This window comes from Perca fluviatilis, chromosome 1 (assembly GCF_010015445.1).
Source record: "Perca fluviatilis chromosome 1, GENO_Pfluv_1.0, whole genome shotgun sequence".
NCBI classification, from domain to species: domain Eukaryota; kingdom Metazoa; phylum Chordata; class Actinopteri; order Perciformes; family Percidae; genus Perca; species Perca fluviatilis.
The window spans coordinates 47834491-47906579 of record NC_053112.1 but is presented as its reverse complement, the minus strand read 5'-3'; the positions used below and the strand labels follow the sequence as shown (position 1 = coordinate 47906579).

The 72089-nt window shown below is 42.6% G+C and overlaps 1 protein-coding gene and 1 long non-coding RNA gene across 2 annotated transcripts; both read left to right on the top strand.

The window, feature by feature from the left end:
- Positions 1–35798: 35798 nt before the first annotated feature.
- LOC120544456 lies at positions 35799–38264 on the top strand. Its single transcript, XR_005636505.1, has 3 exons — positions 35799–36133; positions 36497–37080; positions 38191–38264. It is a non-coding gene; the product is annotated as an uncharacterized LOC120544456 (long non-coding RNA).
- A 358-nt stretch (positions 38265–38622) lies between these two features.
- LOC120561306 (zinc finger CCHC domain-containing protein 12-like) lies at positions 38623–40157 on the top strand. The gene is made up of 2 exons (XM_039804401.1): positions 38623–38631; positions 38747–40157. The coding sequence occupies exons 1-2, from the start codon at positions 38623–38625 to the stop codon at positions 40142–40144; spliced, it is 1407 nt and encodes a 468-aa protein (XP_039660335.1). The 3' UTR covers positions 40145–40157.
- Positions 40158–72089: the final 31932 nt, after the last annotated feature.

Genomic DNA, 72089 nt, shown 5'->3' with positions numbered 1-72089 from the left:
TCCTGAGGCTATTTTGCAGCGGCATTGGGGCTCCGTCCAGCGCTTAGCACCGCCCAAGATGATTGTGATTGGTTTAAAGAAATGTCAATAAACCAGAGCATGGTTTTCTCCCATCCAGGAATGCTGTGTGGACTAGCCAGACCCTCCTCATTTTATTTTGCGAGGTGCAAATGTTCCACCAAAACAAGTTCCTTCCTATTCAGCAGAGCCACCGTCGCTGCGTCCAGAGCTTGGACAATCGTCCAACACGATTGTGATTGGTTTAAAGAAAAACAAATAACCCAGAGTGTTTTTTTCTCCTATCCTAGAATGTATCTGTGGTGTAGCCAGACCTTCCTCCACAACGCTGTGGAGGTAGGTCTGGCAAGGTGAAACCGGTGTCACTGTATTTCCACATGTAGGAGCAGGTTCATCAAGATGTTGACATACTACATGTACATTTCAGTGCAGAGTGCAAGCGTATGTGAAACAGAACAAACAGCGCAAACATGAAGAAGTGCACCATTAGTGCACCACAGGGTGTTTCTATAAGCAGTATTTTTATATGGCCCGCAATAGACTGTAAATTGCTGCTGTTAATGTTTGCTAAATATAGCTGTTGACAGTAAGCATAAGAGCTACTATGTGCTTTACCTGCTTGCTTTAAAACGCACAAAATTGTAAAAAAAACATGCAATGCCACGTGTATTCATTTGCCAGACAAGCAGTGCTCTTTGTGTCAGTAGCTCACAAGCCTGCAGTCAGCCGAGAGAGTCACCACAGAGACCCTAACAGTGCACAAAGGAATATGCAGGCACTGTGAGACAGGGTCTTTATGCAAGACTGTGATCATTTCCCTGTCAATACTAATGCCGCCAATGGGGTTATAATTTCAATGAACAGCAGACGGATTGGACGGATACATCATTATGGAAGGAAGGCCCCTGTGCTATATAATAAAAAAGGATTCAGAATAGCAAACCATCAACAGTACTATAATTTAAGGGGAGACAGCCACTGCTAACAGTTCAGCACAGACAACACAATGTAAGGTTCTCCAATATACATCTAAACAATTAAAATAACATAAAAAAAAGGCTGGGTCCAGACGCATTTAATAACAAGTGTTGACGCTGCAAAACGTGTTTGTGATGTGTTAGCTCAGTTTGTAGAGCAGGCGCACATGTAATGCATGTAATTCCCCCTCTCTCTTCCCTTTCATGTCTTCATCTGTCCTGTGGAAATAAAGGCCTAAAAATGCCCAAAAACATAATCTTAAAAAAACAAAAATACATTTGTGATAAAGCAGGGCTTGACATTAAGCTTTTTTAGCCATTTGCCCTTCAAGTGTCTGATATGTTTTATTTGCCCGATAGTGAAACTTACTTGTCCGAAATGGGGGGGCTTGTGGCTTTTTTTTGCAATTGCGCAGTGGTGCATTTTGATCATGAATCTGAACGACGACGTTAATGTTGCCTGCAAGGAGGATGTACTGGAATATGATCATCAACCTGGATGGCAAAATGGCATGAGAACACTGAAAATACAATTGGCACAATAAAATGAAAAAAAATGTAATTTATCCCAACTGCCATTGGTCTTTTAAACAAAGTAAGGTAATTTTGTGTTTTTCTCTATCTATTTATTGACTTGTTGATGTTTATGTTATGCTCCATTTGTTTAGTTTTTTAGTTTTACTGTCTCCCTGTGTTTTTGTGATTATTACATTGCTTGTCTGGTGTGTGGTACTGCTGGCTGTAAATCAAATATCCCCTGGGGGATAATACAGTTTTCTTGATCCTTGAAAATGTCAATGCAACGCTCCACTCATCGGGACTCCTAGCAAGACCCTTCACTACAACACATCCAAAACAGCGCAGCTAAGATCAGAATGAAGATCCAAAAGTACGGCCATGTCACACCCGTCCTTCACTCACTCCACTGGCTTCCTGTCTCATACAGGATTGAGTTCTAAATCTCCCTACTCACCCAGCAGCGTATCCACGGCAATGCCCCTCCCTACCTCAAAGAGCTACTCGCACCACAAACCTCCTCACGTAACCTCTGCTCCGGGAACAAAGTCCTTCTTCTACCATGCAGGACCAAGCTCCGCACCATGGGGGGGATCAGGCTTTCTGCTCAGCTGCTCCTCGCCTGTGGAACTCCCTCCCAGACCACCTGAGGGCTCCACAAACCACTGACTCAATCAAGAAGGGCCTAAAAACCTTTTTTAAGCAAGCTTTCGCATTATTTATACTTTATTTGTTTATCTTTAGTTCTTTGGTTTGTTTCTGTTTTTACTCTGTTCTTAAAGTCCTGTAGCACTTTGGGATTGATTTCTCAATGAAAAGTGCTCTACAAATAAAATTTATTATTATTTTTTTATTATTATAAAAAAATAAAAAAAAATTAAAGAAAGTTAAAAAAGTAAGATTGGTCTACTAATAAGTGCTTTGGCGAGGACTGAACTTGAACTGTGCCGGAGACTGAGACGGTTAGGAAGGACTGTGCCAAGTAGAGAGAGCCAAAGAAAGACGATGCAGTGGTGTATATTAATTCGGTGCTACAATTACTGTATGTTTTTGCAGCGGTCCGTCTTGATGTACACGTGTTATTGTTTTGAGTTGTGTATGCATGCGTGTGTTAACTGCAGATCATCTTCATGATCAGCAGCTGTCTGCGCAGGCTCCCGACATGTGGCGAACCATACTTCGGATCGTAAAGTCAGACGAGGGGACACGGAGTCAACTTAGGTAGAAAATCAGACAATCAATGAGCCAGAGAATCGGCTGACCTTTCCCATTTCATACCTACCATCATTTGTCTGGCTTCTAATAGAAACTGTGCCATGGAAGATTAAACAGTGATATGTTGCTGGCCCTCATTACAGGCTCTTACAGAGGCAAACAGGCTGCTGAAAATGTCCGGTTGAGCTGTGCTTGTGTGTGTATCATATGTGGCTCCTTCCATGGTAATAGCTCTCTAATCCGTTTTTAAGTAATGAAATTGAAGGCTAACCTCCATGGCCCTGTGTGTTTTCTGGCTTTTGCCTGGCAGGAGGGAGTTAGCAGTTACTTGTTTACCCAAATATTGATTTATTTATCTGCCAGGACGCCCAATTGTTTGGCCTGTGGAAAGTAATTGAAAGATTTTGCTGTTATTGTTCTCCAATTTAATCAACACTGTTGGCAGACACACATACACACAGAGACACACACACAAACACACACACACACACACACACAGACTTATACAGACGCACTAGCGCACACACAAACAGATACACATGCAGCCCCATTGCACATATACACATATGATTTTATTATACTCTTAGTTTCTTTCAACATTTTACATTCATCTCCCAACCACAGATATGGAAATCTCTTGAAAGATTTAGCCCTTGTTGCTAGGCTCCCAAGTGCTCATCATCATTTCAAAATCTACTTGCTTGCCTCATTTTCATCCGCAGTAAAGTGCTATTTCCAAAATTGTGAGCATGACTCAGAAAGTCTCCAGATTTCTCCACCCACAGCAGCTATACAACACCACAGCTGATACACACAGGAGACATTAGTTTTGGAGCGCAAGTGCATGATGAAAGGGACGACCTGCTGGCGGGAGGAAGTTGGCCCACCTTGGATAATAGCAGCAGCTTGAATCGCCATACTTGGTCAGCCTCTCAGCCATCTGCTGGTACCATGGGAGTCTGGTGTATGGACCCCCCCCCCATCCTATCAGCCTGGACTCTGTTCAGGTGGCTGCTACATATGCTGTCATCTCTGAACCCGTGCCCAATTACGCTTCATCTGCTGCCTGAAACAAAGCACAGTTTGATTCACAGCGCAGTTTGAACTAAACCGGGGATATGAAGGGAAATCGAGTGTGAAGGATGATGTGGAATGTTTGCTAGTACGAGTGGCGTGAGACTGGAGAGACTCTGAAGTGATAACATTTGAGGCCTGTGAGGGTTCTCTCATGACACCATTGTTTTGGCTTGTGACTCTTTAAGCCAGGGGTCTTCAAAGTTCTTTAAGCCAAGGACCAATTAAAGCTATAGTGCGTAGTTTCTGTCGCCCCCTGGAGGAATTCTAAGTAATGACAACACTGTTGTTGCATCCACGTGATACAAGCCCTCTGTGATTGCACACCTCCCCCCACTCCTCCACACAGTTGCTAGTAGCCAAGGAAGAACCGGAGGATTAAAAAAACATGATGGACTCTTCTGAAGAGGTCATTATCTTCACTTGAGTTTCTGTGCGGGAAAGTTGCTGGACACCACAATCTTCTGAACATAGCCATACTGAGAGATCCAGAGAGTGTTGTGTGGAGCTGCTAGTCTTAATTAGCTTTGTAGCAACTCATTTGGCAACGGCTTAAAGTGATGGTTCGGAGTAATTTCACCCTAGGGTCCTTTGCACCATGACCTCGAGCCAAACACCCCCCCAGAAGCTTTTTTCACCTGGGTCTAACATTGGGCGAGTTAGCGTAGAGTAGCGTTATCAGCTGAATAGCTTAGCGCAGAGGCTAATGGACCCACGTTTGTATCTCGTAAATGACCCCACTAATAATGCCCGAAATGACACCAAACGTCTACAGTAGTACAAATAGGTTATGCTCTCATAAAACGATGGATTGTAAAGTTTGTAAGTACACCAGAAGTTTATGTAAATAACACTTGCCTGCTGGCTTCTGCTTTCTGCTGCTACTGCTACCGGCAGTAAGACGAGTGCTTAGGGACGTCTACAAATTACAACACCGAAAAGAGATACAACTAAAATATTTCTTGATTTAATGGTTAAATAAGGTAATGTCTCCAAACTTACCTCAATTATAACTTGTCTCCTGCTAGTTGTACTACAGCACTTTTTAAAAAACAAGTTAAATTAATAAATATTTTTGTTGTATCTCTTTTCATCAGGTCATTTACACTGATTTAAGTGTTCTTGGATATGCAGTTTGTTGCTAGTGTGTGACATGCAGCTCTGCATGCACAACAAACCACCAATCACAATCTATGTTGATCAATTTATCTAACAAACAAGCAGGCCCCGCTAATCGACCACAACCTGAAATTTTAAATTTAAAAAAATTTAAATTGTAAAGGTTAAAAGTTCAACAAAGAATGGTTCACATTAGAAAAGTTCCTTTTTCATTTTCTGTGTAGATGCACTCCCCTACAAAATCACCGCAGTATTCGAGAATGATTTATTATTTCCAAATAGAGCTATTTATGTCATCTTGTAAAAATAAACTTTTCATATCGTAATATATATCGCAGGGAAAAAAATATTGCAATGTCAGTTTTTTCCAATATCGTGCAGGCCTACTTTTGATATAGTTTACCAAAGTCCACTTTCCGTCCTCACCCTCTGGTAAATTTTTACATTTGCTTCACTATGACTGCAAAGGACCCCCCCAAAAAAACCTCTTTCCCTTTGGTTTTCTCTAGAATGTGCATTGCATCCTCACACTGCTTTCATGGCTGTTGTTTGAAGGCGAAGCACTGCTACTTCTGCTACTTGGGCTGAGTGATTTGCTCGCAGCACCTGAGAAGCGCCGTGGTGAGGCGCAGAGAGTTCGCCTGGAGTTTGCTCAGAGCTGGAGTGATAATCACTCCGCGCAAGTAGCAGTGCTTCGCCTTCTGAGAATAGTTCCCAGTAGAGTTTACATTCTCTGCCCGAGCCCGAACTCGGCCGATATTTCCCGCCACTATCCTTGGGCCGGGCCGGGCTGGGCCCTTGATCAAGCATTTATGTTTTTTTAATCATGACTTTATTAGCCAAATTGGGTGGGGAGAAAGCTATGCCTCTCCAGCTTCTCCCGTAGCTCTGGGTATATGTCCTGCACTGACTTGAGTGTGAGGTAAACTGGGCTAAATCGTGTGTCTCCCCCATCTGTAGCACTGTCTTCCATAATTGTGCAACCAGTAGGGGTGGGATCGGGCCGAACTTTTCTGTCCGAGCCCGGCCCGCGTCCAACAGAACCGTGACCGAACCCGGCCCGAGCCCGACAGGCATCAAGAGATTTATGTCCGAGCCCGACCCGGCCCAACACCGTTAAAATCTCATTTTTTTCTCATACTAATGACACATGTAGGCTACGTTTGTTTGTGTGGAAAGCTTTTATTAAGCAACTGTAGGAAGGCACTCAGGAATGTCAACAGATGAGCGCATCAGCACAGTGAGGTCATCAGCACAGTGAGGTCATCAGCACAGTGAGGTCATCAGAACAGTGAGGTCATCAGCACAGTGAGCGTCCACACAGGGCAACAAGCGCACGTTAACACAGGCGCACACAAGAGGCCCAATCATATAATTGAAATAAAATTAACATATGCCTAGACAACTATGTGGAAATACTTCCACACAGTAGACTTTCCTTGATTTTTGGTGGTTTTAAAATCTCCTGAGGCCAACTTGCGCTGCGGCAAGCAGTCTGCCTGATATGCACGTGTTTCATTGTCAATTAAAGCTAAACACATTTCCGCAATTCTGCACACAGGAAGACGGATGTGATAAATATATATATATATATATATATATATATATATATATATATATATATATATATATATATATATATTACCTAGGCTCTGAGCAGTAATTGACAAGACTCACAAGGAGACTTTACTTTTTTTTTAAACAGAACAGCTGGCAGGTTTATTACACAATCACAGTGTAACACACTATTCACAGAATGTTACCTTACATTAGAAAATACCCCAAAATAAAACAGAGCTCTTTCATTTAAAAAAATAGGAAAACAAAATAAACAGTCCTTGGTAAAATAGAAAGTCACTCTACCCGGGTAGTAAACCAAAAAACCTTCAAGTTTCCTTATCTGGAATCCAATATCCGAGATCTGGATAGGAATCAGTTCAGTCACTCCGCAGAGGAGAATCCGACACAGCTGGCCACACTGCGTCCAACGTTCCTTCTGTGGAATATCACTCACTGGGACAGGCTCGCCATCGTACTCGGTGTGGTTTGGAACCAAACTAAATCCGGAATAAAAACCAATCTGTACGTAGCAGTACAGAATAGATAAAAAACACAGTTATAATTCTTTCTATCTCTTTTTCCGTATATGGTACCTTATTTACTTTTTTTTCTCGATAAACCAGTAACACATTTAAACCTATTAGCTACGGTTATAAGAGAACTGTTCAAATCGCACTACGACTATGCTCCATACAAGTCTGTTTGACTAGAGACCCTAGTTTGCATTGGCAAAGTCAAAACATGGTACAAAATTAAACAATAGCATTTCTTTTCCTAAATAAATGATGTTCCTTACAGGATTAATGCATTATTAAATCATAACATATAATGAACTGTATGCTTTTAAACTATTGAACAACAATAAATGCATTATTTCCCCATTCATCATTTTACGTCAGTGAACCACATTTATAACACAGTACTTAGCTGAATGCTCAGTTCAGTAAAACACTAAATTCACACATTCTGAGCTAAGTGCAATATAAACATCTTACAATACTCTCATGTCACTCCGATTGTTTTTTTTTTATAATAGCATGAGATCTTAAAACCTCATAGTGTTTACTGATAGCATCAACTCATGTTAGCTAGCAATATGGTAAGCTAATGAGCACGTTGAGACAACAGAAAATCATCGGAGGTTTCGGCAGGAAAACACAGTGAAGAACAACAGAAAAGCGTCCCCCACAATGCAGTCCTTGGGTTACTAGTACAAAATAATCTTATCCGCACAACTCCTGATTAGACTTGACTAGATATCTTACTGTTTTTACGTTTTATTTCCACCACATGAACTAGAGCTTTTTTTCTAATGCAACTCGATACAATGGAAAATTCCTAATGACGAACATAAAACAGCATATTCTATATGGGTTACATTAGGTTAATATTTCAAATTTATTTTAATCACAAAAACGAACCTTAGCATCAAGTGAAACAGGCCCATTACATAATAAGCTGTTTTAAATTTTAAATGTCCAATGCCTTAGGCTACCGCGCTGATGTGACCGTCTGAGCCCGGCCTGAACCTGTCCATCATTTCTAAATATCTGTTCGAACCCGGCCTGGCCCGTCGGGTACCGTCAGGACCCGTCAGGACCCGTCAGGACCCGTCGGGCTCGGGTCGGGTATCCCAGCCTTAGCAACCAGGCCAGATTGTTTCAGATATCTCACGAGTCCTTTAGCAGCAGATATGGTCTCTCCTATATCCGGCGCGTTGTCGGCCATTGCGTCGGCTTGCAGACCGTAGTGAAGGACCATATTAATTAGATGATCGAGACAAGAAAGTCTCCTACTGCATTTGGTTCCAGGGCTTTGATTATGTTGCTGCCTTGATCTGTTACACACAGGTAAAAGGAATTGTAGTGGAGAACGTCAGTTATAACGGCCCATGTATTAAAAAATTGTCAGGTTTAAATCGGGCTCGGGCTCAAATCACAACATGTAAATAGGAACATGTTGGTGTTATTTTTGTATTTTATTCGGAGCAGTAGGCTAGTTGTAACCGGTTACCTCCAGGGTCTGTGCTAAGCTAGGCTAGCGGTGGGTGTGTCAGACAGTTACGCACGGAGATGAGAAGGGTATGTATGGACTTATCTAACTGGGGGACAAAGTCCCAATAAGTCGGCGTGCTCCTTTAAGAACCTATTTCCTGTTTGCAATGAATGTACAAGATATCAACACGGTCTCACGGCAGTTCGTGAAATGGTCACGTTATTTTTAATCTATTGATTTGTTTTTGTCATTTATTTCGTGGTGGCCAGCACGAAATGGTCTATACGGAGATTAACGGGGAAAGCAAATGCCACACCCTGAGGGAGGACGCCTCACATGCTGGGACACGGCTGAGGGGGATGCGCGACAATAACGGGATGGCGGCGGTTGGGTTAAGGAAAAAAACAACAGGGAAAGGACGCCTCACATGCCGTGAAACGGCCGCAGTGAACGCGCTACAATAACAGGACAGTTAACGGGGAAATAAAACGCCACACGCGGGACGCGATCCCCGGCCTCCGGGGTGAAAGTCCAGAATTGTTTGACCCATCCACCACCCCAACCAACCTCCTTACGCCGATTTTCGGCATTTCATACTACTCGCTACCGTAGTCGTGCTGTGACCATGACATATGCTTCCCATTTAAATACATTAGTTTACATTTTCGTGCTGACCACCACGAAAAAAACGACAAAAACGTCCCCGTGAACACGTATCAATAGATTAAATAACGTGACCATTTCACGATCTGCTTTGAGACTGGGTTGAAGATATTCTTCTTTGGGACATCATCCCTAAGTGCAAAAGGACAGTGGTACCGTGGATTTACCACTACACACATACATAGGCACTGTTCAGTGGTCTGCTCTTCTCATATGTGTTTTCATTATCTCCTACACCTACAGCTGTCCTCAAATGCACCGCACTTAGTTCACACTCAATCAATTCGCAGTTTAAACCCATACTAAAGCATTTGAGAGCCCATTTAGCTTTAGATCACGGCACTGCTGGCTGGCCTCACACTCTGATGGACTTGCTTTTGAATTAATAAGCCCCCCCAGAAACATTTCCAAAGGCTCATGAAGGCAAATGTGAAACACAGAACGCTGAGAAAGGCATTCTAGCAAGGCCATGCTAATGATGTCAGTATTGATTACTCGTTCTCACTTAAGCTCTTCTGCAGCTCTTTGACAGAGAGAGTGAAAGAGAGACAGATCTTAGTGTCTATATTTGTGTTTTTTGCATAAAAAAAAGTGTGTAGTCAGCACTGGGCATTTCTTTGCAACGCAGGTGATTCATGCGATTCAAAGTGAGTTGCTGCTACTGTCAAAGCAAACCACATCCTTATTAGTGTACAAATCATCCACTGAGGAGAAGCGCCGCGCTCCGTCCGAGGGATCGGAGTTGTAAAACCTTCGTCCGCTCCATTCAGACTGAATCCAAACCCCCGCCGTAGCCGCTGACCACCTGGTGAAATACTAATTGGGCGTGCAAGTTTTACAGTGGCTGGATTAGCATGTGTTCGCTGCACACTCTTGCAAGCCATGCCTACATCCTTAATCACAGAGCAGAAAATCTTTGAGGGCTTAAAGCAGCAATTACAGTAAAGTCAATCGATAATGACAGGTTTTAGAGGAGACCAAATGACTTAATGGATTTTAAAAAGGTGGCATAAATAATGCACAGGCTTAGGTGTATAATTACAGCTGACTGCCAGCTGCTGTTTAACCAAATGTATGTAAAGAGACAGTTCAACCCCCTCCTTTTTTTTCAAGCTCATAAACTAAGAGGCTGAGCATAACATTAAGGTTGACCTCTCTTATGCACACTGTGGCCGACGAAAGCCAAACTGTCACTGCAAATTAACGGCATCCAAAAGCCAAGCGCTTCCATTTGAGAGTGCTTCCTGTCTGGACGCTGCACGCAGACCAGGGCGCTGTCTCCATTGCTGTGCCACAGAGGTTTGATGCACCAGATCCAGCCGGGCTTATGTCAGGCCGTTCACCCCAGCTGGCCTCTGTGGTGTCCCTTGTGCCGGGCGCTCCCTCAGCACGGCTCCACAACACCCCGACGGACAATACTTCCATTCACTTGAATCTGTGTTTGATCCTGAAGTTAACCTGTGCAAAGCACCGTGTACTAATCCCACTCATGGTGTTGAAGTGTCTACCGAGCTTTATTTGAACAGCTGGGACCATTAGAGATGAGAGGTGTGAAATAACAAGCAGATTTAAAGAGAGAGGAAGGAACTTGTTTTGGTGGAACATGAGTACGTTCAAAAGTAGTTTTAGTCGTGGACAGATAGTCTAGCTAGCTGTCTGGATTTACCCTGCAGAGATCTGAGGAGCAGTTAACCATAGTCCTCACAAATCCACCGGAGGTTAGAACGCCAACACAATGAAAGAGGAAAGGGATGGACATCTAGCTGAAAAGAAGGACATCCAGCGGAATTTCCAGCAGCACTGGAGCAATTCTGGAAGTAGAACGTTGTGGATATAGACAAAAACATAGTTGTCATGTTGTACATCCTCGTAAACACTACAGCAAATGTAAATTTATATTTTATATGTATGATGTATGATGCATACTTGTGTTCTTTTTCTTTTCTCTTACTATGTATATTGTGACAGTAGTGCACCAAAATATCAAGGCAAATTTCTGGTACTGTATGTGAAAACATTCTTGGCACTAAACCTGTTTCTGATTCTGATTCTGATCAGCTCACCAGAGGATGAAGAAGGGAATAGAATAAAGTTGAATATTGCTGACTCACTGCACCTGCTCAGATCTAAGGTCAAAGGTTTAAATTCTAAATTGTGTGTGGGACTACGGACTATAAGGACTTCACCTTTGGTGTTTCATGGCTAATTAGCCATGAAACAGGTTGGGAGTGGTGGACTGTATTTAAAATAATAGTGGAGACTGGTGTGGTTTTAATGTAGGTTTTCTTTGCTTTTAATTGTTTGAGACTTTTGTAACAAGCAATGTAAATGTTATGTAACTAATATACGAGACTCTTCATCTTTGCGGATATGGCCCTTCTGATGAAAATTTATCAATCTTGGCTATTTGGCACATTTTTCGTTTAATTACACTGTTCCTCATGAATACATAGATAATTTCATTAAAGCTGCACTAATCAATTTATTTATTTTTAAATAACAATGGATCAAATGACTATGTGTAATGTTAAGGTGTCGCTCGTAGTGATGAACATACGTAGAATTGTTACTAACTCTGCAGTTTCCATCAACTCTACAAGGATTTTTAGCTTGTTGTTTTTGGTTTTCCGGCCCACAACCCCATTGTCATTCCCCTGTTTTTAGCCACAGCAGGCAGCTATCTTTTTAAAAACTTTGATAGACCCACTGTACACTACCTGCCCAACACCAAACAGCAGACAAAGTTAGGGACTAGCTGGTGAACAAAGTGGAGCATTTAGCAGCCAAAAAGCCAGATATTCTTTCTCAGGAGTTGGTGGAGACCAAAACAGAGCTAAAAGCAGAATGAAATTTGGATTTAACCCAACTCAAAGTAAATGCTAAATTTGCTTTGTCTTGCTAACCCATTCATCATAACACATTTATAGGGTGATAACATGTTGTGTTTGCAAAATTGTTGCTGCCTCCAGTTGGTGGAAGAGCGCACCAATTGCCATTTCCGCAAATTTGACTGCTGGAACATACGTATGTGTTTATACACCCCAAACAGCCAATGTACGAACTGAACAGACATTAGCTGAAAGCTAGCTAGTGAGATGCACCTACCATGTGTGTGGGACCCTGTTGGTGTTGAGCTCAGCCTGTCTGAATTCAGAACTAACCAGAAAATCTGATTCTTTCTGATATTTCCCTGCAGTATCTAATTTTTCCTCTCATCTCTGTACATTTAAGAAGCAGATTCATAAAGCCCCAGGATAAGCATAAATATTTCGCTCAAGTTGAAACTCACTCTACCCCAGATGAATTTCCCTTTTAATTGCGTATTTCCATTGGCTTTGTATGTAATTGTGATACTCACAAAAAGGGGTTTGTGATTAAAAAGGTGTATTTGTTTTTTTTAGTTTGTTTTTAGTTTGTTGAAGATGGATTTCCATATTTTTGGGTATCTTAATTTATAGTTTAATCATTTAAAAGTAAGGAGAAAAATAAGGGCATGCTCATCCATATTGCGCCAGTAGGTGGCAGTAGTAGCTTTTCACAGCATCCGGTACACTTTTGGAGTGCCGTACGTGAATTCATAATCAAGTTGAATGGAGAAAGAACAACACGTCGTCGTGTCTCACTCCTTATGTGTACTTTTTCCTGCTGTTACAGGTTAGTTTACACCACATAAAAACAATACAGACATTTATAAGATTATCCTAGTTAAAAGCAATATGGCATCGGCACGTTAATGTGTTGCTAATTATGTTAAAAGTGAACTTTAACTGCGGTAACCGCAACCTTACATGTCCCGTAATGGCGTCATGTCTACTTACTATTTTCTCCATGTAGCTACATGCTATTGTTTTCTAATGTGTTTTATCTGTCATCCCGGACATTGCTAAAGTAGGAGTCAATGTGTCGCAGCTCAGTATTGCAGCGGAATGTGTATTAGGTTATAGTTGTTTACCAAGCTAATCACTGCTATCTCTGTTCGGGCTACAGCAGCTTGAGCTAACGGGTTAGCCTATTGTTCTTGTAGCATTTGCTGTTCAGTCGTTCGCGCCAGTGCCGTTTCAGTACGGGCTTAGTTTTTCTTGCTCATGTATTTCGGTCGCGGCGTTACTCTATGTTAGGCGGTTAATAGGTGAATGTTTTACTATTTAAATGTGTTGATCGACCTCAGATGTAAACTCAGTCTCTTCTGTTATAAATAGTAATCAATACTAAAAAAGATGGTGAAAGTATTCACATTAGACACACCTTAATGAGAAGGTTGATGTGTTACTGTACTGTATATTAAATTAGTAGTCTCAACGAATGTATAATTTACAAAGACAGACGTATGATATGTTTTGTGTAGAAAAGGGTTCTATTTGTATAGCAATGAGGAATGAGTATGTTTTGTAGCTATGTAACTGATGCAAATTGCTCTATGGACTGCTACATTCTCTTGGTAAGAGCTATATCTGGTTGGCCAGTGCATTTATGCAAAAATAATATAACAGAAAGAAGAGTATTCATGTGAGAAATAAAACATAATCCAGTTGAATGGAGAAAGAACAACACGTCGTCGTGTCTCACTCCTTATGTGTACTTTTTCCTGCTGTTACAGGATTATCGCTATAACCTGCTAACGGGTGCCAAGCTGGTACCTGTTACAGCTCATGGGGGCTCGTCCGGGATCTCTTACACCACCAGGCCGGAAGCTGATCCAGTGATACCAACACCGTGGACCAAAAGTGACCTGACTAGGCGATTTCTGGACTGTGTAACCAAGTGCAAGGTATAGGGAAGCAGCCATGGCAGACAGTGAGAGGAGAAAGTTGGTGTGGACCATCAAGAAAGACCTACTCGCTCTCTCTGCGGATGAACTGTTCCAGATAGCCAAGGCGCTGGGTCAAGTGCCAGGAAGGGACTAATCCCAGCTTGAGTCAGGGGATGAGGAAACTTACTTTGAGTATATCAGCAACTTTATGAACAGTGAACACTTACTAGAATCTGAGGATACAGGTATGACCCACTTGCTACAGTTGAAAGACATAGTTGATGTAACCATCCACGGCCATGTGTCTGATCTGCAAATGCACCCGACAGGGGATGTTGTCGAGGTCCCATTGTCAAACTCTGAAGTTAGGGTTGAAGAAGATAAAGCCAATTCCAATGTCAACTCAGTCGTGACAATTGATAGTGAGGTTACTGGCGTTGATAATGCTAATGCCAATCCCCTTTCTTCAACAACATCCATGAACACACATGAAACAGAACTACAGAAAATGCTCTCGAGTTATGAGGAGCTCAACAAGAAAATTATGCAGTACATGCCCACATCCACTTTGCAGCCAACAATCCACCCATCTGAAATAGTGCAGAACAAGACACAGGGTAGGGACTGTACCAAGCTGCTAAGTGAACACTCCACACCCACCCCACATGATAAAATGGTCTCCTTAAGAGAGCTTTCTTACCTTCATCGTAGAGAGTTCAAGATTCAGGGGGGTCAGGTTGGAGATCAGGGGTCAGACATCAGCTACAATAGTGTTTGCCGCCAAATTGATGAAGGATTAAAGGAGCAGTTCAGTGAGTCGGAAATTGTGAGGGCTTACCTAAGAGCTATCAAACCTGGAAATTTCAAGGACATGTTAATGAATAAGGACAACCTTGCTATTGAAGAGCTTAAAGGCTTCCTACACTCCCACCTGGGTGAGCAAAGCAACATGGAGCTTTTCCAGGAGCTCATGTGTACCAAGCAAAAAGACAATGAGACACCTCAACAATTCCTGTACAGAGCAATAGGACTCAAGCAGAAAATCTTGCTGTCCTCAAGACATGCAGACACAGATGTTAAATACAGTGCAAACACAGTACAAGATGTTTTCCTCCACACAGTGTATCAAGGCCTTGGTCACAAACACACCAACATTCGCAGGGAACTCAAACCATTGCTTGCAGATCCTAGAGTAACTGATGAGGCAATTCTGAAGCAGATGAAGAGGATAATGAGTGACGAAAGTGAAAGAGAAAGACGTTTAGGTCCATCCACCCGTCAAAGACCCACGAATGTCCATAGTGCCCAGGTGGAGGCTAATGCTGCTCAGTCTCCCTGTGTCAAGGAGGGAAATGTGGAAAAGAAACCAAAGCCAGATATGATCCAACAATTAACCGAGAAAGTTGAAAAACTTACCAATCTTGTTGAACTCATGCAACAGTCAATAAAGACACAGAAGCCAGAACAAGACAGCCATTCACAGCAAGGCAAAACATACAATAGAAGAGGAAAACCATATGGCTGTAAGAAGTGTGTTGAACTGAACTGTCCCGATTGCACACATTGTTTCTACTGCGGGGAAGATGGCCACAGGGCAGTGGGCTGCCTGAAGAAGCCAGCGCGCCAGGGAAACTGGAGCCGGTCCCTGCCAGGGGACAGACAGTGACCGGGTCCCAGCCGTCCCAACCCGACACACGTCATGCTGCTAAGTCTGACAAACTATGTGCAGCGAGAGTCAACACCCAAACACGAGACAATGTAACAAAAGACAACAGACAGAGACAACTAAATGAGGAATCCCAAGCACCCTCTCATGTTTTACCCAACAGCAAAAGTGAGCGCCTAGCCAAGCTCATTGGGCGAAAAGCTCTCACCCATTGTAATATGAATGGTTTAGCTGTTGCGGCTTTGCTGGATACGGGAGCCCAGGTGAGCATGATTGACAGGAACTGGAAAAATAAATACCTGCCAGATACCCCTGTGAATCCACTCAGTGAAATTATCGATGAAGAAGATTTGAAAGTCTATGCAGTAAATGGTGAAATCATCCTGTTTGATGGCTGGGTCGCTCTTACCATCAATCTGAAAGGTAATGAAAACCCCGGTTTGTCGATCACTGTGCCTTTCCTTGTTAGTAGTCTTCCTCTTGAGCGACCACTGCTGGGCTTTAATGTGCTGGAGGAGATAATACAGGAGCAACCTGAGAAACTGGCTCCGACGCTCATCAGCCTGCTCTGTGATGCCATGTCGATACCACAAGAAAAGGCAGAGCTCCTTGTACAGTTCATCCAGACCAACGAACCTGTTGTGAAGTGTGGGTTTTTACGTACAGGCAGACAAGACACTGTCATTCCAGCAGGTCAGGTGACCTGGGTCAAGTGCCAAGTCCCACCCAACATGGATTCGTCTGATTCAGTTTTTCTGTTTGAACCTGATGACAATAATGTACAGCTATCTGAACTGGATGTTGGCGAAGGTCTGCTGGAAGTGCAAAATCCAAGCAAACCATATTTAGCTGTACCCATTGGAAACAATACAAAACACCCAATCACCATTCCAAGAAAGACAGCCATTGGTAGCATCCATAATGTTGAAAAGGTGATTTCACCAGACTCGCTTGACTCACCTGACCTGCCCAAGCCAACAGTGACAGTTAACGGTGCTGTCTCAACCCCTGCTCACTCCAGACCATCTCCAGGGCAACCTAGTGTGGACCTCAGTCACCTGGATAAGGAAAAACAGGCGGTGGTTAACAAGATGCTCTGTGAAGAAGCTGGAGCTTTTGCACATGACAGCAATGACATAGGATGCATACCAAGCCTGCAAATGTCGATCACTCTGCGGGATGAAATACCTGTTCAAAGAACCTATTCCTCAGTCCCAAAGCCATTGTTTAAAGAGGTGAAGGAGTATGTACAAGAGCTGTTGATGAGAGGCTGGATAGTAAAATCAAAGTCCCCGTATTCTGCCCCGGTGGTGTGTGTCAGAAAAAAAGATGGCAGCCTGCGGCTATGCATCGATTATCGCCTTATAAATAAAAAGACTGTCCCTGATCGACACCCGCTGCCCAGGATACAGGATCTGACAGACACTCTTGGCGGCAATGCCTGGTTTAGCATCCTTGACCAAGGCAAAGCCTATCATCAGGGCTTCATCGCTGAGGAATCACGCCAGTTCACCGCCTTCATTACCCCATGGGGTCTTTATGAATGGGTCCGGATCCCATTTGGACTCTCAAACACCCCGGCGGCGTTCCAGCGAGCATGGAGGAAATGCTAGGGCCCCTCAGAGATGACTGTTGCCTTCCCTATCTTGATGATGTGCTCTGTTATGCAAAAACATTTGAAGAACATGTTGAGGCACTTCGCAAAGTTCTCCAGGCTCTCCAGCGCCATGGAGTGAAACTGAGGCCTGAAAAATGCCAGCTGTTCAGACCAGAAGTCCGGTACGTGGGTCGCCTTGTGTCAGCTGAGGGAGTCAAAATAGACCCACGTGACCTGGAAGCAGTACGAAGCTTGACCAACAAGAGACCACAGACAGTTGGGGATGTAAGGAAATTGACCGGGTTCTTTGACTATTACCGTTCATACATCCAGGATTTTTCCCGGATTGCAAAACCGATTTATGAGCTACTCCAAACTAAACCAGCGAAAGCTCAGATTTCAGCACCAGGAAAAAATGCAAAACGCCCACAGTTGCCTTCCAGAGAGCATGTAAACTGGACAACCGAACACCAGGAAGCACTTGAACAACTGGTCTCTCTCCTAACGAATCCACCTGTCTTGGCATATCCAGACTTTAACCTGCCTCTCACATTGCATACAGATGCATCAGACAAGGGCCTAGGAGCTGTCCTTTATCAGCGCCAGAATGGAAAATTGAGAGTTATTGGATATGGTTCGAGGACACTCACACCAGCCGAACGCAATTATCACCTGCACAGCGGAAAACTGGAGTTTCTGGCATTGAAATGGGCTGTGTGCGAGAAATTCCGCGATTACCTGTACTATTCTCCACACTTCACTGTCTACACAGACAACAACCCGCTGACCTATGTAATGAGTACAGCAAAGTTAAATGCAGTTGGTCATAGGTGGGTTGGTGAGCTCTCAGATTTCCGGTTTGACATCAAATACAGGCCCGGAAAGTCAAATGTGGACGCAGACACTCTGTCTCGCCTCCCCCTGGATATGGAAACCTACCAGATGACTTGCACAGAGGAGTTCTCAGGTGAGGCAGTGCGGGCAACATGGGATGGAAGTCAGGCAGCTAAATGCAAAGATGTAGCCTGGGTGGCAGCGCTCAACACCTCCTCCCCAGACCATCACCAACAGCCATATTCTGACCTGCCAACCATCAGCCATGATGATCTTGTAAAAGCACAAAGAGAGGACCAAGCCATAAACCGGATAATCGAGTTAAAGGCGTCAAACACCAAATTGACAGATGAAATACGGAAAACTGTAAGTGGGGCCGCTCAAAAGTTGCTTCATGAGTGGAGCAGGCTACATCAGGAAGATGACCTCCTTTATCGAAGAACGAATGGACGGAAGCAGTTGGTCCTCCCTTCCAAATACAGGACACTAGCGCTGAAATACCTACACAATGAGATGGGCCATGTTGGCACAGAGAGAGTACTTCACCTTGCTAGGGAGAGATTCTACTGGCCCTTTATGGCAAAAGAAATAGAGGAGTATGTCACACGAAAATGCCCATGCATTAAAGACAAGAAACCTGTCGCACACGTTTGTGCTCCTATGGGTAGCATTACATCAAGTTTCCCTTTAGAGCTGGTGTGCATTGATTACTTGCACTTGGAAGCCAGTTGTGGAGGGTATGAATATATTTTGGTAGTGATTGACCACTTCACCAGATTTGCTCAGGCATATCCCACAAAGAACAAGAGCGGAAAAACAGCTGCCGAGCGTATTTTCAGTGACTTCATACCTCGATTTGGATACCCATCCAAGCTACATCACGACCAGGGCCGTGAATTTGAAAATAAGTTATTTGAAACATTGCAACAACTGTCTGGAGTTGGTCACTCGAGGACATCACCCTACCACCCACAGGGAAACCCAGCTGAGCGGTTGAACCGCACCATACTCCAGATGCTGAGAACATTGACTGAAAGCGAGAAACTGCGGTGGAAGGATCACCTCCCGCATGTTATACACGCTTACAACTGTACCAGACATGAATCCACGGGCTACTCACCCTTTTTCCTCCTCTACGGCCGTCATCCACATCTTCCTGTTGACTTGCTGTTTGGGTTCACAGAAGAAAAGGAACCATACTCACCTAGAGGATATGCAGAAAAATGGGCTGAGAGAATGTCAGAAGCCTACCAGATTGCTAGTGAGAATAGCAAAAAGGCCAGCGCAAGAGGGAAAGTAACTTATGACAGGAAAGTCAAGGGAATGGTGCTGCAACCAGGAGACCGGGTTCTGGTCAGGAATCTCAGTGAACGTGGAGGGCCAGGCAAATTAAGATCATACTGGGAGAAGACTGTTTACAAAGTCCAAAAACAGCTTTCTGATAGTCCAGTATACATTATCTGTGCTGAAACCGGAGAGCAGGGAAAAACCAGAACACTGCACCGTAATCTCCTATTGCTGGTAAATGATCTACCTGTTGAAATCACCTCACCTCCGAGAAGGAAGCAAAAACACAAACCAAGACGAGGAAAACAGACAGACCTACAACTCGGAATCAGATGATGACTGTGCCTCAGGTTACTGGTTGAGGATACCGGCAACAGGGACAGACAAGAGACCGCTTACCCTGCATGAACAACTGACTCTGCCTCAGAGAAATCCTACCTGTACCTCGGTAACAGATCCAGCTGCGCCAGAACCTATAGGGATGGAAAGCCATACTGTACCTGAACACTTACCGGATCATGTCCTGTTACCTACACAAGAGGAAACTGAACAAAACATTGATGAAAATCTACCTGACCCCACTAGGCCCGAAGAAGAACATGGAGCCGATGGGCAACCAGACTCAGATGCTGAAAGCGGACCCCTGACTCCTCCTGTTGAGCACAACCAGACAGAGGTTAGAAGGTCTGTACGTGACAGACAACCACGTAGATTTCTCACATATGACTCATTCGGTGAGCCGTCAGTAGGGTCACATGCTAACATCCATTCAGTCTCTGCTCACACAGATCCATACTCACCTGCTGCAGTTGCTACTGAACACACTCCATCCCCACACTCACTTGTTCCATACATGCTGCCTTGCATACCGCACCCACACCATATCATGTGCACCCAGGCACTGTACACACCATATATTTACACTATGCAAGCTGCATACATAAGTACCTAAGGTTTCTCTACATGGAGCAGTCTGCGCAATGTGAGTTTAAAGGGGGCATGAGCCAATTTTAATTGAAAATGTCAGGAGACATTTTTGTTTGTCGGGGTGAATGTGATACTCACAAAAAGGGGTTTGTGATTAAAAAGGTGTATTTGTTTTTTTTAGTTTGTTTTTAGTTTGTTGAAGATGGATTTCCATATTTTTGGGTATCTTAATTTATAGTTTAATCATTTAAAAGTAAGGAGAAAAATAAGGGCATGCTCATCCATATTGCGCCAGTAGGTGGCAGTAGTAGCTTTTCACAGCATCCGGTACACTTTTGGAGTGCCGTACGTGAATTCATAATCCAGTTGAATGGAGAAAGAACAACACGTCGTCGTGTCTCACTCCTTATGTGTACTTTTTCCTGCTGTTACAGGTTAGTTTACACCACATAAAAACAATACAGACATTTATAAGATTATCCTAGTTAAAAGCAATATGGCATCGGCACGTTAATGTGTTGCTAATTATGTTAAAAGTGAACTTTAACTGCGGTAACCGCAACCTTACATGTCCCGTAATGGCGTCATGTCTACTTACTATTTTCTCCATGTAGCTACATGCTATTGTTTTCTAATGTGTTTTATCTGTCATCCCGGACATTGCTAAAGTAGGAGTCAATGTGTCGCAGCTCAGTATTGCAGCGGAATGTGTATTAGGTTATAGTTGTTTACCAAGCTAATCACTGCTATCTCTGTTCGGGCTACAGCAGCTTGAGCTAACGGGTTAGCCTATTGTTCTTGTAGCATTTGCTGTTCAGTCGTTCGCGCCAGTGCCGTTTCAGTACGGGCTTAGTTTTTCTTGCTCATGTATTTCGGTCGCGGCGTTACTCTATGTTAGGCGGTTAATAGGTGAATGTTTTACTATTTAAATGTGTTGATCGACCTCAGATGTAAACTCAGTCTCTTCTGTTATAAATAGTAATCAATACTAAAAAAGATGGTGAAAGTATTCACATTAGACACACCTTAATGAGAAGGTTGATGTGTTACTGTACTGTATATTAAATTAGTAGTCTCAACGAATGTATAATTTACAAAGACAGACGTATGATATGTTTTGTGTAGAAAAGGGTTCTATTTGTATAGCAATGAGGAATGAGTATGTTTTGTAGCTATGTAACTGATGCAAATTGCTCTATGGACGGCTACATTCTCTTGGTAAGAGCTATATCCGGTTGGCCAGTGCATTTATGCAAAAATAATATAACAGAAATAAGAGTATTCATGTGAGAAATAAAACATAATCCAGTTGAATGGAGAAAGAACAACACGTCGTCGTGTCTCACTCCTTATGTGTACTTTTTCCTGCTGTTACAGGATTATCGCTATAACCTGCTAACGGGTGCCAAGCTGGTACCTGTTACATAATCGTGCTGCCTCTTAAATTCGTGCTAACTTTAGTTTGTCTCAATTCAGAGATACACGTTGTTAATGATGGAATGCAAATAAGTCTGGTTAGCTGAGGTAAATTCTGTTTGTATGGAAGTTCCAAATAAAAGAAGAAAATAATCAAATGTGATGAAGTACAGTATGGTTATTTTAAACCACTTCTTAATGGAAATTACAGAACAATTGCTGGTATGAAAATTGCAAAGCCTATATAGTGGTAGAAGATTTTGGCCATATTGCCCACCCCTACTTGGTGGTGTTTGTAATGATCCAGGGCTTTATGTTACCAGCTCCTACCTTGCAAGAAAAAGGAGCAGAATAACTCTAAGTCTTCCCTCATTTCTCTATTTTCCTACCTCCCACAATTCCTGACTAACAGTTTTCCCCCTCACCCTCCTTTTCCATCTGCCTCCTGCCCTCTGCTCTCCCTCCTCATCAATTCCTGCATTTCACTTCTTGTCTCGTCTCTTGTCCCCCATGCTTCGGCTTTGGCGTGGTGGTGGTGAAAGTGGCGAAGAGTAGGGGATATTAAGGGAAGTTTGTGTGCTGACAGTGAAATGTGTTTGTGTGTGTGTTTTTCCACCTGTTCTTAATGTCATGGGAAACTCCTCTAGCACATTTCCAAAGGTGAAAATCTCAATCCTAAAAGACAGAAGCAACACAACAGCTTGTCTCGCATTGTCAGACCTTACTCCACAGATCTGTGGAGTAAGGACGTTACTAGCAACGTTATTAGCTCTTACCAGTGTATCTCCGTATGTACTTCGTCCACAGCAATCCCCAACAATCATTCACAAAACGTTCCATTTAGAGAGTAAATGCCATAAACATATTCTTTGTAAATCTTTACAATCATTCCCCGAAAGAACCAAGCAGGCCTGCCTTGTTGAACAATCCAAATATTACTTCAAAACCTGGTATTTTCAGCATGTAGCTTGCTAGTTTGAAGTTTGTTGTTTTTTCCTGTATTGAAGGAAGTTTGAGAACGGCAACGCACAGAGAGCGGAAGGTGAGGTACAAAGCCTGACATCCACAGGATAGCCTGGATGTCTTAATCTTGGAAACGTACTTCCGTTGATCCAGACTACACAACAGCTAACTGCAGTGTTCAAAACGCTCTGATCTCCCCGTGAAGGAGTGCAGTTTTGGATTTCCCTCACAAGCTCAGAAAGTTTGTGTCTGTTCAATGCTGGGGTCGGATGCCTTTTAATAGAGTCTGGGGTCAACTATGACCCAATTAGCCGATTCATCAGCGCAGAGTAATTGAGGAATCAAATCCTTGGGGCCACCTGCATTGTAGATCAAATGTAGATCAATGTCTCCTTTGAGGAAATTGACTGGAAGCTATTATGACATATCACTCTTTTTTTAGTGAAGTCGCACCTCTGTTACATTAGTCATGCAGTTCCGATGGAGACGTTTGACATTATTACAGCTCCAGCACCTGAATGCTAATGCTCACATCAAAAAGCTCATCCAGGTACTTGGAAGAAGATTTTAAACTCATCCTCAAGGATTAGATCTTTTGAGGATCTGTCAAATTCCTCGGCAACAGAGCAAACAGAGATGCAAGTTTGGATTATCTTGGCTTTCTTTTCCACCCTTCAACTCTAGTCTGTAATAAGCCTCCAGCACTTTCTACATCTATTGATTGTTGGCAAGAAGAGATAGCCGGTCTAACCTCTATGTTTTTCTCTAATCCAACATTTTCTTCCCTTCAAAATGAAGGTCATCCATTTCCACGGCTCCCACGTGTCAAGCCGCTAATGACAATCAGAAAATCAATTAAATCAATCAAGAACTATTCAAACAGCAATTGTCTGATCCACGAGGTAGCCTGAAACGAGATGTGTTCAGATACAGATCTGGTGTTGTCCATGAAATCCACACTGATTAGACCATGAAATTAAATCATTTACCGATACTGCACGCTCACTGTGTTTATCTTGATAAAGGGTGCAAATTGACATTTTAAACTACATCAGCCGTGCATCAAGATTGCATCTTTGCGTCGGTGGAGCAAGTAGCCTCAGCAGAGAATACACTCAAATGCCTGGTTTTTAAAAAAGATTGAAAAAGAACATGAAGAAATATGAAAGAGACAAAATAATTTTGGTTATTAAGACTTTAAGTTACTGCAACTCATTTAATCATGACAGCAATATTTAGGTTTTTACTTCTCCCTCCTAAATATCAATGGAGGATTTATTTCTGCCTCATTTGTCCTTTGTTTCTCTGCATGTCAACAAGTGTGTGTGTGTGTGTGTGTGTGTGTGTGTGTGTGTGTGTGTGTGTGTGTATTGTGGTACTTCCTGTGATTCTGATGATGTGCAATGAGCGATCGCAGCTTGACGCCAATTCTCATGTGAAGAAGGCAATGCAGGAGGTGTCGGGCAGAAGGCTGACAAGTCTGCAATAAACTGTATGCAAATGAGGCCACAGGTTATTACGTCTGCCGGTGTGAGTGTTCAGGTGTGTGTGTGTGTGTGTGTGTGTGTGTGTGTGTGTGTGTGTGTGTGTGTGTGTGTGTGTATATGTGATCATGCATCTGCGCTCATGTTTATGAGCCTGCTGTGAAAGCACAGCTGTGATGAGAGTTGATCAAGCATGGCATAAAAAGTGTTGCGCCGCTGCGTGGTCCCTCTGTCTGCCTGTCTAACCTCTCCAGAACTCACACTGCTGTCCTTGTGAGATTTACCTTGCGAGTATGTTTGTGTGTGTGTGTGTGTGTGTGTGATGGAAAAATTGTGGTCCCGGAGACATGTTTTTTTTAGCACTGCCATGTGTCACAGCATTAGCGTCAAAACCGTGCAAGGTGCAGTCAGGAAACTTGACAGTGTAGAGTGTAGTTGATATCAAAATAAAGTTCAAAAATGGGTGTGGTCCGAACAACAGTGTTGGAGTCTTGGCCCCCCCTCTTTATGCCCCTTGCCTGACAACTGGTCAAGATATATGCTACATTTTCATAAACAGAAAAAAAATAACATAAATAAAAATAACATTGTGCACAGCTGTCAGTTTTCAGAAAAGTATTGGTTTACACGAACCCGTGTATACATGCCGTCAACAGCATGCCAAACCTGTAGGTGGCAGTAACGAGAAGCTCAAGCCCACGTTAGCCAATCAGAATCCCGAAAATAGCAACAACAGCAACCAATCACTTCCTCTTTCTCTTTTGAACAAAGATGAAAACGAAGGGCACAAACGAAGGGAAATGTCTCAGTTTTTCAAAATAACCATGTACGTGTAAATGGGGTAACAATAGTTAACAATTGTTTTGTGGAGAACAAAAGTGACATGAAGCAGGGTTCAGCTCACAATGTTCTGAAGGTTTAATGAGACATAAAATGATGTATACATTTTCTAACAATTGCTCCATTCACTTCAATGATGTGTAGTAAGATAAGAAAGAGACTCGGGGTGGACAGAAAGATTGCCTTAAGGTTAGTTCACACAGATACATCTTTAGGGAAGAAAACAGTGTTATTAAAACCGATTAGAGAGGCTTTCTTTAGAGTTCTCACATTTTCAACAAGAAGGACTTCCGTTTGTCGCAGAAATCATTGTCCAATACGATCCGTCTCTTCCGGTTTGAGTCTCATCAAATGTCTTTGTGTTATTTGGGCTTGTCGTGCATTGGACAAATATTTTCAGTACAGAAAAATACTTTGCACATCTACAACGTTGCCTACTATTAAACTTCCACAAATATGTTAAAAAAACATGGTCTCCTCTTGTACATAAAATGTGACGAGATTCCACTTCCATTTTAAATCTCTAGTTTTTGTCTTTTATGATGAGCCACAAAAAAACTCCCAAGAGGGAACACTAAGAGGATGTGACCAGCAGCACTCAACCAATTTGAGCTGTTTTATGTCTCACATTTGCACTCTTATTTCATTTCCCAACTGACGTACAGTAGAGTCCCAGTTCAGCACCAGATTACTGTGCAGCCGTATTTCATCTGCCACTCTCTAACACACTGCGTAATTAGAGTTCAGCATGGTTTTAACGTAACGTTGGTCGTCCAGATAGCCGCAGATGAGCACGCTGATCCTCTTCTTGGGTGCGTGTCTTCGGATAAGGAAGTGTGAGGGTGTAAAAAAAAAAAAGCAGGGATCATTGTACAGACAGGATAACAGAAGTTAAAGGGAGTCCTTTTCAACGGGAAAATAAAAAGGTATTGGATTCTCTGCTCCCTACCTGTGTGCTCTGGAGAGAGCATGGAAGTTCCTTCCCTCCACGCAGCTACACTGAGTACACTTTGCACAGCCCGATTAAAGGCACTTAAGACTGCTTGTAGTGCCTTGAGTGAGTTTGTGCACATGGTGTGATGATATTTTTTCATTTTTAGGGCCCGAACGGCGGCGAAGGCCCTATTGAAACTGAACAAATTATTATTCGTATTATTATTATTCCTTCTTTTCCCACGCAATGAATCGCCTTTTTGGGGACCTTATCATACTCAAAAACTCACCAAACTTTGCACACACATCAGGCCTGGTGAAAAATTTGATATTTTAAGGGTTTCGGGAATAGGTGCACAAAAATGGCTCGCTAGCACCCCCTACAAAGTTAAAAAAATGTAGCCCCTGTAGTACGTTTAACGTATACTCACGAAACGTGGTACATATATGTAACATGTCCATGACATACAAAAAAAGCAGAATTAGTGCGATTTGGGCCATTTCCACATGTCATACTTTAACGAACTCCTCCTAGAGATTTCATCCGATCAACTTCAAATTTGGTCTGTGCCATCTTAAGAACTTAGAGATGAAAAGTTATTAAAAGAAAAACTTTGTCTTCGTCATAGGGCGGCCATTTTTTTTCGCCATTGAAACAGGAAGTGGGTGTAACTTGAGTGTACATTGTCCAACTGGCTCGAAACTTTTCAGGATTCATAAGAGCCCAACCCTGAGGACATCTACAGGCAGATATTGACTCAAAGCATAACGCCCCCTAGTGGCAACAGAACAATTAGAATTAAAATGGCTGTCATGTGTGTGATGAGAATTTTCCTCAAAAAAAGATAAATATAATGTGATTGTCGGTCCTAACTCAGAGGATGTTTCCCAAATCAACTGGAGTTTAAAATGCCAACACAAAGAAAGCAGAAAGATGAAAACTTACAAAACTGGAAAATCTTATTTCAAAAGAAGTCAATATTTTATTTGGTTGTCTCCTTGACCTTTAAACACTACGTTTGTGCGCAACACAACATTTCAGCTGTTGTGGGATCGCTTAACACACAGGCGCGTTTGCCGTGAAAAGATACAGGCAACGCAATTTTCTGTTCACGTTAACGGTGCATGTTAAAATCCGGTGCTAATATGGCACCGGTGCCCGGTATCTACCGGGCGGAATAGCAAGCGGATTTCAGTGCCTCATTATGGTGCCACCTAAATGTCTGCGCTTTTCTCTGATGCTCTGAAACAGACGTTAGAGACAACAGAAACATTTGACCCTGGGGCTCAGACATTTTGGCATGCATGGAAGGCAAAAGCTGAGGAGAGAGAGAAGTAAAAGAAAGATGGAACTAAAGAGAAAATCACAGTTCATCTCACTGTTAAGGAGAAAGTAGAGGGCACACTGCATACTTTACCAGAAGACTTTTCAACAGATCTAAAACAAAAACTTGTGTATGTAAAAATGTGTATAACATCAGGCATCAGTATGCAGCTCTCCATGGCTTAAAGGAAAACTTGAGAGAGGACGAGGTCATTCTGCATATTGATTGAGAACTTCCGGTGCAAGTATAACAGTGAAGTCCAGGCGGTACATTTTGGAGATTTGCATCACCAGGTCTCACTCCATACTGGTGTGACCTACACCTGGAAGGATGTAAAGTCATTATGCTCAATTAGCTCTTCTTTTCGGCACGACCCCTCAGCGATATGGGCACATCTAACCCAAGTGTTAACTTACTTGAGAGAGCAACATCCCACTGCCACCACACTTCATGTGGTTAGTGATGGACCAACGACTCAATACCGCTCCAAAAAAACCTTCTTCCTCCTCACCAATGTTCTTTATCAAATGGGTTGGAAAAGGGTGACCTGGAATTTCTTAGAGGCTGGCCACAGCAACGGCCTAGCTGATGGGATTGGAGCGGCAGTGAAGAGAAGAGCGGATGATATCATTGCAAGACGGAGGGACATTCCAGATGCATGAGTACTGCTTGAAGAGCTTAAGCAGCAAAAGTCTGCCACCAAGCTGTTGAGCCAGCTGCCGTTGAGGCAATGGATGTTCATGTTCAATCTGAATTACAGACAATTCGTGGCACGATGAAAATCCATCAGGAATGGTCGCTGCTCCCTGTTGTATCTTTATATATTTTATAGGGCTGTCAAAATTAACGCGTTAATTTTTGCGTTAATTTTTTAATATTTAACTCGTTAAAAAAAATTAACGAAATGAATGCAGCTGTGTTTGTTTACTTCATGTGGCGGCTGAGAAACGTAATACGTCTCCATAAGAGCAGGCGGCGCTACTCTAGGAGGGACTTACCTGATTGAAGTAGGCCTACGGGCCAGTCAAGAGTTGAAACATGGACCAGTAAGATCCCAAAAGAGAAAAAAGATGATGTGTTAGAATCCAGAAATGAATGAGCACGGGCTATAAACGGGACCGAGTACTAGTTCCGACATGTTGTCTCGTCAGGAGAGATGCGCCACCAGTAAGCTGCTGTTTCGCTACACTGAGCTGCGGTTTAAGTTTGTTTGTCTGTTGCTCTACTGCTGTGCTGCCGATATGTACGTGCGCGATTTGTTTGCTTGATAACTGTTACGTTGGTCACGCTGATAAAACCTTATTTGCAGTCTGATGTTTAACGCTGTCGACTCGATAGTATCCGTGACTATATTCCAGTAAATGTTTGAAATTGGTGCGTCTCACTGTCACACAAGCTACTTCCTGGTTGCGGTGCTGGAAGGGAAATGTAGTCAATCGCTTTACATTGGTAATGGATTGCTGTGCACAGCATCGCTATCTAAAACTACACTCAATGTTTTCACTTTAGGCCAACATACACCTTTGTGGTTTTGGGTTACTGATTTAATGTGTAACATTGATATTGATATTGATGTGCATTTCTTTGTTTAGATATATGTGCTTTGCTTAGTCATTCAGATTAAACACTATGTATATTATAATATTTATGATATTAAGTACTGCCTAGATTGTAATTTATATTCTATATATATATATATATATATTTGTATATTATTCAGAATATGGTATATTAGGTATGTGGCTAATATTGGCGGTGGTGACAAAAATCTGCTCTCAAGTCGGACAGTTTCTAGCCGTTTCAGCAGCCTTCAGCAGGACTAAATAAGCCAAATTGTTGCTGCTGTTGTTCTGAAAGATATTAAACATTCTGAACTTAGCAGAACCTTTCCTTGTTTGTTTTCTCTTCATATTTGTAAAGTTAAGTGATTTAGCATTATTTAAATATCCATTACTACAAGCTTCAGTCTCAATTTAAAAACGCGATTAATCGCGATTAACTACAGCAAATTGTGCGATTAAGTAGTTAATTTTTTTTAATCGATTGACAGCCCTAATATTTTATGGTCTTGCTGTTGTTTCTTAACACAGGTTATGACTAATTGAATGCTCTGACGGACTGTTTTTTTTAATCTCCTTGCAGATTATCTCTCATTCTCCAAGCAAGATGTCATTCAAATCAGTCTTTTAAATCCATTCCCTCCTCCGTCACTTCAGGTGTGCCCCAGGGTTACAGTACATCCTGGGGGCCCTACTCTTCATCATTTACCTCCTTCCCCTCTCTAATATCTTCCGCGAATTTAACATTCACTTCCACTGTTATGCTGATGACACCCAGCTCTACCTCTCCAAACACTCGTCCACTCTCCCACCCACCTCCCTTACTGATTGCATCTCTGAAATAAAAACCTAGTTCATAACCAAAACTTCCTCAAATTAAACAATAATAAAACCGAGGTTCTCCTCATTGGCACCAAATCCACTTTTTCATAACCGACAGTTTTTCTCTCACTATTGATAACTCCTCCGTTTCACCCTCCCCCCAGGTTAAGAGTCTGGGTGTCATCCTTGACAGCACACTATCCTTTCAACCCCACATCAATAACATTATCTGGTCTGCCTACTTCCACCTACGAAACATCAATCGTCTCCGCCCCTCCCTTACCCCCCACACTCCTTGTCCACAGTCTCATCAATTCCCTTCTGGATTACTGCAACTCTCTCCTCTTCGGCCTCCCTCACAAATCCCTCCATAAACTTCAACTGGTCCAGAATTCAGCTGCCCGCATCATAACAGCAGAGCATTCAGCCGCTTTGCTCCCCGTCTCTGGAATTCATTACCACCCGAACTTAGAAACATCAATTCATTCCCCCATTTCAAATTGCAACTCAAAACACATCTGTTTAAACTGCCTATTCCACTTGATATCAATTACTCTGCCTCTTTCTGTTGTTGTTGTTGTTGTTGTTATTGTATTCTTTATTTTTTGCTGTTTTTAAATGTCTTATGTCTCGTATTATTAGGGCCCGAGCGCCAACAGCGGCAAAGGCCCTATTGAAACTGAAGGAATTATTGTTTCTTTCTTTTTCCCGTCAAATGAATTGCCTTTTTAAGGGGCTTATCATATTCAAAAACTCACCAAATTTGGCGGTCGCATCAAGTCTGGTGAAAATGTACATATTTTAAGGGTTTCGCGAATAGCCGCACAAAAATGGCTCGCTAGCGCCCCCTAGAAAGTTAAAAAAATTGAGCCCCTGCAGTGCGTTTAACGTAGACTCACGAAACTTGGTCCACATATGTAACATGTCAAGATGTACAAAAAACTTCATTAGAGCCATACCCTAAACCCAACGGGAAGTCCGCCATTTTGATTTCAAAGTTCGAAATTAGTGCGATTTTGGCCATTTCCACATGTCGTACTTTAACGAACTCCTCCTAGAGATTTCATCCGATCAACTTCAAACTCGGTCTGTGCCATCTTAAGATGTTAAAGATGAAAAGTTGTTAAAAGAAAAACTTTTCGTCATAGGGCGTGGCCGTGGCGGGGCGGCCATTTTGTGCGTTTCGCCGCCGAAACAGGAAGTGGGTTTAACTCGAGAGTTCATTGACCAACTGGCTCGAAACTTTTCAGGATTCATAAGAGTCCAACCCTGAGGACAAATAAAGGCCGATATTTACTTACAGTCATAGCGCCCCCTAGTGGCAACAGGAAGTAGGCCCAAAACTATACGTGCTATACTTTAACGAACTCCTCCTAGAGATTTCATCCGATCAACTTCAAACTCGGTCTGTGCCATCTTAAGATGTTAAAGATGAAAAGTTGTTAAAAGAAAAACTTTTCGTCAGACGGTGTGGGCGTGGCATGGCGGCCATTTTGAGTGTTTAGCGATGAACAAAGAAGTTCTTCTAACTTGAGTGTACGTTTTCGTATCTGCCCGAAATTTCTCACGATTGTCAAGGGTCCAGGCCTGAGGACACCTACAGGCCAAAATTGACTTTTGGTCATAGCGCCCCCCCGCTGGCAACAGGAAATGCGCCTTATATGACAAACATCATCCGATTTACATGAAAATTATAATGTGTGGTCTACATGTGATACTGAGCCGCCCCCTATACTTTAACCACGCCCACTTACTCAGGCCACGCCCCTTTTCATAACATTTGAACCGTTTAAGGTAGAGTCTTGTGTGAGGTGTCATTGAACTCAGCAGAGACTGCCTTATTCATTGGTGATGTTTGGCCCGCCCCCTATGTTTAAGCCACGCCCCCTTTCATAACATTTCAACCGTTTAAGGTATACCCTTGTGTGAGGTATCATTGAACTCAGCAGAGACTTCCTTCTTCATTGGTGATGGTTTGTCCCGCCCCCCTATGTTTAAGCCACGCCCCCTTTCATAACTAATGATCCGTTTAATGTAGACCCTTGTGTGAGGTATCATTGAACTCAGCAGAGACTTCATTCTTCATTGGTCATGGTTTGGCCTGCCCCCTATGCTTAAGCCACGGCCACTTTCATAACTTTTGACCCGTTTAAGGTAGAGTCTTATGTGAGGTATAATTGAACTCAGCACAGACTTCCTTTTTAATTGGTGATGGTTTGACCCACTCCCTACGCTTTTGCCACGCCCCTTTTCACAGATAATGAACCACATGACGTAGAGTCTTGTGTGAGGTATCGTTGAACTCGGCAGGGAGTTCCCTTTTCATTGTTGACGATTTGCGGCGTCTGAGTGCCGCTTGAATGCACGGTCGCAAGGAGCGGCGTCCGCCGGTAACCCCGACGTGCGCAGAGGCGCGAGGGCCCGTCCATCGCTGCTTGCAGCTTTAATTATTATTATTATTATTGTTATTATTATTATATTACAACATAACATAGGTTGTTTGTAGTTGTTTTTTTCAGGCTTGCTTGAACTAGCAAAAACGCTGCTGAGTTAGGTGACCTTTCAACTTGTTGGGTGGATTTCTTTACTTAATGTGCTTATATTATGGTAATTTTCAGTTTCATAATTGTATTTAGAGGTTATACCAGAATAGGTTTACATGATATAATTTAAAAAAAACACCATATTTTTGTTGTATTGTACATTGCTGCAGCTCCACTTTTCACCCTGTGTGTTGAGCTCTCTGTTTTAGCTACAGAGTGAGACATCTCACTTCTGTTCCATCTTAGTTGGGAGTTGCACATGCACAGTACCTAGGTAAGGATTACTAGCCAGTCAGAAGCAGAGTATGAGGGCGTGCCCTGTCAGTACCTAGATAAGGACTACTAGCCAGTCAGAAGCAGAGTATGAGGGCATGCCCTGACAGTACCTAGATAAGGACTACTAGCCAGTCAGAAGCAGAGTATGAGGGCGTGCCCTGACAGTACCTAGATAAGGACTACTAGCCAGTCAGAAGCAGAGTATGAGGGCGTGTCCTGACAGTACCTAGGTAAGGACTACTAGCCAGTCAGAAGCAGAGTATGAGGGCGTGCCCTGACAGTACCTAGATAAGGACTACTAGCCAGTCAGAAGCAGAGTATGAGGGCGTGTCCTGACAGTACCTAGGTAAGGACTACTAGCCAGTCAGAAGCAGAGTATGAGGGCGTGCCCTGACAGTACCTAGCTAAGGACTACTAGCCAGTCAGAAGCAGAGTATGAGGACGTGCCCTGACAGTAGCTAGGTAAGGACTACTAGCCAGTCAGAAGCAGAGTATAAGGGCGTGCCCTGACAGTAGCTATGTAAAGGACTACTAGCCAGTCAGAAGCAGAGTATGAGGGCGTGCCACGCTAGCAGCCAGGCGAGCATTATAACGTGGGTTCCAAAGTGACCACGTTTGTCTCTGAAGTAAAGGCTGGACTACAACAGAGCTGTTTGGAGCAGTTTGTGAACAGTGTTTTCTGTTGGAGATGGTAAGTCCCTTTGGGGGGGACTTTGGGTCTTCAAAAAGCATAATATGAGCACTTTAAGGATTGCATCAACAGCTGGCTGAGATCCAATCACACTACCATCAGATTGCATTCCGATTGCAAAGCGTTCTGTTTGCATTTACACCTTGAATCAACATACATGATCTTTTTTCAGATAAGATATCCAGGTCCCGATAGCATTATAATACAATGTTAAATGGGGTCACTTTTAACAAAATGTTTTTTAATAAATTTTGCTAACAGCAACACTGTTATGCCTTTGTCTGTACAGTTAGTTAGTCGCCTGTGTGTATTAAGTGTGGGTGTGGGGGGGGGGCAAATCGAACAGCCAGTCCTGTTCTCTTGGGCTGTTGGAGTGTGACGGACCTCACTCCTATCTATCAAGCAGGTAATTAATTAGGATGGATCGATTTAGAGCCTCTCTGATAATGATCTCTCTTGGACATCTAACTTATGGAAGGGGAAGGGTGGTGGGGGGGGGTTGTTAACGTGTTGGAAATGTTAATAGTCTTTTGCTTTGACAATGAGAAACATTGTTGAAGACGATTATGCAAATACATGCGTTTGAGCACACACACACACACACACACACACACACACACACACACACACTCATGTTTTGACTCTGTGCCCGACAGAGAAGACTTTTATATCCCTCAGGTGTTTTTTCCCGGTAAATACCCAGAACAAAGCGTCTTTGCAAGTGAGCAAACTCCAATTACAATCACGAGACACATTTGTCATATAGACTTTGTGCGGCACGAAATGTACTGGTTCAGCAAGAAGCCTTCCTTTTATTTATAGCCCAGGACAAATGCAGCAGTCTTGGTTTGGTATGGAAGGAATTTGCAGGAAGTTGAAAGTTCAGCACTCATATTGCTGAGTGTTTCCAAAACATATGGCCCCTTCTAACAGTCTGAGTGTAATCTAATTTTCTTCCTCCCCCTCTATGTGAACATGCAGCTGCAATTTGTGTCCTTATACGTCAAAGGGACCTTTACGAGAGCAGGTGCTTTTACGGCCTGGCAGCGGCCAGTGGTGACAGCTCTTATATAGCGCACATGAGTGGCAGCCAGCACTCCCCTCTGTCACTGGATTGGATTGGATGGGTGCCCCGTGTTTGACAAGCTTTGGCACCTAACTCCCTGCGCAGTGGCACCGGCGCCGCTTGGCAGGCTAGCATATAGCGCCACAAGTCTCTCAGCATCTTTGCTTCTCTACCCTTTCTGCTGCTATTTCTGACTTTCCGAGTTCAGAGGGGGGATTCAGCGGAGCACAGGCGGCTTTGGTGTGCAGCAGCAAAGCCTACTTTCCAAACAAACAGTGCAGTTTGCAATGTGCCATTTCTTCCTGGGCATCTGTCAGGCAGTTAAATCAGTGTATGAGTGAGTGAGTCGGTCAAGTCAGCTGTTGACAGACATGCTCTCCTGGGATGAAGGCCTTTGCCTGTCATGTGTCAGGTGCTGTCATCACAAACCGATGCTAATGACTCAAGGAAGGGATGGAAGTGTGTGACATCTAGGTATCTTCCTGCACTGTCATGTGTCTTCATTTCTCCCCTGACAAACGCTGACTGACAGAACATTTGATCTGTTTTTTTGAGCGCCGCCGCAGAAGGTTGACTACATTTTGAGATGTTAATGGACAGTCAGTATATGGCCAACATTCTTTTTCTTCGCCTGCTGTCAGAATATAAGTCATTATCACCGCGCACAGCGAAACAGCTGCAGCATGACATAATGATTTATGAGCCGTGACTTTATTGTCAGTTGTAAAGCCTGTGACTTATACTGTATGCCACTGCTAAACTGTGATTTTCTTTAAAAGGGGTTCAGAGGGTCCCTGTGTAAACACAGTGAGCAGAGCCAGCAGATTGTCACACGCCATTTATCATGTGTTTAATTGGAATAAAGCAACGGAACTCTTGTTTGCTAATCAAAGGCATGATCTTTGTCAATTATGTTAACGTATTTTATTGAGATAATTAACCTTGTATGTAATGCTATTCATATAAACCCCAAGGAATAAACAATTAGCTTAATCTCATTTGCCATGGCCCGCCTTTCCCTGTTTAGCATCTATGATGTTTTCAGAGCAAAATAGCTCAAAATAAATCTGTAATAAAACAGCAGCAACAGAGGAGATGTGGTGCAAACACTCACAGAAATAAATGCCACAGAATATCATGCATCTAATCCATGATCAGATCAATTGTTATCGCTTCACTAGATTCTTAGATTAAATTGCGCGGGGAGGGGTCAACAAGGGCATGACATATTTCCGTGACAGGCACCCCCAGCACAAAAGTTGTGGGTCTGAATCATCGCCACAGATATCATTGTTTTTTTGAGGTGTTTATTACATAATAGTCTGGATCAACGGAACATTTCCAGGATAAAGCCTGACATCCAAGCTAGCAAGCTACACATTGAAAATACCAGGTTTTGAAGAAAATTTGGATCGTGCAACAAGGCTGGCCTGCTGGGTTCTTTCGGGGAATGATTGTAAAAATTTACAAAGAATATGTTTAGGTCATTTCCTCTCTAACTGGGACGTTTTGGGACTGATTGGTGGGATTGCTGTGGACGAAGTACACACAGTGATACACTGGTAAGAGCCAGTGAGGTTTAACCTTGTATCAGCTAATTTAAATAGCTCACATTACTGTTTTCTGTAAACACTTTGTAACCCATGTTTAAAATATGACATAAATAAGAATAAATAGTTAAAAGCTGCATAAGTTTGAAAGTGATTCATTTAATGTAAGTTAATTCATCTGAGTTAATTAAAAATGTTAATACAACAATCATTTAATGTTTAAGATTAAAAGTATGCTGACAGAAAATTCATGTCGCTGCCCCTTTAAGGGACTAGTGACGCTAGACGCAGCACCTCACTGACGCTGCAGCAGAGACCTGAGAGAGCAGAGGAGAAATCGGAGAGAACGAATGTCTGTTAGTGAGTAGAAAAAAAGAGTGAAAAAGTAGATTTTGTAGTTGAAAAACATAATTTACCTGGTCAGGAACTGACAGGGATTTTATGAGAACTAAGCCACACCGGTTTTGGTGAGTTTTGTTGTTTTCTTGTATTTTTGCAGTGTTGTACCTTTTTTTTCTCTGGCGGAAAGCTAACGCTAAAAACGTAGCGGTTTACAAGGAGATGCTTCGTCATAAACGGTCTACCAGTTAATATTTTGGGTTTAGGAAGACTGTGAATGTTATAAAAGTGAATGTATGCTGTGTAAATGAAAGATGTGTGCAGTAGTTGTGTGGGAGACGGAGCCGTGAGTTAAAAGAGACTGCTCCGCTGCCATTTTTGAGGTGAAAAAACACCGTAACAGTAACGTTACAACTCAGACTGTGAAACATTTATTTGTGCAATTCGAGGATTTTAAAAGAGATTTATTGTGCTTATGACCTGTTACACAGGTCAGGTTTTTTGCTTGGTTTGAAGCTCGGTCGGAGCGAGGATTGGTCTGCAGTGTGCGGGCTTGCACATGCACAGACGGGATTCAAGATGGCGAGTCAGACCCAGAACTTCAACTCATCTTCTCCATCGCATCAGTGAGGAAATCTCCTGCATGTGGTGACTCGCTGCCAGAGTGGTAGGAGTATCAGGAATTGGTTTTGAACTGAACTGGAAACTGATTGAATTATTATTTTTGGACTGAATCGAACTGAAACTCTTCATTGAACTGAATAATCGCATTTGGACTGAGCTTGAATTTAAGGTGTCATGCTTTTGTTTACATATTGAGTTCATATGTTTAAATGTGATTTGAAATGTTTGTGGTCCACTTTGATTTGATTGTGTAAATTGAAGGTATTTTCTTACCCGTAAAAGAAAGGGAAAAGAGTTAACTCAGGAAGTAAAATAGGAATCTTAAAATAGGTGCAACCTAGGAAAAAAACCGGTCTAACTTAGATTAGCTTTATTAAAATAACTTAGGTGAACTAAAGAACAAAAAGAGAGTGAAATACATTTTCAATTATTCAATATTAAGAACCTGCAGGTAGGCCTGTCGCGATAGTCAATAAATCGAGTTATCGCACGATAAAAAAAAATGAGCTCGATAATTTTTCCGGCCGCGATAATTTCCATTTGCATGCTTGTTTGTTTTCCTCGTCACTCTCTACCAAAGAGACTGGAGGACCACTCTCGGTTCCTTAGCGTAACGAGGAGTGAACCCTCTCGTCAGTCGCATGTGGTTTGTGGCGGGACTGCGGACAGAGAGACAGAGACAGACAAACGCTAGTTGAGAGTTGGAGCAGGGTTTCCCGCAGCACTTTGCAGTTAAGGCGCCGTCAAAAAGAAAGTAGGCCTATATGAGCGATATCCACCGTGTTATTTTGCGCCTCGTTTCTCCCTTTCAATCCAAACCACACAGCTGACAACCTGCAGGTGGAGACTGTGGAGCGGGCTCGGACATACACCGCCGCTGGTCAGTCTCGAAGCGGTTTCAGGAAAGTGGCTGCATGTTTCCGACAATGCACAGAACATTAACGGTACAAGCCTACAGCTGTCCGCGGACACGGGAGTTGGAAAGTATGTCAGAGTTGCACGTGTGTGTGTGTGTGTGTGTGTGTGTGTGTGTGTGTGTGTGTGTGTGTGTGTGTGTGTGTGTGTGTGTGTGTCCGCCCCCACGAAGCTCCGACCTGAAGAGGAGCAGAAGCCGCACCTTCGCCAAAATGAAGACTGAAAAACAGAACTATTTTGGTACATTTACTCGCCATGTGGCAGATAGCCATACAGATAGATTTAATTTATTAATTATATATTATTTAAATTTAATATTTAGAGTTAAATAATTGTAAAATGTAGTACAGAGTCTGTAGTCTGAGAACTTACGTGTCACAAACGGCAATTCCACAACTGTACATCAGCGTGAAAGACAACATACTAAAGGAGATCAAAGACATGTTCTGGATATTTAAAATGTCTTCCAGTTCCAGTGTTAAATATTATTTAAGAATAAAAGTGTATTGATCTTTGAAAAGGTGTACCTGTATTATTATGCCATTATCATTATATTAGATGCAAATGGTCTCTCGATGACAATATTATCGTTTATCGCAATAATTTCTGGGACAATTTATCGTCCAGCAAAATTTGCTACCTGCAGGGTATTTTTGTTTTGTATACTGTATTTTATGTGTGTTTTTACATCAAGTAAATTGCCGGCCTTTTGTATTTAAAGCAACGGTCTCTGGTGTAATTATTATTTTGCTCCCCACTCCTTAGAACCTAGAACTGGTCCAGTAGCGCAGTTAGTGGTGTGATACCGGTGCTACAAACATGGCGAGCCAGCCAGGAGTGGCTTAAAGCATTTAAAACTAGAAACCAGAGACCGTATAGTATTTTTATCAGTGATTCATTATGGATGTTATTCAAACGAGTAATGTGAAAATCCCTAACTCAGTCATAGTTAGTGGTATAGCCGGTACGGAAACTGATGAAGAACTATATGACTTCCTGAAAGAATATGGTTCCATTCAAAGGGCAATCCCAGTAGATTTTGCTGAGCCAGCGTCAGGCAAACAGGTTGTAGTAGAGTATGTGTATGGTACAGCTATACAGTCTCTCTTGCCTTCATTGCCACACAGACTCAACAGTAAGACTCAGACTGATGTCACTTACCACATTAGAGCCTTAGCCAGTGTCTACACACCTGTAGCTAGCAAAACCGTTACATTTCAGAGTTAAAGGACATTGCGAAACAGACTGGCAAAGACTTTGCAGCTGTCCTCAGAGAAGAGCTCTCAGTCATCAGTGAGACTGTCGATCTAGATCACTCAGAAACCCAAGATGAAGATATAGAACAGAACTCACCTGATACCCCAGAGCAACATGGCCCTGAAAATGCTGCACAGCTAAGCCCCCTACCCAGTACAGCCCTGGAGCAGCATGTTCACCATCATTGGTCTTCACCACCGACACCATCTAAAGAAAAGACACAGCCTGCTCTGAAACTTTCTGACGTCAATCCACCTGACATACAAAAAGTAATAGTCGAGCACATAGTGAGAAATGAAGATTCTGCTTTGCAGGTGCACACTTCCTTGAGACTTAGACCCTTCTCTGGGCGTTTGTCCCGTCCCAACAATGAAGTGGATTATGAGACATGGCGTTCCAATGTGGAACTTCTCCTTAAAGACACAACACAGTCTGATCTTTACAAGTCACGAAAGCTTCTTGAAAGTCTGTTATCACCTGCGATCGATATTGTGAAGCACCTGACACCTGAATCTCCCCTTAATGTGTACTTAGAGATCTTGGACTCCGCTTTCGGCACTGTCGAGGATGGAGATGACCTTTTTGCAAAGTATCTTAACACAATGCAAGATAACGGTGAGAAACCCTCAGCTTATCTACAACGGCTGCAGGTGATGCTGAACACCACCCTCAGGAGGGGAGGTGTAACTGCAAGTGACCTTGACCGGCATCTTCTCAGACAGTTTGTCAGAGGCTGCTGGGACAACATCTTGATAGCTGAACTCCAGCTAGAACAAAAGAAACAGAACCCACCTACCTTTGCTGAACTTCTCCTGTTACTCCGCACAGCAGAAGATAAGCGTACTTCCAAAGCATCCCGCATGAAACAGCACTTCAATGTTTCAAAGCCAAGAGTGTCTTCTCATTATCAAGGTATTTATGTGCAGAGTGAAGAAGACTTCAACCCATCTCAGCCAGCTCTTGATCACAGGTCCGAAATCCAAGACCTAAAGAAACAAATAGCTGATGTACAGTCCCAGCTCACACGTATTACACAGAAAGACAGTAGAAAGGCTAAATCAGCTGCCAGACCAGTAGCTCCCCAAACAGCTAGCACACATTCCCCAGCTATCACTCCAACATCTCAAAGGCTGCAGTCCCACAGCCGAGCTGTAAACAACAATACAAGCAATAGACCAAAGCCCTGGTATTGCTTTAGATGTGGAGAGGACGGACATATTAAGCCTCAGTGTGAAAGTGAGCCGAACCCATCTCTTGTAGCTGAGAAGAGGAAGCAGCTAAGAGAAAAGCAGTTGACATGGGACATTGAGAATGGTGCTTCAAAGCCTGATCCTTTAAACTAGACCCAGTTCCGGTTGTGGGACAAACGGGGACTGGAACACAGACAAGGTGTCCCAAAAAGAAGCTGCACAGAGCCCGTGTGTACTCTCGCACACAAAAACAGACAGTGACCCTGCCAAAAGGTCTGATTGGCGCCAGGTGCACTGCACAAGTGAGCATTAGTGACAAAGACTGCAGTTGCTTGTTGGATTCAGGCTCTCAAATAACAACAATCCCCAACTCCTTCTATTTAGAGAACCTGTCTCACTTACCTATGAATTCCTTGAACGACCTGCTTGAAGTGGAAGGAGCCAACGGTCAAAGTGTCCCTTACCTTGGCTATGTCGAGGCCACCATCAAATTCCCAAAGAGCTTGCTTGGAGCGGACATTGAGGTGCCCACGCTGGTTTTGGTTGTACCTGACATGCGCTCCACCTTGTCATCAGCGCTTATAGGCACAAATACTTTGGATGTTCTTTATGAAAAGTATGCAGATATCGCACCTCAGAACTATGACTCTCTTCCTTATGGCTACAAAGTTGTCTTAAAGACCCTTGAAATCAGGAAAAGACAGTCTGTTGATTCCAGTCTGGGAGAGGTGAGGCTTCATAGCAGAGACTTTGAGACCATTCCAGCTGGACAGACCAAAGTCCTTGAAGGATCAGTGAGTTGCAGGACAACTGATGTTGGAAAGTGGGTGATGGTAGAGTCACCAAAGTCATCTTCCCTGCCAGGTGGCATCCTGGTGACAGATAGCCTGGTAAGCCTACCACCAAAGCTACCACGCTGCATACCAGTCATGCTCAAGAATGAGTCACAACATGACATCACCCTATCCCCAAAGGCCGTGATAGCAGAGATACACGCTGTCAAGAGTGTTCAATCAGTTAAGACCTCTGACTCAGACCCTCCCACAAAACCTGACCAAAAATTAAATCTCAACTTTGACTTCACTGATTCTCCTGTACCCAATGAGTGGAAAGAGAGGATAACTGAGAAATTGAGTTCCATGCCGGAGGTGTTTGCACTGCACGAGCTTGATTTTGGTCGCACTGACAAAATAAAACACCACATAACCCTCAGTGACCAGACATCATTCAAACATAGGCCAAGACCTATACACCCCCAAGACATAGAGGCGGTGCGTAACCATCTCCAGCAACTCCTTGATGCAGAAGTCATCCGTGAATCGGAGTCGCCTTTCTCCTCGCCGATTGTAGTAGTCAGGAAAAAGAATGGCGATGTCAGACTCTGCATAGACTACAGAAAATTGAACACCCAAACAGTAAAAGATTCATATGCCTTACCTAATCTTGAGGAGTCCTTCTCTGCATTGACCGGGTCCAGGTGGTTCTCAGTGCTCGATCTCAAATCAGGCTTCTATCAAATAGAGATGGAGGAAGCAGACAAACACAAAACCGCATTCGTCTGCCCACTAGGATTCTTCGAGTTCAACAGGATGCCTCAGGGGATAACTAATGCCCCTAGCACGTTCCAGAGGCTTATGGAGCGCTGTATGGGAGAGTTGAACTTGAAGCAAGCCCTAGTTTTCCTTGATGACCTCATCGTCTTCTCCTCGACACTGGAGGAACACGAGGAAAGGTTGATGCGCGTGCTCAACCAATTGAAAGAGTTTGGCTTGAAACTGTCGCCAGGGAAGTGCAAGTTCTTCCAAACCTCTGTAAAGTACCTCGGCCACATCGTGTCTGAAAAGGGCATCGAAACTGATCCAGACAAAGTAGCAGCATTAAAAACCTGGCCAAAACCAAACAACCTGAAAGAGCTAAGAACCTTCCTGGGTTTCTGCGGTTATTACCGCCGGTTCGTAAAAGACTACTCAAAGATTGTGAAGCCACTCAACGAGCTCACTGCTGGCTATCCGCCGCTGAGAAAGCACACTAAAACCACAGCGAACCCTGAGAAATACTACAACCCAAAAGACATCTTTGGTGACAGATGGACGCCTGCTTGCCAGACAGCGTTCGACACCATAATCGAAAAACTGACAACTGCACCCATCCTCGGGTTTGCTGACCCCAAGCTCCCCTACATTTTACATACAGATGCAAGCACCTCGGGCCTCGGTGCTGCCCTTTACCAGGAGCAACAGGGACGGCAGCGAGTTGTTGCTTATGCAAGTCGAGGTCTGTCGAAAAGTGAGTCTAGGTATCCTGCACACAAACTAGAGTTCCTTGCCCTTAAGTGGGCAGTAACAGAGAAATTCCAGGACTACCTGTATGGAAACACGTTCCTTGCTGTCACCGATAGCAATCCTTTAACATACATTCTTACCTCTGCTAAGCTCGATGCCACGAGCTACAGATGGTTAGCCGCTCTGTCGACATTTGATTTCCAGCTACAATACAGAGCCGGTAAGCAAAATCAGGACGCGGATGGGCTGTCCAGGCGTCCTCACGGCAGATTACCTGAGGACACATCATCACAAAAAGAGTTGGAGAGGATACAGCAATTCACAAAAAGACACTTGTCAGAGACTGATTATGCAAACCTGGATGAAAACACCATCAAAGCCATATGTGAGAAGCACTTCGTTCACCAAGTGATCAACAATCACTCTGGGGAAACATCACCCAGCACCACCTTGGTTGTGTCGCTTGCCCATCATCCAAAGGCTCTCCCACAAAGCTTTGAAGAAGAGGATCAACTTGGTGGCTTACCTGTCATCCCTTCATTAGCACCAGCTGAATTAAGAGACAAGCAAAATGCTGATCCCTGCATCCATGAAGTACTCAGGCAAGTGGAGTCGGGAGAGAAACCCCCACCATCCTTGAGGAAGGAACTTCCTGAGCTTGGTCTCTTACTAAGAGAGTGGAACAAACTTGAGGTCTTAAATGGCGTGTTGTATCGCAAGCGGCAAGAGGGTGCTCAGACTCACTACCAGCTTGTGCTCCCTGAATCCCTGAGATCCTTAGTCCTCAAGAGCCTCCATGACGACATGGGCCACATGGGCACAGAGCGCACCCTAGATCTTGTCCGGAAGCGTTTCTATTGGCCCAAAATGTCAGCTGAGGTGGAAACTAAGGTCAAAACCTGCAACCGCTGCATACGACGTAAGACTATGCCCGAGAAAGCCGCACCACTCGTCAACATCATCGCTACAAGACCACTCGAACTTGTGTGTATGGATTTTCTCAGTGTGGAGCCGGACTCCAGTAACACCAAAGACATTCTGGTCATTACCGACCATTTTACAAAATATGCAGTGGCCGTCCCCACCCCGAATCAGAAAGCCAGGACAGTGGCCAAGAGCCTGTGGGACCACTTTTTCGTCCATTACGGCATCCCTGAAAAACTCCATAGTGACCAAGGTCCCGACTTTGAGTCCCGAACAATTAAAGAACTGTGTGAGCTCATTGGCACTCAAAAGATAAGAACCACCCCTTACCATCCAAGAGGGAACCCTGTAGAACGGTTCAACAGGACCCTGCTCAACATGTTGGGAACCCTCGAGAATCAGAAAAAGAGTCACTGGCGTGATTACGTGAAACCATTAGTACACGCTTATAATTGTACTAAGAACGAGACAACTGGCTTTACCCCTTATGAGTTAATGTTCGGGCGTCAGCCAAGATTGCCAGTTGACCTAGCCTTTGGCCTACCAGTCAATCACCAGCCAGGCTCACACTCGCAATATGTTCGCAACCTGAAATCCCAACTCGAAGACAGTTACAGAGTAGCAACTGAGAATGCTAAAAAGACAGCCAGTCGCAACAAAGCAAGGTTTGACAAGCATGTTGTTGACTCCACCTTGAAGGAAGGCGACAGAGTCTTGGTTCGAAATGTCCGCCTTAGAGGCAAGCACAAGTTAGCCGACAGGTGGGAGTCCAACGTGTATGTTGTCCTGAGACAGTCTGGAGACATCCCAGTGTATGTTGTGAGGCCTGAAACAAGAGATGGTCCACAAAGAACTCTTCATCGTGACCTCCTGCTGCCATGCGGTTTCCTTCCTGTGACCTCAAACGAAAGTGAAACTAACCCGTCAAAGGCAGTGAGGCGACCAAGAACTCGACAACATCCTAAAAATGACAGTTCAGATGGAGCTGATGGGGATGAATCCCAATCTGACTCTGAGGAATATCACTATGATGGACACAGAAACCTAAGAGTGGAAACACTAGGTTTCGACCTGATCCCTGAACCCATAGAACACTTACCAGAAAGGATTGAACTGGAACCTTCCAAAGAGTTGACTGCTGTTAAGCAAGATCCTTCAGACGTAGCCAAAGCTTTTCCTGAGGATGTTCCAGTAGAGACTTGTGACCTGAACTTACCTGAACCTAGAGAGAGAGACTTATCTGATCCTGCAGACTATGACTTACTTGACCCTGGAAACAATGACTTACCTGATCCTGAAGAGAGCGGCTCAACCGCTGGACAGGAAATTGGAAACCTACCTGAGGAAGACCTGGAAAATGTCCATCCTTCTACTCAACCTGCCCCGGAGGGCAAAGAAGACACAAGAGTTATGGACCAAACTGACATCCAGACAGAAGGTGACAGTTCTAGAAGACCTATCAGAGACAGAAAAGCGACTAAAAGACTGACTTACCCTGAGCTAGGGAACCCGTTGGTTACAATAGTTCAGTCTTTATTTCAAACCTTGAGTGATGTGTTTACAGATTCCCTTGAAGAACCTAGCTTTCCAAAAACCCCTAGAGTTATGACCGTATAGATTCAGAATGCACAGGGACGTGCATTAGGTAAAGAGGGGAGGATGTAACCCATGTTTAAAATATGACATAAATAAGAATAAATAGTTAAAAGCTGCATAAGTTTGAAAGTGATTCATTTAATGTAAGTTAATTCATCTGAGTTAATTAAAAATGTTAATACAACAATCATTTAATGTTTAAGATTAAAAGTATGCTGACAGAAAATTCATGTCGCTGCCCCTTTAAGGGACTAGTGACGCTAGACGCAGCACCTCACTGACGCTGCAGCAGAGACCTGAGAGAGCAGAGGAGAAATCGGAGAGAACGAATGTCTGTTAGTGAGTAGAAAAAAAGAGTGAAAAAGTAGATTTTGTAGTTGAAAAACATAATTTACCTGGTCAGGAACTGACAGGGATTTTATGAGAACTAAGCCACACCGGTTTTGGTGAGTTTTGTTGTTTTCTTGTATTTTTGCAGTGTTGTACCTTTTTTTTCTCTGGCGGAAAGCTAACGCTAAAAACGTAGCGGTTTACAAGGAGATGCTTCGTCATAAACGGTCTACCAGTTAATATTTTGGGTTTAGGAAGACTGTGAATGTTATAAAAGTGAATGTATGCTGTGTAAATGAAAGATGTGTGCAGTAGTTGTGTGGGAGACGGAGCCGTGAGTTAAAAGAGACTGCTCCGCTGCCATTTTTGAGGTGAAAAAACACCGTAACAGTAACGTTACAACTCAGACTGTGAAACATTTATTTGTGCAATTCGAGGATTTTAAAAGAGATTTATTGTGCTTATGACCTGTTACACAGGTCAGGTTTTTTGCTTGGTTTGAAGCTCGGTCGGAGCGAGGATTGGTCTGCAGTGTGCGGGCTTGCACATGCACAGACGGGATTCAAGATGGCGAGTCAGACCCAGAACTTCAACTCATCTTCTCCATCGCATCAGTGAGGAAATCTCCTGCATGTGGTGACTGCCCCAGAGTGGTAGGAGTATCAGGAATTGGTTTTAAACTGAACTGGAAACGTGAATGAATTATTATTTTGTAGATCAAACTGAAACTCTTCATTGAACTGAATAATCGAACTTGCATTTGGACTTGAGCTTGAATTTAAGGTGTCATGCTTTTGTTTACATATTGAGTTCATATGTTTAAATGTGATTTGAAATGTTTGTGGTCCACTTTGATTTGATTGTGTAAATTGAAGGTATTTTCTTACCCGTAAAAGAAAGGGAAAAGAGTTAACTCAGGAAGTAAAATAGGAATCTTAAAATAGGTGCAACCTAGGAAAAAAACCGGTCTAACTTAGATTAGCTTTATTAAAATAACTTAGGTGAACTAAAGAACAAAAAGAGAGTGAAATACATTTTCAATTATTCAATATTAAGAACCTGCAGGGTATTTTTGTTTTGTATACTGTATTTTATGGGTGTTTTTACATCAAGTAAATTGCCGGCCTTTTGTATTTAAAGCAACGGTCTCTGGTGTAATTATTATTTTGCTCCCCACTCCTTAGAACCTAGAACTGGTCCAGTAGCGCAGTTAGTGGTGTGATACCGGTGCTACAACTTAATGCCGTCCAAGACGATTGGTTTAAAGAAATGCAAACACAGAGAGAGGTGAAGTCCCTCCCCTTCCATTGGACCACCATGGGACCTTATTTCAGAAAAATATGAACGGTAGTGAATGGGGAAAGACGCATTTTTTGATCCCGTTTTAATTGAGCCATGAATTACACATATGCTGAACGTCAGTATAAAAGATAATTTTTTAAGTTTGAGAAAGTCTGTTTATTGTCAAACTGTTGAAGTATAAGACTGTGAAAATACGTAATTAGGAAGACTACACACTTCAAAGTCGCATGGATGACATCTCGCTGAAGCTACGGTGTCTGTGTGCATCGTACCGGGGATGTAACGTTACTCTAATGAGAAGAGGATCTCGCTTGTTCTTTTGCTTATCTGCTGAAAACACTTCACTGGATAAAACACAGCAGTTAAAATAACGTTACATGTGTTGTGGAACAGAGCTAAGCTAGCTAGCTAGCGATCAAGCTGAGCATCAAGCTAGGTGACGTAAATTGTGTGAGACGAGAGATGTAGTTCACTGAGCGGTTTCACACTAAACTAAGTGGTCATATGACAAAGCTACGGCTAACAGACTATCTTCAGTTGAAAAATTCTCTTTTAAATTGACAAACATCATATTTCTAATCCATGGCTCAATTCAAACAGGATAAAAAAATAATTAGCCTCTCCCCGTTCACTACCATTAATTTTCTTTTCAGAATGAAGGTCTCATGACGTCCACCGGAAGGGGAGGGACTTTGCCTCTCTATATCCTATTATGTATCTGTGGTGTAGCCAGACCTTACTCCACAGCGCAATGCAAGAATAATTACATAATTAACCGGTCTGCAGTGTTATGGATTGCCATTTTGTTCTAATAAATAGATAATAAATATGTCTATAAATTACATTCTGAAATAAATAAATTAGGCACTAAAATATATAAATAGGTTTTTACTTAAAAAGTAAGTTATTCAAATGACAACTTTAATTTATTTTAGGGTACTTTTATTTCATAATGCCACATTTATTTATTTTAGGAGACTTTTATTCCAAAAGTCCATGTGTATTTATTTCTGGAGACTTATTGCATTAGTCCACGTTTATTTACTTCAGGAGTCTTTTATTTCATAAAGCCACATTTATTTATAGGAGACTTTTGGACTAGAGGGCAGAGATGGGGCGGATGACGCTGCCTAGCCAGCTTTGCGTATGGTTGCTATGGCACTGCGCTAAGCTAAACGCTAAAGTGGGGTAGTTGATCATTTTTAACCCCTCTGAAGCTAGTTATCTGGCGGAATTTTGCTGGCAGGTAAACACGGACCGCCATGTACTGGCGCCATTCATCTGCATGTAGCCTACGTCAGTACAGAAAATCAACATGCTTTCTCTTAAGTTACCAGCTTACGCTAGTGTTAGCTAGCTAGCCTTGGTTGGCAAGGTGCTACCGAACACTGAACAGGGCATTTTTAGGCTACCAAAATGTTCCAGTTAACTTTGATAAAGTCAAAACACACAGTGAGAGGGTCAAAGATTAAAACAAAAATATTAAAAACACCCAAAAACAAGTTCATAGCTATTTTAATGTCCACAGGGCCACTATTAGCATTGTTAAGCCTCTGTCCTGATTGACAGGTCGGCCATGCCCCTAAAACATCCCCTGCTTTATCGTCTGCTGCATTAAAGACTTAAATCTAGTGATTGAGAGCATAAACTCATTGTATTTTTTTTTACTAAGGTTATAAATTAAAGCTATAGTGCGTAGTTTCTGTCGCCCCAATGAGGACATGCAACACAAATGACAACAGCACTGTCAGCGTGTCCACATGATACAAGCCTGACGTGATCGTGCACTGCCCCCACCCCACCTCGATGCAGTTACGTGTAGCCAAGGAGGACACGGAGAATTAAAAAAACATGTTATGTTATAAACATAGTCATACTGAGAAATCCAGAGAGAGTTGTGTGGAGCTGATTAATGATCTTAATTAGCTTTGTAGCAACTCATTTGGTAATCACTTGAATGTAACGTTAACATTTATTAATATCAAAAAGTTACACACTAAAACTTTAAGTGAGAATTAGTTCTCAAAGGTGACTGAAATTGTCTGTCGTGATATACAGCATGTAAAGACCACACAGGCCACAGAAACAATCGTGATTCGATAACTCTGTCATGAAAAAAAGCTATATGAAGATGCACTGTTGCTATTATACCGGCGGGATAAATGAGTCTTGCGCCTGATGCAAATCTAAAATGGGTTGGTCTGAAGTAGCTACATTACTCATAGGTATGGTTTGGGCGTAACGTGCAATAAACCAATCAGAGCGTTATCTCACATTCCCTTTAAAAGCAGGCGCGTTTGTTCCATGGCGGATTTGCTAGGCGCACGCTCTTAATACATCCATGGTAAATGTAAATAAAGAAATCTCACAAAAACATACTTTCCGATGTTTTGGACTCACTCTCACTGAATCACGAGGTTATGAATGCATGGTGATATTTTTGCAATGTAGTCTAACATTAAACTGAGATTACCTCACTATAGACGATGCAGCTCTTCTGTCTCTCCTCTCCCGTGCTGCTGCTGGGGCATTTGGGTTAAGTGGCATCGGCACATGCAGTTCAACCTCACATCTCCTTAAGTCCTCTAATATTTCCTCAATAATGTCATCAACACATCCATGATTCATGGAAATGTTGTGTAAAACAAGGGCATATTTTTCCTTGTATTTATGTATGGTTTGCAAAAATGGGAACTGTTGGGTCCGTGAGCTGAGAGAAGCAAAGTGTATGTGCACACTCTACATTATGGCCAAGCATGTGCCCCTAAAATAGCATCTGAATAACGCGCCACTGACTTTAGACCAGGTTTTTCCTGGTCAGTGGTGGAAATGTTTTCTGAAACTGCAAAATAGCACCAGGGAACGTTTGCGCCGGAACACGCCTCCTCCTGAGAGTCAGTTTCAGTGGGGTCCGGAGCCTTGTTGGTGAGGCTCACTGCTGAAGAGGAAGAAACTGTTTTTATGGCGTGAGGTTTTGGTCCTGATGGGCCGCAGCCTCCTGCCAGAGGGGAGGGGTCCCGCCACACTCTTTATGGCTGAGTGTTTTGGTGGCCACAAGAGAGAAAGACCTCGCATGCTCGCCGCTAAATCTAGCAACAAAGTCGCTAAGTTGGCAACACTGTAATCTCAAAATGAAATAGCACAATGTGGTGTCAACATAAAACAGCGTGGTGTCAACATAAAACATAGCGCTGTCAAGCCGGGGAGCACAGTTCACTTCGCGGCGAAAACCAAATACTTTCACCCACTTTTCCTCAGGAGTGTTTTAATTGTTTGGATTAAAACACTCCAGAGGAATGCACCATCTTTTTCCTAAACTTACCCAGACGTTTTGGTGTCTAAACTTAACTGTCATCACAGCATGAGGCTCAGTTTTTCTGTCTAAACTCCACCACCACGGCCCCTGAAAGCATCATCATCTGGCGGTGCCTGTAGCCGGCTCACAGTCACCTATAGGCGGCTAAACAACTCCCGCTGGTAACCGGCGTCCTGCAGCTCTGTAGCAGCTAAACACAACCAGCAACTGCTGCTCGGATTTTATCGTTCTATGGCACTAAATACTGTTAACTACTAATAATGTTACAGTGCTTTACTTAGTTTAAAATGCTTCTATTTTGGTATATAATATAGGGCCTATTGGTGAAGTAGCATTGATCACTTTGATAAAAATTATTCAGCAGAAGCAGGGATATGTGGACCAGAAAGGGGGAACCCCCCCCCCTCCTCCCCATTACCTGATCATAATTCCTTACATAAATGCGATTTAATGAATAATTGCATTACAGAACACTGGGATCTCTACGCTACTCAGCCAAGCTCACATTGTCTGTTTTTATAGAGCCAAAAATAGTAACGTTGCGTGTGTGCTAAGGTTAAAGTGAAACCTTTCATTATTCACAGGACTTAGCCAAGCACGCATTGTGCACATAATGACACTAATTGCTGCATGATTGGAGAGAAAAGATTAACACGTGGAACTCAGATTGTCATAATTAACAAGTCCTGAGTGAAAATTGTCGATAAGATGAGGTGTTCTGTCTGTGTGCTCTCCTTTCATGCGTTTCATCGAGACATTTTTATCATCAGCATTTTGTCCTTAACCTGTTAATGTCATATTTTGATTTTCATTTCTTTACTCATACTATATACTATGTATGTATATATATATATATATATATATATATATATATATATATATATATATATATATATATATATATATATATATATATATATATATATATATCTATATGTATATATATATATATATATATACTATGTGTATGTATATATATATATATATATATACTATGTATATGTATATATATATATATATATATATTTTTTTTTATTATTATTATTTTTTATTTATTTAATGAGGAATACCTCTTGAGATGTATCATCTCATTTTCGAGAGGGTCCTCGATAGGACTGGACAGTACAAAGGACAAGACATTACAGTACACCACACCCCTGCCCAGACATCACCAAATTAATCATTACAAAAAGTATAAATAGTAATTAAGAACAAACGATAGAAAACAAAAAATCCGATAACCAAAAAACAATTACACCAGAAAGCAATCAAGTTTTATGGAAAGCATTAACAACAATTGAACAAAGATGTCTTGAAGGATCTCAAAGATGTGATTAATCTTAGTGACCCAGGCAAGCTATTCCAATCGAAGGGAGCTTTAAATTTAAATTAGTATATCCTTGTTAGCTAGTACACCATTTTAATTGGCACTTCCTCAGGACCACGTCTAACCTCTAATCACATTTAGTTTTACAGTCTGCCATAGTGTCCACTTTGCTTATTAAGACTCATTCTTCAAGTAATGCCCTAAAAAACTAAATTAAAGTCCATCATTCTCAACAAATGAGAAAACAAATGCATAAAAAAAAAAAATCATACAGAAGAACTAATTGCTGTGCCACTTCAGAGGACCTCATAGCGTTTGCCAATAATTAATTTGTGAATTTTTAAGCGCTCCCGTGTGGATTCATTTTTTTTTTGTTGGAATAATCCACTTTCCTCAGGGGCATCTTGGATGTCTAATTCACTGCTTTCTTCTCCTTGTTTACCACTGAATTAACTCAACCATCATTTCCACATCTAATATTTAGAGGCTGCTTTACAGTCAGTGTAAACTGGGTAAAATAAGTACAGTATACATGCAATCACAAAGTAGACTGAACATCAAGTTAAATACCTCTGTAGAGGGAACATTTGCCAGCGGTGTAAAAGGAACTTTATCCTGGCTGTGTCACAGTACACTAGCTGACTGAATGTGAAGTTAAAAGTCTGTAGTAGTGACAGGTACTATACACTGAAGCAAAGAAGCATTATCATACTTGTGATGTTCCTCTTGTAAGCAGGGTATTTTAATTCCTATCATACCCCTGTGTCAGCTCTGGCACTCCTACCTCCTCTGCCCCCCCCCCCCATTCCTGAGCCTATTTGGGGGAAGATGGCTCATTTTCAAAGTGTGATTCTTCCTCTTCAGAGGGATTGCCGTTGCCTGTCAGCACAAAGGAATTGCCTGCTTGCTCCCGATCTGTAGATCAAGAGAGTGACGATAAGAGATTGTCCTCGCCGGTACCACAGATGACAAAAACGGACTGTGGCGAGAGCCTACTGTTGAGAATGGGAACCGTCGATTGGAGCTCTTAGAGTCAATGACAACAGCCCGAGCCCCACAACCAAATGGATTTGGTTCTGCAAGTTCCATGACAGAGGCAGCAACTTCTGACAGAGACACATTTGCGTGTTGCCTCATTTGTTGACATATAGAGTTTTGCAGAAGTGAACTATGACTTCTAAACCTTCCGGAGGTGCAGCGGCTCCTGCGAGCAAACGCAGCCATTCAAGTCAATATTTTATATTCCTCTACCCACGTCCCAGAAGCGTGCATGAAGCGGCTCTCCGCATCGCTAAAGACACGCAAAGTCCGGCCTTACTCCAATTCTCCACTGGCCGTGTCTGTGCCACGTTCCGGCTGCGCCACTGTTTTGTTCCGTCCTCCGCCACGCATCATACCACACCGGGAGCGTCTCAGAAGCGGAGCGTCTTGCTGCCTGACTCACAGATTTTATTGTCTCTACAAGTACTTTACAGAACAATTAGGTGTTTATTAAACTAGTATCTACCTTCCACTCCAAGCACTCCTGCAGTTAAATTCCATGTCTTCTCTTTTCTGGCGTTGTTCTGATAAAAAACATCTGTGATGTCATATTACATTTTTCTACCTCCAAGATGAATTTCCCGTTGTCTGTGATGTTGTAGAGGAGACATAAACAATATTGGGGGGTGTGTGTTTTGGTAAATAGACCTGTGTATATTTAGCGGAGAGACGCTTCTGGGACACGAATGTCCATGATTGCTCGCGGGGCACGCGCGCGAAACACAGCACAGACGCGCCTGGTGGAAATTAGGGCTTAGCAATGCAACGTTTAGACAGCACGGAGTGAGTGAGAGTTATCACCAAAACAAACTATTATTTCTTAAGCAACATGCAAACCCTCCTTACAATTAATCACAACATCACACGAGCTGTGTGTGCACTTCAGCGGAATATGGTGACAACGGGTTGGGCTGCAAAAACCATGACAGCCCAGCCCGGTCTCATGGCAGTTTGTGATATGGTCACGTTATTGAATCTATTGAGTCGTGGACAGGACACGATAATGTTGTTTTTTTCGTGTGGTGATTATGAATTTTAAAGCAATGTACTTCAACGGGAAGCATATTTCGTGATCACAGAACGATGACGGTAGCGAGTAGTATTAGTATTAATAAGGCGAAAGTCCGCGCAGGGAGTTTGTTCGGGGGGGTGGATGGGTCAAACAACACAGGACTTTCACCCCGGAGACCGGGGATCGCGTCCCGCGTGTGACGGTTCCTTACCCCGTTCTTCTTTTCCTAACCACAACCGTCCCGTTGTTGTGGCGTTTCATTTCCCCCATGTTGTGTGCCCCTGCGCCCGGGGAAATAAATGTCAAAATCGTGACCTGTAAATGAATCAATAAATCAAAATAACGTGACTATTTCACGACCTGGCGTGAGACCGGGTTGGACAGCCACCCCCTTCTACCACACAAAACCATCTGCATTTTATACACATCATGGCATTCAAACCATGGACAGTGATTACTGCATTTTGGAACATGTTATATATAGCCTGCATATATGTTACTGTTTATTCAGAAAAAACTGTCATTATGCAGAATTAGAATAAATGTGCATAATGTTGGTACATTTACAGATTGACCCGGGTTTTTTTTCTTTCTGCATGATGACAGTTATCCCAAATAAACCTTAAAGGTCCCATGACATGGTGCTCTTTGGATGCCTTTATATAGACCTTAGTGGTCCCCTAATACTGTATCTAAAGTCTCTTTTATATAGACCTTAGTGGTCCCCTAATACTGTATCTGAAGTCTCTTTTATATAGACCTTAGTGGTCCCCTAATACTGTATCTGAAGTCTCTTTTATATAGACCTTAGTGGAACCCTAATACTGTATCTGAAGTCTCTTTTATATAGACCTTAGTGGTCCCGGTACTTAGTGTACGGTAAGCGTATTGTCACTTCCCGTGTTCCCGTGTTCCAAACGCCAGTTTGCTGCTCCAGCAAAAACTTACTCAACTCTGCTTTATTGTTTAAATTAGCGGCTATTTGCCTGGATTGCATTTGAATTACAGTTGTTCTACTCAAGCGCTTATACTTCGCTTCCCTTACAGCGACTGCCTCGCTGATCTTACAGTTTTTAAAACGCTGTTAGCTACTTTAGCTTAGCCATTAGCAATGGCTAATTCCTCTCCCTCTCCTGCTCTCTCTTGCTCTGTGTGTCAAATGTTTAGCTATTCCTCTGCCTCCTTTAGTGATAACGATACATGTAATAAATCAAATATATTCGCTGCTCTGGAGGCAAGGCTTAGTGAGTTTGAGGCACGGCTACGCATCATGGAATCAGAATCATATGCTTCCGTAGCTAGCCAGCGCCACGTAGCTGAAGCAGGCCAACATACTGTAGCTTCTGTAGCTTCTGCTAGCTGTCCCCCGGTAGGCCCCGAGCAGCCGGGCGAGTGGGTGACTGTCCGAGGGAAGCGTAGCGTTAGATCTAAACCAGGGAGTGCACATGATGACGGTCGCTCTAAACCGGATCATCTTCGCCTCTCTAACAGTTTCTCCCTACTCAGTGATACACCCACTAAGAAGACAATTCTGGTTATTGGGAGCTCTATACTGCGACATGTGAAGCCGGCGGCCCCAGCAGCTGCGGTCATATGTGTCCCCGGGGCTAGAGCGGGCGATATAGAATCCCATCTAAAGCTGCTGGCTAAAAAGAACCGTAAATACAGTAAGATCATACTTCACGTAGGTGGTAATGGTCGTAAATCGGAGATCACTAAAATTAATGTTGAGTCACTTTGTGCATACACAAAGACAATGTCGGACTCTGTAGTGTTCTCTGGACCCCTGCCAAACCTGACCAGTGATGAAATGTACAGCCGTACGTCATCCTTCCACCGCTGGTTGTCGGGTTGGTGCCCAGCTAATGATGTGGGCTATGTGAATAACTGGAGGGCGTTCTGGGGAAAGCCCGGTCTGATTAGGAGAGACGGCATTCATCCCACCTGGGACGGAGCCGCTCTCATATCAAAAAATCTGACTGAGTCTATTATCGGTCATAAACCATGACAACCCAAGTTTGATATTAGTAATCAGAGGTGCAGTGCTACGCGCCCCTCTGTGCTTCCGTTGGAGCAGTCGCCCACTCATAGTCTAGTAAGCACGGTGACTGTCCCCCGGCTCAGATTGGTTAAATCAAAGGTAAACAAAAGATGCGCTATACTTAACAACCTAATTAGAATTAAAACGACTGCAACAATAGAACAAAATAGGAAAATTAGATGTGGACTATTAAATATTAGATCTCTGTCTTCTAAAGCAGTATTGGTAAACGATTTGATATCAGATAATAAAATTGATTTATTTTGTCTTACTGAAACCTGGCTGGGCCATGAAGAATATGTCAGTCTAAATGAAGCCACTCCTCCCAGTCATATTAATACTCAAATTCCTAGAGGCTCAGGCCGAGGAGGGGGAGTTGCAGCCATCTTTGATTCAAGCTTGTTAATTAATCCTAAACCTAAACTAAATTATAACTCGTTTAAGAGTCTTATTCTTAATCTTCAACATCCAAAATGGAAAACATTACAGCCAATTATATTCGTTGTTATTTACAAGGCTCCAGGTCCGTATTCTGAATTTTTATCTGAATTCTCAGAGTTTAGTCCTTAAATCAGACAAAGTACTTATTGTAGGTGATTTTAATATCCATGTGGACGTTGACAATGATAGCCTTAGTACTGCTTTCAACTCATTACCGGATTCAGTCGGTTTCAGTCAGAGTGTGCACAAGGCGACGCACTGTTTTAACCACACTCTCGACCTTGTGCTGGCATACGGTATTGAAATTGAGGATTTAATAATATTTCCGCAGAATTCGGTATTATCAGATCATTCTTACTACCTGACTATACTAAATTAGATAAAAGCTTCTACACTAGATGCCTATCTGGTAGTGCTATAGCTAAATTTAAGGAAAAGATTCCAACAGCATTTGACTCTTTGTCATGCCTTAACATAACAGACGATTACCTTTATGTTAACCTCAGTCCCTCTCAAATTGATACATTTGTAGACGGTGCTACAACCTGCCTACGGACGACTTTAGACTCTGTTGCTCCCCTCAAAAAGAAGACGATGAAGCAAAGGAAACTAGCACCTTGGTATAACTCCCAAACTCGCAAATTAAAACAAATCTCGCGATACATCGAAAGTAAATGGCGTTCCACCAAAGTGGAAGAATCTCGTTTGGATTGGCAAGAAAGTCTCAAAACCTATAGGAAGGCCCTAAGAAAGGCCAGATCAGACTATTACTCATCACTCATAGAAGAAAATAAGAACAACACAAGGTTTCTTTTCAGCACTGTAGCCAGGCTGACAGATAGTCACAGCTCTACTGAGCCATCTATTCCTCTAGCTCTGAGTAGTGATGACTTCATGAGCTTCTTTAATGATAAAATTATAACAATTAGAGATAAAATCTATCACCTTTTGCCCTCAACTTCTAACGGTTCACCTTTAAACGCAGGACCGCTAGAAAGAACGACTATTCCCGACATATACTTAGACTTCTTTTATCCTATAGACCTTCAACAATTAATGTTAAAGATATCCTCAGCTAAGCCATCTACCTGTCTCTTAGATCCCATCCCAACGAGACTACTCAAAGAAGCGTTACCCGTGGTTAACACTTCATTACTAGATATGATCAATATGTCCTTATTAACAGGTTATGTACCATAGTCATTTAAAAAAGCTGTGATAAAACCTCTTCTGAAAAAAAAACACCCTCGATCCTGAGGTCTTAGCAAACTATAGACCTATATCTAACCTTCCCTTTCTATCCAAGATCCTTGAGAACGTAGTTGCTAATCAGTTATGTGATTTTCTACATAGCAATAGTTTATTTGATGACTTTCAATCAGGATTTAGAAAGAATCATAGCACAGAGACGGCACTGGTGAAAATTACTAACTACCTTCTAACTGCTGCAGACAAAGGACTTGTCTCCATTCTTGTTTTACTAGATCTTAGTGCTGCATTTGACACTATTGACCATACCATCCTGTTACAGAGACTGGAACACTTAGTTGGCATTAAAGGAATCGCACTTAGCTGGTTTAAGTCCTATTTCTCCGAGCGATCCCAATTTGTTAACATTAACGATAAACCCTCCAAGCCGCTAAAGTTAGCCATGGCGTTCCTCAAGGCTCAGTGCTTGGAACAATTCTATTTTCCTTATATATGCTTCCTCTAGGTAATATTATTAGGAAACACTCAATTAACTTTCACTGTTACGCAGGACGACACCCAATTATATCTGTCAATTAAGCCGCACGAAAGTGGGCAGTTGCGCTAAACTTCAAGCGTGTATTAAAGATATAAAATCCTGGATGACCCACAATTTCCTGATGTTAAACTCAAACAAAACTGAAGTTATTGTGATGGGACCAACGCACCTCCGAACTTCATTATCTAAAGATATAGCTACTCTGGATGGTATTGCCCTGGCCTCCAGCACTACTGTCAGAAATTTAGGAGTTATTTTTGATCAGGATATATCCTTCAATGCCCACTTAAAACAAACCTCAAGAACAGCCTTTTTCCATCTTCGTAACATTGCCAAAATTAGGAATATCCTGTCTCAAAACGATGCTGAAAAACTAGTCCATGCCATGCATTCGTTACTTCTAGACTAGACTACTGCAATTCCTTACTATCAGGTTGCTCAAATAAGTCCCTTAAGACTCTCCAGCTGATCCAGAATGCTGCAGCACGTGTTCTGACGAGAACTAAGAAAAGAGATCATATTTCTCCTGTATTGGCTTCTCTGCACTGGCTTCCTGTAAAATCTAGGATCGAATTTAAAATCCTTCTCCTGACCTACAAAGCACCATCATATCTGGAAGAGCTCCTAGTACCTTATTGTCCTAGTAGAGCACTACGCTCCCAGAATGCAGAGCTACTTGTGGTTCCTAGAGTCTCTAAAAGTAGACTGGGGGCCAGAGCCTTCAGCTACCAGGCTCCGCTCCTGTGGAACCAGCTCCCACTTTGGGTTCGAGGGGCAGACACCGTCACCACATTTAAGAGTAAACTGAAAACCCTCCTCTTTGATAAAGCTTATAGTTAAGGAGTAAGGAGTTGCAGCGTCCGCCTAACCGGCCCACCTGCTTCTCTTGCTAGTCATCAGTTTTATTTATCATATAATCAATAATATAGCGAGAGTAGAGGGAGGCAGGCCAGTACAGCCCGATCCGGTTGGGGAGAGTTCTAGCCCGACCAGGCACCTCTCTTTAACCTGTCTATCTTAGTTATGCTATTATAATTCTAGACTGCCAGGGAAGTTCCTTCCTTCCTGTGACACACTGAGCTGCTCTCTCATCTCTACTTTTTTCCTTTTGTATGCATCCTGTCCCAGAAATGCTTGTTACTAAACTAGCTCTGGGGAGTTTACTCCCCGGAGTCCTTATGTTTCTTCTCTGCAATTCCCGGCTGCATCCTGCTGCGTCCTGCTGCGTCCGCCGCATCCAACATGACATGAACTTCCACGATGACCTTCGAAGTCACTGTTCCATTATCTTTAATGTGACTATTATTGCCACTGGTCATCACACCCCCAGCCGGCCCGTCAGACACCGCCTACCAAGAGTCTGGGTCTGCCGAGGTTTCTTCCTAAAAGGGAGTTTTTCCTTGCCACTGTCACAATAGCCACTGCTAATGCTTGCTCTTGAGGGAATTACTGTAATTGTTGGGGTTTTGGAATTTATAGAGTGTGGTCTAGACCTACTCTATCTGTAAAGTGTCTCGAGATAACTCTGTTATGATTTGATACTATAAATAAAATTGAATTGAAATTGAATTAATACTGTATCTGAAGTCTCTTTTATATAGGCCTTAGTGGTCCCCTAATACTGTATCTGAAGTCTCTTTTATATAGACCTTAGTGGTCCTCTAATACTATATCTGAAGTCTCTTTCCCGAAATTCAGCCTTGGTGCAGAATTACAGCCACTAGAGCCAGTCCCACAATGATCTTTCCTTAGGATGTGCCATTTCTATGTCTGTAGCGATTGATGAGGAGAGGGGGGGGGGCTTGACCAACTGCCACTTTGCTCGTTTGAGAGCCATGATGTCTCTCTCTCGTGGGCCAAATTCTCTGGGCGGGCAAAGCAGAGAAAGGGGAGATAACCTTGCTCCTTATGACCTCATAAGGAGCAAGATTCCAGATCAGCCCATCTGAGCTTTCATTTCTCAAAGGCAGAGCAGGATACCCGGTTCAGGCTCTGCAATCTAGCCACCATTTGGACTGAGCCACCATAGACTAGGGTTACGGTTACAAAGTTAAACCTCATAAAGTGAAATGTTCATGCCATGGGACCTTTAACATTTACAAAACAATGACAGCGGCTGCCAGGATAACATCAGTTGGCACAGCGTCCTATACGTACTACCGCCACATACGGGTACTTCTGTTGGGCGGCTGTGGCTCAGTGGTAGAGCAGTTGCCTGCCAATCGGAAGGTTGGTGGTTCGATCTCTGGCCCTGCAGTCCCATGTCACCCCGAGTTGCCCCCGATGCTGTGCATCAGAGTGTAAATGTGTGTGAATGTTTATCTGATGAGCAGGTGGCACCTTGTACGGCAGCGTGTAAATGGTGAATAGTTCCTGTCTATGTGAAAGCGCTTTGAGTAGTCTTGAGACTAGAAAAGCACTATATATAACCATTTACTTAGTTAAAACTCAAAGCCACGCCCCCTTTTGGGGGATAGAAAACAGACGATCCCAATGAAGTCAATGCAATTTGACGTGTGTTTGGATCATAATTTTGACAAATGTGTGTGGATTTTTTTCTTGTTAAACAGGTGGTTTGTTTTATACACATGTCTAATGTTTATTGTGTGACCTGTGCCTGAACCTGAGCGTTCACGATACCTTAATAAACTAAGGTTGATCTCCGTCATGTCCCCTCAGTCTTCCCCTGTATCAGTGGATCAAGGACCCAACACGGTGGCCGCATAGTGCTAAATGTAGAAATACATATCTGATTAAATCCCTATTGTTAGGCTGAGTGTCTATAATTAAAGGTACAATATGTATCATTTCTGCTTTAAAATGTCTAAAAACGACCATACCTATGTTATATATTTTTATGAGTTATGTTCTTACACTATCCCAAATGTTTCTACCAAATGTCAAACCCAGAGAAATCAGTTATTTTATTTTCAGACACGGGAGGTTTCCTTTAGTCGCCCGTCAGTGGCGTCATATAACCTTTCACTGTGTAGTTACTCTAACTTCCGTCAGAACACTGGCACCAAGATGATACGTTCAGGAGTAATTGTAAATCATACAATGTCACAGAAAAGAAATACTGTATGACATCATACAATGTCACAGAAAAAGAATACTTGTAACCGTAATACTGCTTTTTTTGCCATACAGCATCATTTTGTGATTAATAACATCCCACTTTTTATTACAGTAATACAACAGAGACCTTATTTATTTTGAAAGTTCAATATCGATACCAGCTTAACGTTACTACAATGTGCTGGTTGGCAAGTAGCTAACGTTGATGCTAATGCTTTGTGGGTAACATTATAAGGTTACAACATCGTTCAACACGCTAATAAAGTTATTTTTAGTATGACTGTTTCGACCACAGTTAACAGGACTGGGCTAACCCACGAATAACGTCACTAGTAACGTTAACGTTAGCTGTATAGATAGACGATTAATCTAATGCTAATTTAGCCAGCTAGCACACCCCGGTCTGTCTGCCTCACTTCCCCGGCGCAGAGAGACTCAGTCGGGATGACAGCTGACAGCAGCCCCGGGACATATAGCTAGCTAGCTAGTTACCGTTAGCCCCCAGTCAGCTATCAGCCAGCTACTTTCATTACAGCAACCCCCGGCCAGAACTTATCTCCACAACAGGCACCGAATGTCCTCGCCGTCGCGGAGATTTCCCCGACAATCCCCACCCGTCTCTCAGCCTCGTTTAGTAGCTAGCTAGCGTTACAACAAACCCCGTCCGCCCCGGTGTTGAAACCATCCAAAAGGTTACACTGATATGTGAAATATTTTGTGTTTTAGCTGCTGGCTATGGTTAGCTTGCTGGCTCACTAGCTAGCTAACTGGTCAGCTACAAATAAAAATCTAATCGAGAAAAACGTAATTATGTTGGGGAAACTGCAGCTATTTTATTAGAATAACGCAGGCGTACGTACGCGTAACGTGAATAAACTTGAATGGGTAAAGTTGTCCATGAACTGATGCATTCTAACCGGCAGCGAAGGTGTTTAACACTAAAAACTCCCATAATTCCACGCAAGTTCCCAACGTCATCAAAAGTCCAGTTTTACCATCCATTGTTTTGGTTGAGAGACCTCTAGTGGCAGAAGGTTACATATTGTACGTTTAATCAACCTGTTATTAATAACAAACTGTTCGATCTATAAGCTGATGCTTATGCTGATGCTGCTAAACTGTTAGCAGCCTCCCACTAAAGCTAACGTTAGCTATCCATCAGTAGTAACTGTCAGCAGCATCATTTACCACACTGACTGAGAATATTCACGTTTTTTATGAGCCTCATATATCAGTGTGAAAGTCTCGATTAACCCGCTACACAACAGCTTTTTCAGCATTTTCCTTTTTTTCTCCTGATGTGACAGCGCAATTCTTCCCTCTCATAGGGAGCCTCGGTAGTATCGGACTGGTCTATAGCCTGGAGCCAAAGCCCATCTATCAGGATCTATTTTAGGACAAATCGAAGATTGGGGTTTTTGGGATGTATTGTTGGTACAACAAACGACTCAGCAACTTTTCGGCATAGTTATTATTAAAGGTCCCATGGCATGAAAATTTCTTTGCCATGAGCCGTTTTGGAATCTGCTTGTCATGAGGTCATAACAAGCAAGGTTACCTCCCCTTTCTCTGCTTTGCCCGCCCAGAGAATTTGGCCAACCCATGAGAGAGAGACATCATGGCTTTCAAACGAGAAAAGTGGCAGTTGTTCAAGGCCACGCCCCCACCATCCACCTTGCCACTCCCACTCTCCTCCTCAATAGCTTCAGACACAGAAATGGCACATCCTAAGGAAAGCTCATTGTAGGACTGGCTCTCGTAGCTGTAGTTCTGCACCAAAGCTGAATTTCGGGAAAGAGACTTCAGATACAGTATTAGGGGACCACTTAGGTCTATATAAAAGCATCCAAAGAGCACCATGTCATGGGACCTTTAATTCAAAACGGTTTGTTAAAGTAAAAGTTTGGAGCAATTTCAATTTCCTCTATGGGGAACGCGGGATTGTTTTCCCCTAAAAGTGGGCGTGAATCTGTTCAGCGACATTCTATGACGTTGCGCCGGTTGTGCGTATTAGATTTATATTAAGTTCATGCATAATTGCTGGAGTTCAAATGCCTCTCAAAAGCATTAGTTTTCAGCACGAAATTAAGGTTTCATAAAAAGTTAATCTTGAACAAGTCCTCCGTCTCCTCCTCACCAGCGATAACGTTGCTTGTGGCTTCTACTGTGAACAAACAGGCTAGCTAGCTATTTTATCGGCAGGTCTAGCTTGTGATTAGCATCCCCCGCAGCAGGTGGATAACAAAGCCCGCCCATTTAGAGTGAAGATATGATTGGTCAATTTTGCTGTCATTTGAAATTAGTCTGTAATTGAATTACTATGCATGGTCCTCTGTAAATTTATAGCTGGACCACCAATCACAGAGCTAAAAGCATAACGTCTTCCTAGCATATTCTAGGTAGGCCAACAATTAATTTAACCCATCACATTCCAGCACAAACTAAATAGGAGGGTTTTAAGGGTCTGTTTCCTCATAAACGTTTAGATGTTGATTGTGTTTTTTTCTGTCACTGTTCAGTATTACCAGTTAATGTGTCATAATTTAGATTTTCATTCCTTTTAAACTCTTAGTTTTTTTTTCTTGATTGCTAAACGACAGTGGGCACAACTGGGGTCACATGTGCAAAACTCTAACTACAGTCTGCACTACCAACAGTCTGCAAAACTCATTCAATGCAACACTGCTCTTCACACACGTCTCAGAACAGGCTCAGTGCAGCCAAACACTATGCACAATCCTCACTGAGATAACACACACACACACACTGTCACTCAGAACACACAGAGTAAAAACACTAGCGTCAAACACCAATACAGAAATTACAAACTTTCTCATCTTTACAGTTTGAACAATTTGAGTGACTTTAAACTACTCAATAGTTTCTTTAAAGAAAATATATAGATTTTATAATATATCAATTTTTACGTAAGAAGGAATGACATTCAGCAGTTTGCTTCAATATAGTATTTTGTCTCTAGTAATTTATGGAATTACTGGGGAAAAAAACTAAATGTACATAACAGTAACAAAGAATAGTGTGACTGATTCTGCCTCTCTCCAGCATCATGTTTTCTTCATCACATTGGATGTCTGCGTCATCTCTAAATACTAATGAATACTTTCTGAAACACAGTAAGAACGCAGTTTTACTATTGTAAAGATGGTGTTTTTCACTTCTTTTTTTATAGCTGTGTATATAACCTCAGACATCTTACCTGGACATGTTGGTATCTTTGCTCCTTTACGTGTTTTACAGTGTATAATTTTCTCTATATAAATACCATATATGTTCACTAACTAGTCTGAAACAAGACACCTGCTTAGGCTTTCAGCTAAAATTGCAATCAGCAGTGTTTGATAGGCACCAGACTGAAATCTATTCTGTTTTGAATGTGTGGTTAACAGTTCTGACAGCAGTGTGTTAGCATTTGAACAAAGTGCTGTAAATCTACAGTGTTGTGCACATTGTGGTTAATGTCATGGGATAAGTGTGTAGAGTTTTGAAAACTGTGTTCAAGCAATGAAAAACGAACTAGAGTTTGTTCCACATGAACTGCTGCTGTGCAGACTGTAGTTTGAGTTTTGCACAGGTGGCTTCAGTTGTGCCCACTGTCGTTTAGCAATTGAAAAAAAACTGTAATACTACATATTTTATCTTGTTAGCTTGTACACCATTTTAATTGACACTTGTCTTAATGAGCGCCAGAGTCACGTTTACGTTAGTCTCACATTGCCAGACCTATCTCTACAGGGCTGTGGAGTAAGGTCTGGCTCCTACACACATACATTCTAGGATAGTAGGAAAAAAAAATGCTCTAGGTTGATTGCATTCCTTTAAACCAATCACAATCGTCTGGGGCTGCGCAGTGACGGTGGCTCTGCTAAATAATCTTAGGAAGGAACTTGTTTTAGTGGAACATTTGCACCCCGCAAAAGAAAACGTCACATACAATATTAAACGAAGTTAACTGTTCACACAATACAGTAACGTGAGCTATTTAAATTAGGTGATACATGGTTTAACCTCATTGGCTCTTACCAGTGTATCTCTGTGTGTACTTCGTCCACAGCAATCCCACCAATCGGTCCCAAAACGTCCCAGTTAGAGAGTCCTAAACATATTCTTTGTAAATCTTTACAATCATTCACCAAAACGTGTAACGTTCTTTTTCTTGTCAAGGGGCAAAGCCAGACATCCTTGTCTGGCTTATCCTGGCAATGTACTTCCGTTGATCCAGAATACTTTTACTTAAACGTCACAAAGGCAAAGTGCAAACCTGTAAGATTTCTGTAACACTTCCAACACAGTACAACTCCTGTCACATTAACATAAAGACTACAGCAAGGAGAGCTTAAATATGCATAAGGAAATGTTAGAGGAGACCTATTATGTTCTTCCGTGTTTCTGTCATATCTATAATGTTACAATGTCGGATGTTCATGTTAAACGTGGCCAAAGCTTCAAATAATGAGGAAAACATAGTTAAATAAATCCCTGTGAGCCAAAACCTCAGATTTTACACTCTTCTGATGCTCTGGTTTCAACCATTCTTTCTACTCCCTCGCTCGGCATGACATCATACCGGGCCGGTATTTTTTTTTATATATGGTCATCTGCTCCAGGCAGTAGTACAGAGAAAGTGAGAGTGTCGTAGTGGAAGAGACCCGGAAATGCTGACCAATCAGAGCAGAGCGGGCTTTGTCGGGAGGGGAATTAAAGGGACAGGCACTACAACAGAGCATCTTATGCCGACCTTTCCAAACTCTGAATGAAATCCTGAGAGTCTTGCTAGAGTTGTCCCGTCGTTGCTCCCGTTGTCTCCATCATGTGGTGTAAGGTGGTCATAAAACTCAGTCCCAGTCTGTCTGTTTCCCATCCTGACATTCGGACTTAATCAAACGTGTTTGATATTATCAAGTCTTAAGTCTTGGTAGTGACATTAAATCATGTGAACATTGTCAACAACCGCCAAAACTCTATGTACCTACAGGCCAATTTGCACATGCTAACATACTGTTTTCAAAACTGTTTTTGTATTGTGACGTAAACATGGACCCAGCTAGAGATGGAGAAGTGGCTGGAAGAGGAAGAAGAGTGGCTGGGAGGGGGCGAGGAATTCATATGCGTGGTGGAAGAAGAAGAGGAAGATCAAGAGCTAGTCTCAGATGAGATTAGAGCTACTGTAATTGATCATGTAATCAATCATGGTCTTTCAATGAGAGAGGCTGGTCAAAGAGTGCAACCAAATCTGCAACGCTCAACAGTTGCATCTATTGTTAGAGTTTTCCGGCAAACCAACAGGTAACTTGTATTCTGCATGGCATCTGACTGAGCTGCACATTACAGAAGTAAATGCAGAAGACTGAGTAGATTAGCATTCCTATTGTATCTGTATCAGTGGATGGTGTGTATACAAATTCTTGTATTTTGGAATTATTGCAAATCAGTGCAAATAAAAGACATCATATCTGATTCATTCCAGTAACATATATTGCAGTGAATTCTAAACAGTAGAGAGGTGTCCTTGTTTTACATAAGAAAACATTGTATAATGATACCTGTTGTTAGTGTATTTTAGGTCATTGTTTTGTGGGTGACAAAGTGTGCTTGTTGGCTGTCAACCTTTGCTAGTGTTATGGGAGAAGGAGTTGATTTGAGACATGTATGAAGTGATTTGGTAGTTTTAGTGCATTTTGAATGTGAAATGAACTACTGTGCAGAGCTGAAAGTTGGTTACGAGAACTGTGTTAAGAGTTTTGAAAAAGTGACCAAAGTATTGAGAAATGTATCCTAGCGACTGTAAAAAACTGTAATTTGTTCAAAGTCTGTTTCAAAGCGTTCTAGTTTATGGCAGGCATTAGACGAGGTTGAATGCCATGGGCAGTATGAGAGAAATAAGCTGATTTTTGACATAAAATAAAGCATGTTAACATGTTCTAGTAGAAACACAAATAGAATAAACCTGAAAAACAAGTTTAATAGATGTCTCCTTTAAATGTAGATCAACAAGCTGATTTTTACCCCTTACATGCATTTGTCACCTGCAATCATTTGACAATTATTGCACAATGAATGGTTGTATTTTTAACGTGTGGCCTTGAGCCTTGTTGTACCTGTTTTTAACTTTTAACTCACCTTATTTGACCCTTGGGTACACTAACCGGTTGTGACACCAAGATGAATCAATGACGACGTAGAAAAACAATCCATCATCTGAATCAGGCCAAGGATCTACAAAGACATCACCTTTCAATTTTACTTTTAGTTCGTCATATTGAACATATTCCACACTGATTTGTTATCTGTAACACAGCAGGCATTAGTTCCATACTCAAGTGTGTACTCTATTGTTTCAGTGACAGCTTAGATTCAGTTTAATTAATTCAGGAAATTGCTTGTAATAAGAAACATTTTGTTGCAGCAGACGGACCCTAGAGTAGAACACACTAGATAATTTCCGGGGGAAGTAAACTCTGCCTCTCACTGTTCCTCATTTCGATGTGTACCTGGAGGCTATTTTAGTGAGCCAAATAAACTAACCAGGACTGAATACATCCCATTTAGTTTTTAACCTCTCCATGACACACGTAACACACACACACACACACACACACACACACACACACACACACACACACACACACACACACACTCTCCACCCCTGGACTGTTTTCCTCACAGTGCTCATTCCGTTCAGTTTTGAGGGACAGTCACATGCTGAAAAATAAATGGTTTCCTCATTGTCAGCAGCCACGTTCTACACAGCTAATGGCTGTTATATTTCTTCAACAATCCCTTTTACGTTTTTTTTGTTCTTTTCCTGCAAGTATGAATGCTCATGCCCCTGGGAGTTGTTCCATTTTACATCTCTCACTCTCTCCCTCCTGTTCAGTCTCCTCCCTCGTCTCCACAACAAAACATCAGCACGGCGAAACCTCAGCCACTTCGCCGCTCTTTAAATAGTACTTAATTTGTTTTGAGTTTTCTGTGGTTGTTCGCCCCACCTGGATGCTGCTAGCGTCTCCAGTTGGCTCGTTTTTCAATTTGCCATGCAGTGCCATGGGGGTAACAATTGTCCTGGTTCCATTTCCATGCTAATTGGTTGATTTTTACGAATCCATCATTGTTCTTGCTCTACATACAACTATTGGTACTTGTGGCTCTGTGCCTGCTGTTTTTAAGTATCAAAGCTTTCTTAAGCCAGGACGCGTGCTCAAAGTGAAGACAAAGCATGGCACAGATGTCTGAACCCCCGCAGATGGTGCAAACGCTCGCTCCGTGTTCGCTTCCATCTGGACATGGAGCGGCGTGAGCGGGCGGCAGAAAACAAGCCGAGCTGGAGTCGAGAGCCAACCGAGTGTCTTGTCGGCCGGGTTCAAATGGGAGTAATGAGGGAGCAACTTTGAAGTGCAGAGAGCACAGAACATAAAGGAGAAGACCTCGGCATTTTGGAGCCCGGCTCTAAGTGGGTCGTACAGTTTGCCTTGGCTATCAGATGCTGTTTGTTTTAGTCTTTGTCTTACCCTTTTGTGGAAAACAAACGCTGGCAACCACTGTGCCCTCTCTCCTAATGCGCGGTTTAGACTTCAACATGGCTGAGTAACTTAATACAACTTTTCTTTTTGGTCTCTGCAGGCTGTTGTTGGTATGGATTCCTTTCCAAAACTTAATGTCTATATGTACTCATTAGTGTTTGTGAAATTTCTGCTGGAGGTGGATCTGATCCAGCCTGAGGACTGTAAACAGCATCATCCTTTCCTTTACTCTGTCTTTCAAACATCCTGGCACTGGCTCTCCAGTTTTTTTTTTTTTCCCCCTCTTCATTTTAATATACTTTATTTATTCATCAGAGATGGAATTCCATCTGGTGGGGGCACAGGGTTAGCAGAGTGAATTGCCACTGGAGCAGGTAGAAAAAAAATGAAATTATCTTGCAAAATTACTCAAAAGTAAGTTTTTTATTTACCCCTAACTTGACACTATGACAAAAGTGTCAAATCAACACTGACACTGGTTGTCAGTCAGACCTCTTCCATAGTCATGCTGATAGGTGGCTTTCAGCCTAAAGGCCACTATACACTGTGTGATATGAGCAAGCTTGCAAGTTTATTGCATGTCACACTGTGTGAGATGGGTATCAAAGATTATTGGGTGCAATCTGTTACAGACAAGACAATATTATTTTTAAGGCATGTCAGATTGTGTGATCAATTGTGAATCATCCATCTCATGTTTTGAAAGTGCAGCAAAGTCCCACAAACTTATTTTCTTTTCTTCTTTCAAAGACTTTGCAAAAATGTCACTTACAATGCCGCATCAGACTTACAGAGATTGTGTGTCATTTCATGAAGTTTCAGTGTGGTCTCCCTTATTTGTCCAGTCTTGAGTCGGTTGCTATGCTGGTTGCTATGAGTGGATATAATAATAATAATAATAATAATAATAATAATAATAATAATAATACATTTTATTTGGCGTGGCAGTGGAGCAGGTCTGTGAGTTAGGAAGACGCCTGGTTATGGAGGGCTTTGTGGGTGAGAAGGAGGACTTTAAACTGGATGCATTGGGAATCCAGTGGAGGTTCTGAAGCACGGGAGCGATGTGATCACGGGAACGGGTGTGTGTGAGGAGACGGCCAACAGAGTTTTGGATGTATTGGAGTTTATTTAAGGTTTTAGCAGGTGAACCATAGAGAATGCTGTTGCAGTAATCAATTCTGGAAGTGATGAAGGCGTGAATCAAAGTTTCGGCAGCAGTGAAGGTGAGTGATGGGCGGAGACGGGCAATGTTTTTGAGGTGAAAGAAGGCAGTTCTGGTTATTTGGTTGATGTGGTTTTTAAAAGTGAGGTTGGACTTGTGAGACCGAAGTTATGGGTGTTCTTAATGAGGGATTTCAGGCCAATGATGATCAAGTCGGATTTATTGTAGTTGAGTTGGAGGAAGTTGGTTTGCATCCAGGTTTGAATATCAGTGAGGCAGTTGGTCAGGGTGGAGGATATAGCTGTGCTGATGGATTTGGTAGAGATGTAGATCTGGACTTCATCGGCGTAGCAGTGGAAGTGAAGACCATGTTTGTGTATGATATTTCTGAGTGGCAGGATGCAAAGGAGGAAAAAAGAGAGGACCAAGCACTGAACCTTGGGGGACGCCTTGTGACAGAGGAGCAGTTGTTGATGTGTATGAACTGTTGTCTGTTGGTGAGATAGTAACAGAGCCAGGAGAGCGTGGTGCCAGTGATGTTGCAGTAGGTTTCCAGTCGGGACAGGAGGATGGAGTGGTTTATGGTGTCGAAGGCTGCAGTGAGGTCGAGCATGATAAGAATGGTGAGGTGGCCAGAGTCAGAGGAGAGGGGGAGGTCATTGGTGACGTTGAGGAGGGATATAATGTTAAGAATAAAATGGAAGGAGCACCTGGTTAGCTCACCTGGTATAGCGGGCGCCCAGATATAGAGGTTTACTCCTCGACACAGCGGCCGCTGGTTCGACTCTGACCCGCGGCCATGTGACAAGGGCTGGGAAGATTTTTTTTCACAGAACCGCATAAAAATAAAGTGCAATACACTTACATTAAACTTCAACAAAAAAACCTTGCTGTACCCAGTTTTCAGACAATATGAAACAGAACAGGCACCGGGGGGGGGGGGCAATCAAATAGATCCGCCCCTGCGTATAGTTGACCAACTGCCACTTTGCTCGTTTGAAAGCCATGATGTCTCTCTCTCTCTCATGGGTGGGCCAAATTCTCTGGGCGGGCAAAGCAGAGAAAGGGGAGGTAACCTTGCTCCTTATGACCTCATAAGGAGAAGATTCCAGATCGGCCCATCTGAACTTTCATTTTCTGAAAGGCAGAGCAGGATACCCAGGGCTCGGTTTACACCTATCGCCATTTCTAGCCACTGGGGGACCATAGGCAGGCTGGGGGAACGCATATTAATGTTAAAAAACCTCATTAAGTGAAATTTTCATGCCAAGGGACCTTTAACCGTTTGAAAATTGGGATTAGCACAAAACACTTAAATAGCCAATTAGCACAAAACACAAAGTACAGCAGTGGCTGATGGGAATGTCATTAGATTTTCAAATATGTAGTCGTGAGTAAATATTTTGGACAAATTTTAATTTTCACTCCACCCTCACTATTCACAAAGACTTCTTATGCTTCTGATGGGGACTACCCACTATCCGATGCTCCATTGATCCGACCTCTCAATAATCCGAAAATTCCTACAGCCCACTAGTCCGACGTCCCTTTGTTTCGAAAAAATAAACCCTCTGCTCCGACATCCCATTATTCTGACCATATAGGGTTAGGGACAATTATTTATAATATTTCTTTAGGATTTTTGCCTTGTTTAACACGTCGGAAATCCCGAAGTTTCCTGTTTGAAACAGCCAAGATGAGGCGTCTTCTCACTAATCAAGTTAGTTTCACATTAGTTATTGCAGGAATATGCCTCATTCCTATTCATTATCATTGCAGGCTTATGGAAATATAAATACATATCCAACCCAAAACTAACTTTACCCTGTTGGACTTTGGACTTACATTTTTATTTCAGTTTTTCAAAGATAGGCTAAACATTCAAATGTGTTAATAAGATAGAGAAAAGTAATTTTGCTTGTTTTTTTTTATTCAGATTTTAGATTATGGGAGGTGATCCACAAAAGCCTAGGCTATATGGTCGAAACAATGGGATGTCGGAGCAGAGGGTTTATTTTTTTCAAAACAACTAGTGGGCTGTAGGACCAAAGGAAATTTTTCGGGTTATTACAGGTCAGAACAATGGATCCTTCTGATGTCGGAGCATTAACAGTATTTCTTTACAACCCTTTAGCCCACGGGCTAATTTGATAGTTGTGCACATGGCAGTATTGTGATGGACAGAAAACCCTGTGATGCATCTTGCTGTGACCATCTCTACTTTTTTTCTGTCCATTGTTCGCCTCTGTTTCCCCATTTCTTACCATTTCTCTCTCTCTTGGTCTGTCTCTCGGTCTCTCTCTCTCTCTTTCTCTCTCGCTCTCTATCTCTCTCTAACCAGAATCCAACCTGTCTGCCATGATGGTCATTAAAGCTGGGCCAGCGGTGCCAGTGGGCCTGCTGCTTCCCTGCTTGCGTCCCCATTGCACTGCAGCGAGCTCGCTGGCCTGGAGCCGCTAACAAGCTGTGCATTCAGACAGTTGATGCTACAAATGGAGCTGTGCAGTGGACCAACTCCGGAGATGAACAACTGAAGCGCTGCTGAATCCCTTCGGCAAGGGAGGGAGCAAGACCTCCCACCCTCTGCTGAAGCTTAGACAGGGCTGACTTGCATTTACTCTCTGCATAGAAACACATTCAGAATGTGGTTACTTGTGTTATTGTGTCATTTATTCTAATTTAACACGTATACTGGACTACAATATTTTGTAATACATAACGTATGGCTCAGGTTTCAGGTTATGGTAAACTAAAAGAAATCCATACTACCATGACAGTGAGGTAATACTCCAATATGTACACGGTTGCAGTTGCAGGAATATTACCAAGATTGAAAAACACACAAACCGCATGCCTGGGTAGCAAACCGGGTAAAGCGTGCGATATAATGTTAAGAATAAGATGGAAAAGGTGCCTGGTTAGCTCACCTGGTAGAGTGGGCGCCCAGATATAGAGGTT